Below are 54,230 nucleotides of genomic sequence, written 5' to 3'. Positions count from 1 at the left end.
TTAGTAAATTTCACTAACCGCAACCGCTAACCGCCTAGCGGTTAACGGTTAGCGGTTAGTGGCCGGTTAGCGGTTAGTGAAATAGATAACCGCCCGCTAACCGCTTTTTTAAAATTGGGCTTTTTTTTTTTGGCTTTTTTTTACCCTCATTTTTTTTTTCTTGTATTTTTAATATCTTCTTGGGCCCAATTGCTATAAATATTTGAATTGTCATTGGATCATATGATTAAGTGTTGATCTTATAAACTTACAAACAAACAAAAATACTTCAATTGTAGTTATAAGTAACACATTGTTTAATCCAATGTCAATTACTTAATTTGATATTATATGAATCACATTGTCATTGTCATGGTACATGAATAATTGATTAAGTATTGGAATTGTAATTGGATCATATAGTTAAATATTTATCTTATACATTTATATTATTCAATATGCATATAATATAACCATAAGCAATTATATATATATATATATATATATATATATATAATTCAAAATTGTTCAAAATTGTTAATTTTCTTTTTTTTTTTTCTTTCAAAAAATGGTTAAATTTCTTTTTCTAAAAAATGTTCAAAAAATACATTAATACTTCAATTGTGATTATAAGTAACACATTGTTGAATCTAATGTCAATTACTTAATTTTATATTATATAATCATATAGTCTCATTAAATTATATCATATGATTCATATGATTAATTATTTAAATTCTTATCATATTTACTTATAATCTTTTTTCTTTGAATTGAACTTAATATCTAATGGTAAATGGTAATGTTCAAACTCCTAAATCCTAAATTCCTAAAGTATCTAATAATGCTTTAATTAAATTGTAGACTTGTAGTTATAAGTAACATATTGTTTAATTCAATTGAATCAATTGTGATTATCATTGTACATGAATCATATGATTAACTTGTAGACTTATGACTTATGAGTTATGTCATATTATATATGTATTATTTATTATTATATAATCATATGATTTAATGATCAAGTCATCATGTGATATAATTATATCAATTATAGTGATAATATATAAATTACTAAAATTATAATGATAATACATTAATACTTAAATTATGTTTATAAGTAACACATTGGTCATTGTTTAATCCAATGTCAATTACTTAATTTGATATTATACGAATCATATCATCATTGTACATTAATAATATGATTCACTCGAAGTCTTGAATAAAGTATTTGAATTGTCATTGAATCATATGATTAACTATTGATATTATACATTTATATTATTCATATACATATGTAGACTTATATAGACTTATAGGTTTATAACATACATTGGAAATAAGTCTCTAGATATTTAATTGTTGTATTAGTATGAATTAGTATGAATTAGTATACTTATGAGTTATGTCATATTATATATGTATAATTTGTTATTATATAATCAAATGATTTAATAATCAATCTCATGTGATATAATCATATAAATTATAGTGATAATATATTAATACTCAAATTGTGATTTAATTATTTTTAAAAAAAAATTGTGATTTAATGATTAAGTGATTATATGATATAATTATATAAATTATAGTGATAATATATTAATACTCAAATTGTGATTTAATTATTTTTTAAAAAAATTGTGATTTAATGATCAAGTGATTATGTTATATGTATAATTATAAAAATATATTATATAAAAAGGCGGTTAGCGGTTAGCGGTTATGGTTAGTAGACCCAATAACCGCTAACCGCTAACCGCTAGGCGGTTATGGCGGTTAGGCGGTTAGCGGTTAATGCGGTTAAACGGTTAGGCGGTTGGCGGTTATAGCGGTTAGCGGTTAGCGGGCGGTTAAAAACCGCCCGCCTTTGCACCCCTAGTTCCTATTACCCTAAAACCCTATGGGCCATCTGGGAATGTAACGGTGTTGTTTGATTGACATCGCCTTTTGTTTGGCATCGGCCACCGTAAAAACTCTCCCATCTCAGTTGGTTAATTATCCTAAAAAATAGGAATATATAATTATTCTAAAAAATAGGAATATATATAAAAGCCCCCAAACTAACAACTTTTTGCAATAGAGCTCCATAATATTCAAAAATGTACTAAAGTAGCTCATCAAACAACTAAAATGTATCAAAAATGTCACTTTTTATTTTTTATTTTTTATTTTTATATATTTCTATTATACACATATTCTTTTAACTAATAAAATAATAAAATGTAAAAATCTTTTTTTTAAATCAAAAAAAAAAAAAAACCAATAGTGAGATAAATATATATAAAAAAAAAAACATTTTTTAGAATAAATAAATAATTAGTCACTATAGTTGGCCTAAATTACAAATTGATTTATGTCGTATGAAAGTAAAATCAAAGGTTCTTGAGATATTCAAAAAAAATAATTTAGTCCCTGGAGTCAAATTCCGTTAAAAAATTGTTTTTACTCACCCATTGTTATATATATATATATATATTAAAAAAATTGTTTTTTTTTTTTTTACAATTATTTTATTTATTAAAAGAATAGTGGTATTATAGGAATATAGAAAAATAAGTGGCATTTTTTTTATACATTTTGGTAGTTTGATGGGCTACTTTAATACCTTTTAAATATTGTGGGGTTCTATCACAAACAGCTGATAATTTGTGGGACTTTTTTATATTTTTCCCTAAAACATAAAAATTAAAATTAAAAGTTCGCTAAAATTATATTGTAGAATACTTATAAGATAAAAATGTATTTTTTAGCCTTATTCATTTATAACGATTAAAGCTATGAGTCACATTTTTTAGATTTATTTTATTTTATTTTTTTGAAAAAAATATTTTAATATGATACAGATATGAATACTATTTTTATGTTTTAATATATATTTTGTGTTGTTTGTTAGTGTTTTCGTTTTAAAGATTAAATAAATTTTTTTAACAAAAAAATAACAATAAAAAAAATAATAAAAAAAGAGAAAAGAACCTAACCAAATATACGTAACTCAACCAGAATACCCAAGTTATACAAACATCTAACACTTGCACCGAAGGGAAATTAGGAAGGTGGATGTCGAGTGGGAATGCATCTAAGGAAGGAGGATGTGTCCCAATATGATGGATAAAACAATTGGGAAAACCCCATATAACTCTTTGGTAATGCAACCAAGGAAGAATGCAGGCCAAAAATATGGGAAACCAAAAAGAGAAGAAGGAAAATTACACTTTACCCTCCTAAAGTTTGAGTCCATTTTCAATCTGACCTCTAATGTTTCAATTTTTACAATGCACCCCATCAAAGTTAAAAAAATTTTTAAAGTGGCCCATCCGTTAACCATTTTTGTCCAATTTGACTGAAAATTGGTCACGTGCCAGGCATGTGTATTTTTTTGTCTTATATTTTCAAAATTGTCCCCATGTATTTTAACAAATTCCATAAATACCCTCAAGTTAAACCAAAATCAAAAATAAAAATAAAAATAAAAAATTGGGGGTGGCTACGTTCCGACCATTTGGGGGTGGGCGAGTCACCCCCTTTGGCCACTTGGGGTGGCTCCAGAGGGTTTGGGGGTGGTTTTGGCCACCCCTAATCCGGCCAGATGGGGGTGGCCAGGCCACCTCATGGCCAAAGGAGGGTAGAAATGGCTAAAGGGGTGGCCATAATTTTTTTTTTCTTTCTATTTTTTGAGTTTTTTAAAAATAAAAAATAAAATAAAATTTTAGTGCAATTTAGTATTTTCCATTATTTTCTTTACAGAAAACGGAAATGGTTAACGAATGGGCCACATTGAAAAAAAAAAATTTAACTTTGGTGGTGTCAAGTGTGCAATGTAAAAATTGAAACATTGAAGGTCAGGTTGAAAATGAGTTCAAACTTTAAGGGGTAAAGTGTAATTTTTCCAAAACACAACCTGGATTTGAGAAAACAACAACAAAAATGCATTAAAAAAAAACAGAAATAAACCATCAAACCCAAATTTTACATATTTAGCAATTCCTCTTTGATAATGAATCAAGAAATTCTATATTATTGTTAATGAGAAATGCTACACACACTATATTCTCATACTTTCAAGTGCACACTTTCTTATGTGACACTAAAAGTCACAATTGGACCCAAAATCCAAAAGTATTCTATCCAAAATCTAATGGTTATTTTTAGTGTCCCGTCAAGAAGTGTACATTTTGGAGCATATGTAGCATTTCTCAACTATTATTATAATGGATGCCATAAATGAGAAAAAAAAAAGGGAAAGAAATAAGAAAAAGTGTTTAGGGTATTACAATTTTTACTAGAAGTTTCTTACAAATTTATGTTTTTTTTTTTTTTTGTTGTTGAGAAAAACATAACATTTCATTCAATAATACCATGAGCATAAAGCTCTTACATCACAGATCAAATCTCTGAAGCAACCATCGCATAAAGCTATAAGATTACTAGGTTTAGTACAAGATTCGAGACCAATCCGCTAACCCATGACTAAAATCAGATTTAATACTAGATCTGTGACAGACAGACTCAATCAAATGCATGGATAGCAATTATTCCTCGACCCTGAGAGCGGAAAGACTCTCATGCCGAAACTCTTCCTCCTCGACCCGAAGGCCAGGATAATAATCACATCCACAACCCAAAGGCCTGGACCAAAACTAATTAATCCGAAGGCGACATAGATCGAGTGAGAGGAGAAAGAGCCTTATTACAAACCGAACAAAACATGGAAATTAAACAATACAGGGAAAAAACACACGCCAAAACACAAATACATCTTAAAGAAACAACAGAATAGGGAAATAAAACAAGAAAAAAAAACAGCACACTCCGATCACGCACACGCTGAGAACAGAAAACTGAAGGGGCGTTGGAAGCTCAACCCTATGCGGGGACGCGTCGAAAGGCCAAACATTAGTACACATGAGTACCACGTGGCACAACACGGGTAAAAAAAAAAATTAAGCGACAAAATTTAATAGATAATTTTAGTTATTTAGTAGTTAAAGTGATAAGTGTCGTGTGGTCTACCATGTTAATTAAGGAACTTATTATAAAGGGGAAAATACACTTTACCCCCCCTGAAGTTGTACACCTCTATTGATTTTACCTTCAATGTTTACAATTTTTCAATTTACCCCCCCCCCCCCTAAACTTTAATTTTTTTTGCAATTTTGTCATTCTGTTAAAATTGTCTATTATGTTGGATGGAATCTGAAACACGTGCAAGCCTATTGCAAATTATTCCTGTCATGCCCCCAACCCCACGCAATAATAAAACCCCACACAAATCCTCCACGTGTTTAAAAAATAAAAATAAAAATAAAAATAAATAAAAAATAAAAACATAAGAAGCAAAACAAAACCCTACCACTCACAAGTCGTTTTCCCCCCAACCCCACACAAATCACTTTATCATAAATAGTGCCATCATCAAAGCAAGGGGTCCAGATTCTTCTACACGGCTGATTGCAAGCCTTTCTTGGTCATCTTCGGAACACCCAAATGAGGTAATCAACGGTTTTTTTTTTTAATTTTTTTTCCCAAAAAGCAATGTTCCTTTTCTTGTCTTGTTTGGGTAAACTGATTGATTTTATGAAATTTGGATTTTGGGTAAATGTTTGTTTGTTTGTAGATTGTGAGACCACATGGTATTTGGCTCATTTTTCGTAGATTGTTCCTTTATGTGCATATTAATTTTATGTTGGGTTGTTGTTTGGTAAAAAACAAAACCCTAGGGAGGGCCATTTTGCTTCCACATGATATTTAATTATTTGGGTAACATTGGGTGCATGTGAGTTGCAATTTCATTTTAGTGGTCCCATGTGACTTTGTTGCAACTTTTCCCTACAAACTGTACAGATGTGTGTGTAACTTTTGATTAAATATTGGAAAAAATAGTGTAGATGTGTGTGTAACTTTTGATTAAATATTGGGGAAAATAGTGCAATTTCGTTGTTTTGGGAATGGTTAATGTGTAACACGTTTGTATTAATTATTGAGTAAGGGATTTAGTTAAGTTATAATTAAATTTAAAGTTAATTATATAATTGATTATTTTTGTATCAGGATAAGAGATAATGGTTAATGTCTACTAGTGGTTATTAAACCTAATACAAGAGAAAATGTGGGGATTAACTAAAACATATAAAATATCTTCCCAAATATTTTGTATCTGATTAAATACTGCATTTTACTTATTCACTTGTAGGATGGGTACTTCCAATTTGGTGTTTGAGGTGCGGTACGGGGGTAAGTTCGATCGACACTTTGGGTGTGTTTATGTGGGGGGGTGAGGTTGTAGTCTACCACGAGAGTTATGACCTTAACAAATTGTCTTATTTTGAGTTGGAAGATATGTTAAAAGAGTATGGATATAAGTCAGGAGACTTGATGTATTTTAAACACCATGAAAAGGTTTTAGATGATGGGTTGTACCTGATAACATCTGACCATATTGTTATGTACATGGTTGCTTGTCATGTTGGTCATTACATTGTGCATTTATGTACAATCTTTTGGAGAGAGGGAAGGTGGTGAGGGTGATGACGATTATTGTGACGATGATAATGATGATGATGGTGGATATAGGGTCGATTTCAATGACCCCTAGTGGGTAGATAAACTTAGTGACAATGATGATTTATTTGATGTGGATGTGGATGCTGGTGATGATGGGGTTGGTCCATTCAAAGGGACTATTAATAGGGATATGATTAGGGGTGTAAACGAGCCGAGCTTGAGCGAGCTTCCCTTGTTCAAGCTTGGCTCGTTTAAATTTTACTCGAGCTCGAGCTCGAGTCGAGCTCAAGGGTGAGCCAAAAAAATCGAGCTCGAGCTAATAATAAGTCGAGCCGAGCCAGCTCGCGAGCTGGCTCTTATATTTAATGTTTTTGTTTTAAAATTTTTTTTTAACTTCAAGTACTCTTAAACGGCTTAAGAAGTTAGTTTGCATATGAGTATTTGCTTAACCTGACTAGTCGAGTATGGAGCCTGAGTCAATACAGCAAGGCATTTGGTTTCAAAGAAAGAGGATATGCATCATTTTATAGATAAACAAACTTGAAGATTGATGTTTTCTTAACAATGTGGGACAAGTTAACAGGTTGCATTCAGACTGCATTGGGACAACGCACCCTACAAAAAAATATTTTTTTAACGTCTCTCTCTCAATCCCCCTCACCAGTCACAACGGATCTTCCATCTGAACTCTCATTTCCCACTCTCTCACTCTCACTCACCAGACATGTAGTGATAGTGTTTGGGTCTGTTTGATTCATCAATAGTTTATGCCTTTCGCAATCTCCCTCAATAGTTTCTGCTTGATTCTTTTTCCTTTCGTTTGTATCTGCTCTAATTGAATCGAGGTTTTTTTAATGATTGCTCTCTCTCTCTTTCATCACGAAGGGTCTAGAATTTTTCATTCTCTAACGCTTAAATATAAATGCAATTTTAATGTTTTAATAATTATGAGATTTATAATTAATTATCTATTACTTAGTTTATATATATATATATATATATATATACACACACACACACTCGAGCTTATACGAGCTGTTCACGAGCTTAGCCGAGTCGAGCCGAGCTTGCTTCGTTTAATATTCGAGCCAGGATTTGCGTTCATGAAGTGCTTCATTTAATATTCGAGTCGAGCACGAGCCGAGCTTATGCGAGCCGAGCCCGAGCTTGCTCGCGAGACGCTTCGCTCACTTAACAGCCCTACATGTGAGGTAATAACCTTGTAAAAATTTTGTATACCATTGATGAGAGACATATCTTAGTCCATTAATAGATATTCTTAATTTGCAAGTTTTCTGACTGTTATTAATAAAACCCCTTAAGTTGTCTTATGTACACCTCCTCCTTAAGATCCTTATTCAGGAAAATTGTTTTTCACATCCTTTTGATATAGCTCTAAAACAAAATGAGCTACTCATACCATGATAATCAATGTCTTCCTTTTGAGTAAGATCATTGGCTACAAGTCTAACTTTATATCGTTCAACATTACCCGGAAGCATCCTTTTAGGTTTTATAAACCCATTTGCAACCTATGGCTACAACTCCCTTTGGTAAGTCAACAAGATTGCAGACTTGAATTTTAGCCAAAGATTCCATCTCCTCCTTCATGGCATTGAAACACAATGTGAAGTTATCTCTACCCAAAAAGATGTGAAAACAAATTTTGGATCGTCCTTAGGTCCGACATAAAAATCAGACTCCTAGAAGTATACAACATAATCACTAGAGATTGTTGGTCGCCTTATTTTAGAAAATCTTCTTAATCCTACTTCATTTACTTTTGACAAAGTCTGAGTAGGTTCATTCTGAACTTGTTCCTTATGAGTTGACTGTTTCTGAAACCGATTGTGCTTGAAGATAATCAATTTGAATTTTCTTAAGCACAATCAAACACCCTTCATGTGAAGGGGCTTCAGTCAACTCTTGTGCTTCCTCTAATTTAATCCCTTAAGGATAAGCACTCCCATTAAGTTCAGCGTTCTCTAGAAATTTTTAATATTAGACTCAACAATTCTAGGACTAAATGAAGAACAGTAAAGCCTAAACCCCTTGGAGTTTACTATATAACCTATAAAATTCCGCTAGTTGTCCTTGAAGCTAATTACCTTAGGTGTGGATTATAAATCCTCACTATAGCAAGACAACCCCATATGTGTAAACAATTTGAACTTGGTTCCATTCATTCCTTAATTTAGGTGTCTTATGGACAACCCTGAATGGAATCGAGTTAAATGTATACACAGCGGTTTTCAAGGCTTCACTCCATTAGGAGAATAGAACATTACCTTTCATGTCCCATTTTCGTGTACCTACCATAATACTATCTGCCTCTATCAGATCTTACGATCTTGATTTTATTTTGTTTTTGTTTCTCTACTTCTACCTTATAGGTACTGGAAGTATTAATGCCCAAACCTTATGATTTAGAAGATAGAGATACATAAACCTTATATGGTTATTACCGGAAGAGATAGGATATCTCTAACCATTGAGGCAAGAAGTATGGAAAAGGTTACACTTGTACATGATCTCAAGAATTTAAAAAATCCTTTTGTTGGCACCTTTATTGCTATAGTTGGTCTGCTTTTCCTTAATGCAATCCACATAAATACCAAAGGTAATAAATTTCAAGAGTCATAAAAACTCTATCATTTATCGACCTTTTATTCTTTATAGAGATATATTCCAATCTCCAATGCCATAACATAGAGGATTTTCTCATTCATATGACTCTGCTTTATGTCAACATTTATATGCAAGGATTAACTTTTCAAAAATTGGGATCTAAATCAATTTTAAACAGACCATTAATTTAATATTCCACCCAAAAATTTTTAACAATATTCAAATTTGATTTAACAAACTAAAATAGAAATTAAATTTCTAAAAGAATTGTGGAATATATAAAAACATTATTAAGGTCAAAATGACATAACTGAATTTTTAAAATTAATCTATGGATCCCAACAACCTCCAATTGTAAACAAGTATTATTTAGAAAACCCTGCATTATGTTGATAACGTGGACCGCTAAACCAAATTCAATCCACATAGTCCTTAGGAGAGTCAATAAAAGAGATTCATAACACACTAGGTGTATGAGATTACCTTTATTTCAAGTCATTTATGATACTTTATGCAATCATTCTTTATATGTCCATAATTTTCCTTAGTGTGAGAGAAACAAGTATCTTAATTGCCATAACACTTTGTTGGCACCTTGTTCTCATTTATCAACTATTGGACATGATTGCCTATAAAGGTCTTTCCCTTAACATGAGTAACTTTCTGAATTCTCATGTCTTAATCTCTCATCTTCTTGAACACACATGATCAGAAGTTCCTTAATTGATTAGTTATCCTTATGTGTGCCACAAGATATTTGAAAAAATATCATATTTAGATGAGAGAATAAAATTGACCATAATGACTCAAAAAATCAACCTTTAAAGACTTTATAATGAGCTGTTATGTCCTTCATTTCCATAATGTGCTCAAGCACATTTTGAAACTGTAAAAGGTTTTACTTTAAAGCTTTTCTATTAGGGTGCAGGCCAAAGCCTTATTGGAACTCACTAAATGTTCCTCAATGACCTTTCTTTGGCCCTAAAACACTAAGGAATAAAACCCTAATGCTTTCCTTGATATGAGATTTCATGAACATTGAAACTTAAGCGATTTAAATCACTACAATCGTTCATGTTTAATAATCTCATGTGGCGTACTTGATTCCGTGGGAGAAGGTGATTTGTCCACACGAAACGCCAATTCAGTCTCCAAACACCCCAAAGTGAAAAGCACATTTTTCTTTTCAGTCAGGAAAAATTACCACTAGGAATTATTGGAACATAAAATACTAATAATTAAAGCAGTAGGAATACATCCAGTAACCAAGGAAAAATTATATACTTTAATGCTATGAAATAACCTTATTTAAATTAACCAATGTTAATTTAATAGTAAATTTCAACCTACCTGTGGGCAAAGGTGCATCACGCATGAAATTTACTCTTTATTAATAAGACTAATAAATTTAGCATTAATAAATAAAATTTTCCGTACCTGTGGGCCTAAGAGAAATTTTATTTTCAATGTTAAATTTACTATCTTATTCTAATTAACTCATAAAAATAAAAACGTCCCTGTGGGGATTGGCAAATTAAATTTATGAATTAATTACAACACGATGTTAATTTTCTTTATGAAGTTCATATATATAATCTTGATGCAATTATCATTATAAAATCGGGATGCTGTGGCTCTCCAAAAAATTATTATGATAATCACGACTTCATTAACATCATTAACTATATAGATGCCAAAAAATAAAGTTCCCAAGAATAAAAGACAAAACCATCATGTTAGTGGGTAAACAGTATTTTTCCAAAGTACAACCGGATAGTGTCCCAGGTAAGCGGGGGGGCGCACAACGGCACACTTAAGTCCCATGACTTGCCTTGCTAGAGCTTTCCGATTGCAATTTTGGATAGTACCATAAACATTCACCAATACATGAGATTTAGTTAATTATTCTCAGGTCCAGGCATCAAACACTTTATATTTAAACAATTAAAAGAATAAATATATCCTCAAGTCCATGCATTAAAGAAACAATAATTTAATACTAAACAATTTAAATCATAAGATGACTAAAAATGTAATATTAAAGCATCAAAAACTGAATAGCCTAATGGTCTTGAAGTGACCTAAGGCCCTTTATACCTTAAGAGCCCAAGTTCGAAACCCACTTTAGCCCCTTTTGTTTTGTTTTTTTTTTTTGTTTTTTTTTAACTGAATGGGCTATCGGGTTGGGCTTCCTTATTGGGTCAGCCTTTGGTTTCTGTATTGGGTTGGCCCAATCGGGTTAGCCCACTTAATAAACCAAGTTTTTATTTATTTATTTATTTTTTTTAACTGAATTGGGCTTGGGTTAGATAAACCCATACCCAATGGCCCAAAAAACCACTTGACCCGGTTCCTAATGGGTTAAAAAAAAACCCTACCCGAAAACCTTAAGTTCCAACCCAGAAAAATCCCAATCCCTAGCCACCGCCCTTCCTCTTCCCCATATGCCACCGCCGCCACCCTTTCCTCATGCGCCGGCCAGCCGACAGCTGTTAACGGCAAGGGCGGGCTGCTCACTTTATGCGGCCAAAGCCGCTGCAGGTGGAGGGAAGACCGACGTTCAAACGGCCAAACGACCACTGTTAACGGCAAGGGGCTGCCGCCCAACCAGCTCATAGGCAGCCACATACGGCCTGCCGCTGCTGTCCTCATAGGCGACAGTGATGGCTGCTGCTCTCTACATGCGGCCAAAAATGCCGCTAGCAGTGGCAGCGGCAGCAGTTGCCTTCGCTCAACCTTATGCGTGGCAGCGGGCTGCCGCTCAGCCTCATGTAGGCCCTTTTTTTTTTTTTTGTGATCGATGCCGACAAGCGGCAATCCTTATACGGCAAGACACCCACCGGAACTGCCAAACAGCACGGTGGTTTCTGAGCCGGACGAACCAGATGCACACTGAACCGTCATGGGCATCAACAAACCGTCATGGGCGAACCAGATGCACACTACGTTAGGTCTTGAGCCATCTGTAAACGCAGTGCTCAAAGAGACCCTTGCTGAGTTGCTGTGTTATTCGAACACTTAAACGGCACGTAGCCGTGTACTAAGATTCATGCTCTTCACCATATTTTGTTTCAATAATCAAATAAACAAAATGAATATTATTGAAACAAAAATAAAATTTTACAGCAGGCATATCCCAAAAATTAGACTGAGCAAATATGGCCTAGAGAAGGCTCTGATACCACATGTAAGAAATTCTATATATATTAAATGCTAATTAACAATAAAACTAGCAGCGGAAATAATTTAATATATATGTACCTCCGGCCATTGCTTTGCTCAAGCAACTTGAAGAACAACTTCACAGCAACCAAACTAGAAAACAAAATTATTGAGAGGTTCTTCTGACCTATGCCTACCAGTGAGTGCCAATTGATGGAATACACAGGCCTTATTTATAGGTAGGTCAGGGGACCCTCAATTAGAGCTGTTACCTTAATTATTCCTCCCATCAAGGAATAAAAATCAAATCAATACAGCTAATTGATTCCACAAAATTAAAATCTTTAATGAAATCAAATACTTGTTCCACAAGAATTAAATCAGTGCTTTAATTCAGAATATTTGATTGAAATCAAATACTTGTTCCACAAGAATTAAATCAGTAATTTAATTCAGAATATTTGATTTACACGATAAGCTTTAATTGGAATAAATTATTGAACACCGTAATTTTATAATTACAATAATATATGTGACATAAAGGGACATACTTTAAATGTAATTTCTTACAAACTCTACTTGGATAGCAAATCAACTGATTGAGAAGTTTAAGGTTCAACCGAACATGCCTTTGGAAGTGATACAGCATGAGGTGAAAGAAAAATGGAGGGTAGATGTGACTCCAAGCATAATGTATCGGGCTAGGAGAAAAGCTAGAAAAAAAATTTATGGTAAATTGGAGGATCAATATGGTAGGTTGTGGGACTACTGTGAAACCTTGAGAAAGACCAATAATGGTACTTGTATCATGATGAAGGTTGAGAGACTAAACCCTAATTTGCCTTCAAAGTTTCAAAGATTATACTTTTCTTTGGTTGCAATGAAGAAATGATTTATAAAGGGTTGTAGGCCTATAATAGGGGTGGATGGATGCTTCCTTAAAAGGCCATTTAAGGGTCAACTCTTCTTCGCTGCTGTGAGTAGGGATGATAACAACAATATGTACCCTATTGCATTTGCTGTTGTTGAAGCTGAGATGAAAGACAGTTGGATTTGGTTCTTGGAAACCCTTGTCTCAGATCTTGGGATACATGATCGGCATGCTAGACCTACATTTATTTCTGATCAACAAAGGGTAGGAATTATTATAACATATTTCATAATTGGTTTCTCTCTCTTTCTCTCTCTTTTAAAAAAAAGTTTTACCTTATTCTGACTATATTGTCTCATATGTTTTATTTTTGTAGGGCCTTATACCTGCATTGAATGAAGTACTTCCAATAGCAGACCATCGGTTTTGTGCTAGGTGATAAGTGCCAAATATTGCATATTTGGACTCCTTTATTTACATTAGTTAATCCTTTAGTTGTGTCGTTATTTAATGTTTTGTGTTTTTAGTGTTTTGTAGGTCGTTGAAGAAAAACTACAGATTTAAAGGGAAAAATGCAAAGTTTGAAAGAAAACATACTTTGAGAAGACCTAGATGATCCGGTTAAGTCCAACTAAATCCAAGGAAAAGGTTAAATCAGATTAAAGATTAGATTGGATAAGATTTCGGATTAGATTCAAATTCAGATTCTGCACATGTCTCAGTATTTTGACTGTAACTTTCTTCTCAAATATCGGATTGAAGTGATTCAAATGGCATTGGAAAGCTAACTCAAAATAATACAATTTGTTATGAAATAAGATTTTCCTAATTCGGACGGTTTATATGCCAAAATCGCCCCGTAATTATAGGACACAAATCTGGACGAATTCTATTCCGATTTCAGACTTCTATTTTGACTGGAAGACAGACCTCCGAATTATCTAGGTTTACTTGGGCTTTTAGAACTTTCCTAAGTCTATAAATAGACTTTTTTTGCCTTCAAGAAAAGATACACAATCTCAGAGAGCAAAATTCTTTTGTTTAGTTTTTCTTTAGGTTTAGGTTTAGGTTTAGATTTTATTTTTATGTGGAGCTAAATTCCCAACTAAGGTTGGGGATAAAGCCTCACCGATGAAGAACAACATCACTTTTATGTAAGTTTTTATTATTCTGATTTTATTGGGTTTTCTATATTTCAATTGTTTTACTTTTAATCAATTGTATGGAGTGATTCTTGGATATCTCTTGTGATTCAAGGATACATGTGATGATTTGAGATAATTTCATATGATTGATTGCTTGGCTTTTAACTCATAAAAATTGGATATCCCTTGTGATTTGTTCTACGAATACATCTGGTGTTTCAATTGAATTTGGATTCCTTTTGTGATTTGGTCAATGAATTGATACATTGGATGATTTTGATTAATTCTTTGAAGCATAGTAAAACATATCTATGATTTAATTTGTGAAAACTTCGGATTAATATTGATGAACATAAAGTATGTTGTTATGATTTGGTGAGTGTGAATTCCCAAACCTTAGTACCTTTATCCTTGGATTTACTTATTTTATTTAGTTTACGTTTATCCTTTAATTTTCAAAAACTCAAAAATCAAAACCCTTTTGGAACTAGATTAGGATTTAATTAGTTTAGATATAAATTGCTCTTTCAAAAATACAATTCTTTGTGGGATCGACCTCGCACTTGCAATCCATTAAACTACAATTGATTCGTGCACTTGCGAGTTAAATAAATTTGCACAACACTAGGCATCTCTATGCCAACTTTGAAAATGAAGGGCATAAAGGAATAGCATTGAAAGATATGCTATGGGGTGCATCATCTGCTTACACTGGAAGAGAGTTTACTATCTATATGGAGGAGTTGGGGCGAATGAACAAAGATGCCTATGAGTACTTGAACAAGGTGGACCCTAGTTGCTGGTCAAGAGCATGGTTTAGTGAGTATTCTAAGTATGACCTCCTTGCTAACAACATTTATGAGTGTTTCAATTCCTATATTCTTAAAGCTCGTGACAAACCCACACTGACAATGCTTGAGATGATGAGGAAAAAACTAATGAGAAGGTACCAAGCTAAAAGAGAGGGCATTGAGAAATTGACCGGAAAGTTATGTTCTAGGATAGTCACGAAACTGGGAGAAATTGGGCTAGCTGCATCAAATTGTGTTGCACTATATGCTGGGGAAAACATGTTTGAGGTTACTTGTCCTACTGGGAAACAGTTTGTAGTGGACTTGAGAAGGAAGTTATGTGGTTGTAGGCAATGAGAAATGACAAGTATCCCATGTCCTCATGCATTTTGTGCTATACCATATGATTGCAGGGATCCTAAGGATTATGTGGATGAGTGTTATACAATAGAGAGGTACAAGAAGACATATGCCCCTATTATCTACCCAATGCCTAGTGAGGAACAATGGATCAAGACACAACATGACCATTTGACCTAGCTCAAGAGTACAGCTGTATAGACCTAAGAAGCAAAGAAAGAGAGGTCCAGATGAGAGTAGAGATCCAAAAAAATTCATATAGAATGAGAAAATTTGGAGCAAGGATGAGATGCTCTAAGTGTAAGGTTATAGGACATAACAAAAGGGCATATCCAACCAACAGGAGTGAGGCATCCAATTGTAAAGGACCTACCCCACTTGTATCAAGTATAGCACCCCAGATTTAAAATCCTCATTTAAAGATATTAATTTGAAGATAATATTATTTTAATATTTATATTAAGTAATGAGATTGGTTCTTGAAGAATTTATGGATTATATGAGTATTATAGGAATGAATTTTTATTTGAGATCATTACATCCTAAGGTTCAAGATAGATTATAGCTTGATAATTTAGTTTGTGACTTTAAGAGATATGATGGTATAAAGATACATATTATACATTTGAAGGAAAGTTAGCTTTAAAGGATAGCTAATTTGGTGTTAGCAAACGAAGAAGGGTGTGAAATTTTTTAGATGAGATTAGATATAATTTTAATAAGGATTTGGCCCAAGGTATTGTTAATAATGCTCATCTCTTATTATATAGGACCGAACCCCTTCATGCATAATGCACACCATTTTCTTTCTTTTCCTTTATTTATTCATCTATTTCCACACTCCCCTCTCTTTTTCCATGAAGCCCCCACCCACCGTCTTTTCTTCTTTTCTTATTTTTCTACCAACACAACGACCCCTCTCTTCCCCCACTTTCCCTAACACCACTTACTACCACTCATTACTCCTTTCATTTTTCTTCCTTCTTTTCCCATGCGGCTTGGACTTTTCTTTTCATTTTCTTGACTTCACCTACTTTCATTGCTTTATTACCTAACAGAGAGGAAGAAATGAGAAGATAGAGAGAGGGAGCCTTACGGACGTAAGAAAGAGAAGATAGGGGGAGAGAGATGTTGCAATAGAGTGAGAGATGAAAAGAGAAGCATGAGAAAGAGAAAGAGGGTGAGATGCTGAGGGAGAGAAACAGAGATTGAGAAGATGGACAAGAGAGAGATTTGCATAATAATAAAAATGGGTTCTACAAAGAATGGAACAACAAGATATTTTTTTCAAGATGATTAATTAGCAGTTTAAAGACTACTCATAGCTTCAGTTTAGAGGTAAGTAAATTCACTACTCATTCTAAAATTACTTTATGTCATGCTATTTATATATTCTTGTATTAAACTGTAACTAATTATTTTATTTACCATCATAGAGATATGTTGCATGCATGAAAAATTTCTAAATGAATTATTTAGAAAGCTTCTATTTCTTTTAAATGCTTTCTAAATACAGTAAGTTTATATTTAGAAAAGTTTCAATTTTAAAAAAAGAAACTTGAAAAATGATGATGATTATAAAAAAAAAAAAAAAAAGAATGATGGTAAACCCTCTGACATGCTACCCTAAGATGCATCAAGAGAAGTACAAAGAGAAGTACAAGAGATGAGATAAATGTTTATAAAATGAGGGCACATGTATGAAGGAGAGTATTTTTTGCCTCAAGATAAGTAAGAATGAGAGGAGTTCGGTACCGATACTCGAATGGAGGCGAAACCACTGAAGGAGGCTATGCAAGAAGGTGGTATTCTATCAACATGACTGTTGAGTGCACCAATAAGAGTTAATTGACGGTCGGGCATGGCTGAGGCCACAGTTTAGTGCCATGGTCACAAGGACTCGGAACCCTCGTACACAGGGATACCAGTGTACATGGGTCATATTATGAGATAATAACTAAAGATAAATGCATTGATGATTTATAACAATGAATTATGATGATGTTTTATAATGATGAATTACAATGATGATCTATTGCTAGATGTAATAGTATGTATATACTATGGGAGATGCAACTATATATATATATATATATATATATATATATATATATATTATTATGACTGGTTGTATATTTATATGTGAAAATATTTTTCAAAACTGGAGATAAGGAATAAAACTATTTATGGTTGTGGATTTTGCTTACTGGACCCCCTTGGGCTCATTCAGTTTTATTTCTTATTCTTAGGTAAGGAGCAAGCTGGAATACAAGGCCGGAATGGGGGCGGAAATATATTATCCAATAATTTGTAATAAGCACTCTAATAGAGCTTATAGATCTTTGCAAAAAAATTTGTTGTAAAAGAAGAAAAGTGGTAAACTCAGCCTTAATGGGCTGGGGATGTTACATCAAGTGTAAGTTATTTATATAGGAGTTTAAGGTCTTTACTTTATGTATTGCTTTTAATAAATTTTTAATTCTGCACTTCTTATAATGGTTTTTTTATTTATTGCTTTTAATTTTTAGTTTCACTTACTTGATAGGCACAAACCATCGGTTTGAGCAAGAGTGCAATGACCAAACCTACACAAAGAAAGAGGGGACCACAAAAGGTTAATTGAATAAGTTGTAATTGTAGCATTGTTTGTATTTTTCTATTCAATAATGTGTAGGTAGTTGACATTTGTTTGTGTTTATTGGTTGATATAAGAGGGCAACAAATGCGAGTAACCATGGTGGTCCAAAAGTATGGTATCAGTAGTGGTCTAGAATGTGCTGCCAATGTTTCTGTGCTAAAGGTACTTTACTAAGCTGTATTTTTGTGCATATACCTGATCGTACTTTGAATTTGTATAACATCCTTATTCTTTATTTTTAATATATTCCATACTTTTTTCCCTTAGATGAAGAGTACGATTAGTGATAATGCAGCTGCTATGAGATAGGTTCCACCACCAGGCCCACCTGCTTCAAGGACTCGACAGTCAAATAGGATGAAGGGAATTTGCCGTAGTACTCTCATAAATCCAGGTGTACCTATTCATATTGATCTTACTGGTGAGGTTGCATTTAGTCGTGCAGCAACCCAAACCAAAGGCAAACGTATTGTGACAACCATAGAGAAGGGCATTGCAGTCATGGAAGCCAAGAAGAAAAAGATGAAGCCTAATTGGAAACACTAGGGCTATTTGATGATAGCTTTTTGATGTAAACAATGCTTTAAAAGGCATTTTTGATGTAATTTGTGGTTTGTGTGTATTTTGAAATACTTTTCCATACTTTTGGATTCAGTGATGTGGATGCTGATGTATTGGAAATACTAGAACTATTTGCTAATAATTTTTTGATATGAACAAGGTTTTAAAAGGCATTTTTTATGTAATTTGTGGTTTGTGTGTATTTTGAAATACTTTTCCATACTTTTGGATTCAGTGATGTGGATGCTGATGAAGCCTAATTGAAAGCACTAGAACTATTTGCTGATAGCTTTTTTATGTAAACAAGGTTTTAAAATGCCTTTTTGATGTAATTTGTGGTTTGCATGTATTTTGAAATACTTTTCCATAAATTTTGGTATTATGATAGCGTATTATGATACAATTAAAAAGCAATCTATGTTTAATTGGTAATTTATGGTGTAGCAAGAGTTATTTAAAATTTAGTTTTCACTCCCAAACATTAAACAACATAATGTCAAAGCTGCATTCATCACATGCATAGAACAACTCATGTTCAAGAGTAGAATTCCTTAATTAAACAAATACATCAAACATAACATATTATTACACATGCATTACTTCGTTCGACCTACAAACAGGTCATACAGACATACAACATCAAAATAACATGTCAATTGAAGACATACAAAATCACAAAATGATAAATGACAGCCATTGACACCCACACCTCAAGCCAATTTCATTCAACCAACTGTGTTCTCTTGCAACGATTTAAAACTAAATCCAAACCAAATGATGCACAAGCACAATCCACAAATAATCCACGAACACACTAGCATTGTCTCGTAATTCTTCTTTGTTGCATGGAATCTGATCTGTCCAATCTCAATTTCTTTATGATATCCGACAATTTCATCAGCCATTACTGACTTAAGCTATTGGCCTTCTTTTTCCAGTTCTAACGTAATCTTCACAATTTCTTTATCCATTTCAGACTTTACCTTTCCAACTTCAACTTCAACCATCCGTTGACATCTTTTCACTTCTGCCACCAAATGGTCATGTTTCTGCTTCAAAAGATTCAGTATCATTTTACTATGATCACACGGTTTAGGATCAACCCAATCAAAGAAGAAATATGCTAGAATCTAATAAAAATTTCATGTTTTGCCTATAAAAGTACATGTGGCAAGATGCCACATTATCTTCTTTTTGTTTTGTCTTTTTCCCTCTTCTAAAAATATGATGTGGCATCTTGCCACATGAACTTTTATGGGCAAAATGTGGAGTTTTTATTAGATTCTAACATTTTTCGTCAAAGAAACCATATTCTCTTCCAATCTGCAAAATTTTGGGTTGGATTAATCACGAAATCCATAACTAAAAAAAAAAATAATAAAAAAATACTAAAAAAAAAGCCAAACTGAACACCCAAAATTTATCTAAACCCTAAAGAACAATGAACATTTTTACTAAAACATTCTTACCCGATCATCTCAAACATTTTTTTTACTAAAACCCTAAAAAAAAAATACTGAAAAAAAGCCAAATGGAACACCCAAAATTTACCTAAAACCTAAAGAACAATGAATATTTTTACTAAAACATTCTTACCCGATCATCTCAAACATTTTTTTACTAAAACCCTAAAAAACAAATACTCAAAAAAGAAAAAAAAAGAAAAAAAAAAAAGAAGCCAAACGGAACACCCAAAATTTACCTAAAACCTAAAGAATAATAAACATTTTTACTAAAACATTCTTACCCAATCATCTCAAACATTTTTTACTAAAATTCCAAGAACAATGAACCTTTTTACTAAAACATTCTTACCCAATCATCTCGAACATTTTTTACTAAAATCCCAAGAATAATGAACATTTTTACTAAAACATTATTACCCGATCATCTCAAACATTTTTTACTTGCCTTCCAATTTTTGCAGCTAATAAACCTCCTACCAAAATTTCCTTTGGTTTGGACTATTCTCACAACAAGACACTCACAATAGCAAACCCTGCGAGATCCAGGTGCGTTTCTTGCCCAGCTCTGCTTCGACCCAAAACTTAAAAATTGGCTTGAGGAAGACATTTTTTTACCAAACAACGACTCAACAGAAAATTAACGTGCACATAAAGGAACAATCCATGAAAAATGAGCCAAATACCACGTGGTCTCACAATCCACAAACAAACAAACATTTACCCAAAATCTCAATTTCAGAAAAAAACAATCAGTTTACCCAAACACAAGAAAAGGAACATTGCTTTTTGTAAAAAAAAAATAAAAAAAACCTTAATCAAGAAACGTTGATTACCTCGTTTGGGTGTTGCGAAGATGACCAAGAAGGGCTCGTAATCAGCCATGTAAAAGAATCTGGACCCCTTGCTTTGATGATGGCACTATTTTGGATAAAGGGATTTGTGTAGGGTTGGGGGGAAAACAACGTGTGAGTGGTAGGGTTTTGTTTTGCTTTTTTTTTTTCTTTTTTTTTCTTTTTTTTTCACATGTGGAGGATTTGTGTGTGGTTTTATTATCGAGTGGTTGGGGGCATTATAGGAATAATTTGCAACAGGCTTGCACATGTTTCAAATTCCATTCAACATTACAGACAATTTTAACAGAATGATAAAATTGCAAAAAAATTAAAGTTTGGGGGGATAAATTGAAAAATTTTAAACATTGGAGGTAAAATCAAGAGGTGTACAACTTCAGTGGATAAAATGTATTTTCCCCTATTATAAAAACTATAGTACCATATCAAGACTCTTTTGCCTTCTCTCTTCCTTTGCATGCTTATACTGGTGCCAACTTATCTATATATATGGTAGGCTTCCTTGTTCTCCGGTAATTTTTTTTTTTTTAATTTATTATCATAATGGTTAGGGGATTAGGCTATTCTTCATTTGAGAATGTACCTATCTTTTTATGGGCATACAAATATATTATAATAAGTTACAAAATGTTACTCTAATTATCAAAAAAAAAAGGGAGAAAATTACTAAACTAATCTATAGGATTTAAGGCTTCTATCAAATCAATCCTTAGGATATAAAAATTATCTTATGACTTCATTTTGTCCAATTCTATACAAATTATAGTTTCTACCCCAAAGAAAAAAAAAAGAAAAAAAAAAGGCAATTAAAAAAAAAAAAAAAGGGGGATGACTGCCTCTCACATGGTAGGGGTGGTCGACGATTGCAGCTCATATAGTGAGGACCCCTATGTGAGATGGGGACAATTTTTTCCAAAAAAAAAAAAAAAGGTGTAATTTAAAAATATTACTCTCTTTTTTCTTTTTCTTTTTTTAAGCAGATTAGATTGCGTTAAAGAAGCTTAAAAAGTGTTTTTAGTAGATAAAAAACCATTCCAAGCAAAAATGGATTCATTTGGTAAAAAAGTTCAAAAACACTCCTCTCTTCTTTTTTTCTTTTTTCTTTTTTTTTTTTTGTTTTTTTTTTTTTATTTAAAAAAAAAAGCACAAACTGCATCTTGGGAAAAGCTTAAAAATCATGCTTTCTCTATATTGAAAAATAAAATTTCTCAATACAAACCCAAACAAAACAGACTTTAATACGAGAAGCTTTAAGATAATTTTGGCATCCAGAGATCAATTCGATACAGATGTAGTCCCCATAAATCAATTTAATAATTTTTCCCAAAAAAAAAAAAAAAAATTATAATCCACAAAAGTTTCTAGATCTCTTTGACTACATAATTCAAAATGGTGTCACACTTGTATGAAATATAAAAAAAATGACGGAGATCATAAATAGGAGTCGATGGATAATAATCCTCTGTGTTTCATTTAAAATCCTAGTATTAATTCTATGATTATAATTTAAAATTGGTGCATCCAACAGTATACATGATGTTACATTCCTTCAATATTTTAAAAGAGATGTGAGCAAACATTGATGTCATGTACACTATTTGATACATCCCGACCACAAAATAAAATTTATCAAATAATCAAATTCCAAAGTCAACTTGGTCTACTGTTAATAAAACCTGTGGATGGTCTTCCCAACCCAAATGGATAGGGAAGAGAGGGGGATTTCGTTCTAGGATATAAAAGTAGGGTTATATTCTCAAATTTGTGAATTGCGAATTATTTTCCATTTTCTACTAGCTATTATTAATACACTGTAGACAGAAGAAAAAATTTTCAAGCCGAGTGAAAAAGAATGTACAATATTCATTGCACTATCAAATTGGTAAAAATAAACAAGAAAATAACACCACTTCTTGTTTATATGTACATAGCAAAGGACATCTCTTTTTTTCTTTTTCTTTTTTATATTCTCTTGGGATATAGGAAAAATCCACTGAAAAAGAATATTTGGTGGAGACTAAAGCGCATGTGGAAGGGTCAGATTTTTATCTCCAAGGAGGTATTCCTCAGGGCCATTGCTGTAAAAACAGAAAATGTTGAAGATTCAATATATACCAAACCAAACCAAACCAAACCAAAAAGACCAAACAAGTCAGGCATTTGATTGATGGTTACCTAAGATGGCTCAGAGCAGACATGCGGTAAAGACAGGTGAACACCAGGACATGCAACCCAATGGTGTAGAAAAAGGCAAAAGTTCGAGCATACCTGCAAAATAATAGATATATTGTCATATTTATAGACTCCAGAAGAATAATACACTGGAACCAATAGATGAGGAAGAAAGATGAAAACAATTTCATAGTGGAAAGAAAATACTGGAGCAAAGAACTCATGGTGGCAGATAAAACATGAAGAAATTAGGCTCCGTTTGTTTCAACGTAAAATGTTTTTTCGTTGGAAAATATTTCAATGAAATTCTATTGAAAATATTTTTCGGCATTTGATTCATAGAGAAAGAAAATTAGTAACGGAAAATGGATGACGACTTCCGACAACCTCCGGTGATGGTTCGGCAATTTAAGAATGAGAAGTTTAATTATTTACGATTTTACAAAATGAAAACTATTTTAAGGAAATTAAAGAAGCTTTTCTGGTTAAATTGAAAATGATTTCAGTTTGAATATTATTTTTTATCAGACCAAACATAGAAATATATGGAAAATACTTTTCAAAAATCATTTGACGCCGAAACAAACAGAGCCTAAGATCAAATAACTAATAAAACTGGTTTCAGTCTCTAAAAAATTATTACACGTAAGACTACTCATTTTGTCAAAAGGAAGAGGCCGAAAGACCATGATCTTGAACATGATAAAATTCATGTCAAAAAACATCTAGTGACTGAGAAAATAAAAACAAAACTTTCAACAAGGAGAGAATACACATTCAAGAAACTTAGAATTCAGACAACAGAATCATACTTGTTGCCAAGAAGAAAACGGCCACTGCTAAGTGTGATTCTATCCCTGAAACCCAACTCCTTGTATCTTTGATCCCTTTCCTGATTAAAGTAAACAAATTATATTAGTAAATTATTTATAACAATTATAGCATTAAAACAAAATATACTACCTACAGAAGGACAACAAATGGATATGATGCACAAAGGAAAGCAGGGGACGCATATTTAGCAATTGTAGATGAATGCTCTCAGTACAAAGTAACCCAATACTGTTGCCAATGTCCAGCAAACAAGAGCAGGTGATATCTTCGGCGGCTATTAACCAAGTGCGTCATTCTTTCGGTCTCGTTGGCAAGTATTACACATTTGGCAGATTTGCAGTTTGGATAATGCTCACTTCTAAACTTTTTTCATGAACTTAAAGAAGCAGCTTCAGAAAATATTACCCTATATTTTCTGGTCAAACAAATTTCCAAAGGCCAATCTAAAGTAACCTCCAAAGTAGGAGATTAAAAAAAACAGAGGTTTGCATAAGTTTTTGGCTCTGTTCTGACTGAAATTTGGGATTCGTAGATGGAACCAACCAGGAATAAATAGGATAAACCCACAATCATTTAGAGTCATTCAAAAAAGTATGAACTTCAGTTTCATTCATTGGATAATTTAATAGAAAAAATTAACATCTTTCAAGAAAGACCTGCAGAATTCAGAACAATAGATTATAAATAACATGCAACACAAAGCCCCTAAATGCAACAAAAAAGGAAAAAGAAAAAGAAAGAAGGCATATAAGAACAAACAGAAGCTTCGTGTCTCTTCAATATAATTATTAAAACTTAAAAATGGAAGAAAAGCAAGAACTTGGTAGGCCTGAAATGTGATATGCTGAACTAAATAATCCACACATGAATGCTATGAAAATTAAGAAAAATCCATCAAAGGAGCTCAACAATAACAACCTTTTTTGAGAATGCTGCAAAAGGATTTATATCATCCTCATATATCTTCTTGTACTTAGATTCAACATCTGAGGCAAAACCACTTTCAAGATCATCTGGTTGCTGAAAATGACAATTCGATAAAAAACATGAGGCTTGAGAAACTAAGAGATCGTTAATCAGGAAAAGATAAAAAGAAGATAGAATTGCAATGAAGCACCCTCTTTGATCCTCTAGAGACCACTTTCTCATGATTGTAATCCTGGACATAACGAATCTTTCCATAAAGTTTGACATTATCAGCTTTTGTCTTTTCCAGTTCCACTGTAAGTACCCCGATCCTCTCCTTCAACTGTCTTATTTCCTAGCACAATTGGAGAAGCAAAATTCGACGTGTGAACCCTTAATCTAATGATCTAACTGTAACAATATCAAATAAAGATAGGAAACCAAAAGTGAATATTTTCAAAAAACAGAATACCTCTTCTGTCTCTCTCAAGCGTGCTCTAAATCGATCTCGCTGATTACAAATCACCTTAAGCATTGAACTCTGATCTTGATCTGAGAAAACATGTTTTTGATCTGTATTCTGACCCAAAAAGGACTAACATGAATAAGACAAATCCATGGGGAAGAAAAGAGCAGCATCTTGAAGCCATTATCTAGCCGGGAGTACTGGACTAGATTGAACCATTGCAATAGAAAGGTACAAGCAGTGTTCTTTGTTTTTGGTTTTTCTTGCTCTTTTAAATTTTATATTGCAACTTTTTAGGACTTGTACAATCCTATGCACATGTTCTGGAGCAAACTTCCGAATTGCCAAGTAAAAACAAAAGACTGACAGGTACCTCAGATAGCTCAGAACCCCCGGCCTCCGAAAGATCCCAGTCATCAAATAGATTGCCTTTTCTATCTTTGGAACCATAGCCCTGCATTAGAAAGGAAAAGAATCAGAATGCATAAGAAGGTGATATACAGAAACGTCAGACAATTAAACCTCAAAAGGTTTTTTTAAGTAATAAGAGAAATTCTAACAAATAACTGAGAAAAAGAAAATAAGTTACAACATAAGCATAAAGAGTACAACTTCATAGGTATCCAGGGACATGTAAAGCCATGCATTGATTACACATATGCCTATACATGTTTTCCTAAGTCAACAACTACATGTTTTTAATTATTTACGCATTCATGTAATCTAATTAATAAAATTATGACTCTAAACACCACTCCTAAGAATCTTAACCAAACTAAATGCTACATAAATTGCTATTTCGACGATCAATATGCAGCACACCGGATATCACTTAAGAGGCAAATCCAGCAGCAAATAGCCAATTCAGAGACTTTCTGAAGTAATAGATCCAAACCTTCAATATGTCATCTTCCAACTTCTGTATCAGTTTTTGCTGTTCATTAACCTTTGCTGTCAGTTCTGCTATCTTGCATTCAGCTGTTTCCAGCAAAGACGTTTTCTCATTAAGTTTGACCTGAAAATGGTAGAAGGGTGTAAAACTTGTACCTGGAACATTAATAACACTCTCCCTTTCCATTTTTCTCTTAACTCAAAATAGCAAAGTAACAAACTAACAAGGGAGAATCCATACCTTCAATTGTGTGAGTTCGTGTTCCATTTTTCGGTTCTTGTCAAGAAGAAGAGACTCCATTTTGCTCATCTCTTCCCCACTAGTAGCTACTTCCCAATCTTCAGCCTCAATTGAATTATACCCCACCGCCTGTACATTTAACAGAGAAATGTTAAACAGATAAGCATCAAAGTATTGTCAGACTTCCAAGAGGCATGGGAATGAGATAAATAAAATGCGGCAAGCACCTTAGGAAGACGCAAAATAGATGACAATATAGAACAACCATGACTAAGACATGGGGACAGAAAAAGAATATAAATAATAATCTCTGTGTGTCTGAGGACTTCACCCTTGTTGCTGTTACAAGTTCTGTTTTGAACTTGTAACAGCAACAAGGTTGAAGTCCTCTGGTTTATACATATCATATAAAAATCTCCAACAAACACTCTGTTGATGACCATACTAAAATACTGGGACATCCAGTGATGCAAATGACCAAATCGTTATATTGTCCCACAGGATCTGGTCATTGAGATGGTTTTGAAATCAGTCAAAGTAATGGCAAACCATGGTTGTAGGATCAGTAAAGCATCTTATTGGACAAACCCTTCTTCTAGGCCCCGTTGAAGATGGTATAGACAACTTTAAAACAGAAACGTCAAAAGCCAACTGAATAGTAAATAATACTTTTCTTTGAATATTTAAGCTATTGGAACTTGGATTTAATCCATGCAGCGTCATCAATAAAAATTCATGAAAGTCAAACTTGCTTTTCCAAGATTTGCATAACATTTCATGAAAGCTGAAACCAATTGTGGGGAGCTACTATTTAGTAACAGAGAAGGGATCGAACTACCTGCAAAATTTTCACTTTCTTATGCAAATCATCAACCAACTTTTCTGTTGGCCTTGCCTGAAGCTCTTTCTTCATCTCTTCAAGAGCAACTTCCTGATTTAATGAAGTAAAAAAAAGCTAAGCTATTTTTACAACAGGAGCCAGGAACTCGACAGTATAAATAACAGAGATGCAGAAAGCATTAATGAAAAGCACGTGATATCAGATGAGGGAATTGTAATTGTATTACCAGTCTCAGGTCATAGGAAGAGAATTCCCAATTAAGGGAAAACCAGAACAATTACTTTATGGTTATTTCGAAACATAATTAAGTCTTAACATTGAACAATCAATAGAAAAACATAGTTGCATACCTTTTCATTGAGCAGTGTATTCAGTCTCTTGATCTCTTTTATGTGTTCTTCTCGCTCATTTGACAGGGTGGTTTCAATATTATGAAGTTCCAGGTTCAGTTCAGAGATTATTTTCTCCTTTGCACTCAAAGAATTCTCAAGCATGCTATTTGAATCTAAATCATCACTGCAACCACAGCAACCAATAGTACGCTTTAAAATATAGGCCCAAAAAAAACATAATTAGAAAGATGAGTATATTAAAAATGGAAGAAACAGTAGTTGGAGGAAGGATGACAACTAAGCAGACCCAACACAAATTCTTACAGTAGTCCATAGCGTTGGATAGAAAGCCAGGTAAAACCTAGAGCCAAAAATAAGGGCCACAAAATTTCACAGGGCTGCTATGCCCTGTGAAGATGAAAACTTATTTCAATTGTATAAAGGGCAGTTCTTTAGAAACCAGATTATCAGTTGTGAAAATACAATACATCTGTAGCCCAACAGAGGAGCAAGGTAGGGAGAGGGGTTCAACTGCAGTCTTATTACTTAATGAACCGGAAAAAAAAAAAAAAAACCCAGTATAATAAGTTCAAAAAAGTTCTCCCAGTTTTCCTTTAGTGGACAGGCAGGTATTTTACATCTTTTACTCATTATATTTTCATAGCAAACGCCAACCATGGAGTTATTGGAATGAACCCAAAGCATAGGAAGTATAGGCAATGGTACCGAAATACCTAACCTCATCTTATTTCGAGTGTCTTCATTTGCAGTGTGTAATTGAGAGCGTAGCAGACCCTATAATGAAAAATGATTGAGATTCAAAAGTAAGGCATTTGCAACAGGAAACAAAAGAAAAAAAAAAAAAAAAAAAAGAGTTGAATATGAAAATATATCAGCAGCATGACCATTATAAAAAATAAAATGTAACCGACCATAGTGTTCAAGACAGACTTGAATTCAAACACACTCCTGGATTAGTAGACGTACTTGGAAGAAGCATTGAATATACCATAATGTAGCTATAAAGGACTCACGCATGCTTATATAAGTTCAGAATCGATACTAATCCAAAAAACAAAAAGTTTGAAATTGATTGTGAAAAAATAAATAGCATTCAATGGTCAACTACTAACCACAAACTTGTCATATGGAATGCCTATCGACCATAATGATATGCCGCTTCCTAAAATTTTCCATGGTAAGGATCTTTCCTAGGGCCGCCGACTAAGCAAAAAAAGCCGCCCTCAAAGGGAAAATAAAGCCTTCACTACAAACTAGGATACTATAGAATGATCTAACATTCAACAACCCTCTTTTGGAGGAGCCCCTCCGAAGTTATCTTCACCTTCATGTCTTCGTCTAACTTAATATAACAAATTAAAGCACGAGGCAAAGACATCTACCTCCCAATCATGAGCCACTCTAACAAAACTAACGGTCCATTGATTTGAGCCATCAGAAAGCTTCAATTGAGCTACTACGGGAAGTATCCTTCATGCAAGCAATACCATATAAAGCTAGAAAGGCTTCTTTTAGCGCCTTTTCCTTACACCATAGATCATGCCATAATCTAACCTTGGATCCATCTCCTACCTCAAATCTAATATGACTTAAGAACTTCCCCTTACCCTTCATAATATTCTTCCATAACCATACCCCATATGCCCCAAGAGGCTCATTAGAACATCACCCACCCTACAAGCTGCCAAATTTGGATTCCACAACTCTCCACCAAGCCTCTCTCATGCACATAGTGCCACAACCATTTTCATAAGAGACCACAATTGAATATTAGCAAGTTTCGAACCCCTAAACCTCCCTCAATGACCGGGGAACAAACCTTGGACCAGCGGTGAAATTCTAACTCTTTACCTAACCCATCCCAAAGAAAGTCTCGTTAAACCTTCTCAATACAGTTTGCAACACTGATAGAGAGAGAGAAAAGGGGCATGAAATGTAGGCAAATTGGAAAGCGTGCTCGGCTAACCCCACCACCTTTAGACAAATACATCATTTTCCAACTAGCCAACTGCCACTCTTATCTTTTCAATAACATCGTCCCAAATAGACTTGGCCTTAAAGCCTGCAACAGAAGACCAAGATACTTCAAAGGCAAAGAAGAAAACCCATAGCCCAGAATACCAGCCAACCCATTGCCCACAAGAACCAATTCCGACTTAGCAAAGTTGACCTTCAAGTGGCATTTTGATTATGTGGGATATGAGGATGGTGAAAAAGATCGACAAGTGTGTAGGAGCAGAGGGGAATCCATCGATCATTTTTTGCTCCATTGCGAAATTGCAAGAGAATTGTGGGTATTAGTTTTCTGTCCTTTAAGGGTAGAGTGAGTAATGCGAATTTGGATGGTGGAGTTATTGGCTAGTTATGAAAAGCCATATTGGTAGTCATCGTAACTTACAAGCTTGGAGGATGGTTCTCCATTGCATGATATAGTTCACGGACTCCCTATTCCTCTTGCAGTTGCATATGTAGCACCAATCAACCATAATGATATGTCGATTCCTAAGATTATCCATGCTAATGATCTTTCCTAGGACCACCAGCCAAGCAAAAAAAAAAAAAAAAACTCTATGATGCACCTCGGTTCACCAAATACTCTTTCCATGGAAAATGTATGTCATCATTACATGCAAGGACACTGTAAAAGCAGCTAACATTGAACATTCCTTTGTTTGAAGGGGTTCACCAAAGCTTGTCTTCTCCTTCCAATCTCACTCTATAAGAATACAACAAATTGAAGAAAGAAGCAAAGACATACACCTACCAATCATGAGCCACTCTAATAAAGCTAACATTTCATCAAAGCAACCATATATTCATATTGTTAAAAGGAGACTTTATGCATGCACCAGATTGGACCATCAGTGAATGAATATGATTAATAATGAAATCACAAGAGTTAAGAAAGAAACTCAAGGTGAAGTAGAAGATTCCAAGTATTTGTGTAGATAACCCAGTCCCTACCAATTGGTCAGAAAAGTTTTTGAGGAAAAGCTAAGAATCTAGGTTAATATTATACTCTAAAACTGCTTAGCCCGTCAGAGGTGAAAGCTCCCGGGTTACCTGGTAACTGGTTCTAGCGGGTAGGATCAGTTACCCGTAGGAGTTTGATTAACGGTGAGGATTGTTGTACAGTATGCGTTTGCGACGTGCAATTAATCTGAATAAAGTTCTCCTACGTTATCAAAATATATATATATATATATATATATATATATATATATAGTCATGTTCCTTGAGATTTGGTATAGACGGTTTGCAAAAACCCAAGGATCATCCACAACTTCCGGTAAAAGCATTTTTGAGCATTCCAACTTAAAAATATAAAAAAACGGAAACAACATTTCAGAAGATAAACTATACAACGGCCTCATATCCTTTAATTACATTTTAGATAAATAATGTATATGACTACAAGTAAAACCCCATTTCTTTTTCCATGTGATTCTCCACAACCTACCTACAGACATTTTTAATGACTCCTATTGTGTGGCTAACCTTGAGTTGACGTGATGCCTTGTGCAGGCACAATAAAATTTTAGCTGATTGACATGGAATCATCCATACCAGAAGAATATACACCTAGTTTTAGATGGTCCAATCAGGTGCTTATTTCCTTTTTTAGAATCATGGCAGATAGCTTGGAAATTTACAGCAATCTACAACTATGATCTCCCATCTCCTCTACTGGAAACACAGAATGAAAGATCTAGTAACTAAAAAGTATTCAAAGAATATAGATCATAAAAATGAGTTCATAGATATTGAGAGAGAAAAACACAACCAAAAATCAAGCGATAGATGATGGACAGCAAGCAGCTAAGTAAATGAGTTCGCAGATAAGTAATTTTTTTTGCCCCAAAGGTTAACACAATCGGCTGGGGACCATACTTATAAAGCAGGGATCACTACTTCAAACCTCCCATTTTCCCTCATTTTGGGGCCAAAAAATTAATTATATAAAAAAGGAACAAGATTTATTGTTATAGGGATTAAAGACAAGTTGGATCCTTTTAAAAATACGGGTGGGATTGGGAAAAAGCACCTTCTCTCTCTCAAGAGTTAGAAGCCGTGTTTGAGCCCGTTCAACTTCATCCATCAGAAGATTGACCTCTGATTGCTTTGCTGCCCTATCTTCGTCTGAAATTGTTATAACAACCGATAAGACACTTAAAGACATAACCTTTGCTGGGCAACTAGATGAGGCATAAACGTTGAAATCAGTGTCTTGCAACAACAATAACAGAAGATGCCATTGACTTAAGAAATGATATTATGACATAATTCAGAAGTTCAAAATCAGCATATTACCTGATTGTGCACGAAGTTCAAACATCTGGCTTTGTGCAAGTTCATGTAGTTTCTGCATATTCGAAACACTTTCTTTAGCTTGACGTAATTGATCCTGTAGCAATTGCTCCCTGCATGAAATAAAGGGATCCTAAATCAGGGCCATAACAAGGTGACAATACCATAGTTTCAATGGGACATTGATATACACAACCAAAATACTGTCCAGAAAAAATAATACGCATGTTTAATGGCCTCAGCTCCATATCCTAACTTGCAGTGCCACTAGAGAGGATACTACCTATCTTTTAAAACTTCCAGAGTCTTCTGGTTCTCTTCTGCCAAACTGCGTTGCTTCATCTCCACAATTTCTTTCACTTTTTCTTCCATCTGACCTCACATTAGAAAGCTTAGCATTAAAGGGAGAAACCACCATACACCAACAAGTAAACAATTTTACACTCTTAATGGAAATTATATAGGTCAGCCACATTTTTTGTCGTTTGACTTCACATGTAATGAATAAAACTTGAAGAAAGGAAAGAAATGGCACAAGAACCTTGGAAGCCTCCATCTCAAAGCATTGACATATAACACAATTTGTGACACACATAGGAAGCATGCAATTCACAATTAGTAGAGTACAAAATTTTAGACAAGAGCATGAATGTTAATCAGTTTATTTTTTCATTAAGAGAGGACACTCACACATCACTTTGTATCAAAGTTAGAACTTATAAATTTTTCAGATCCCACTTTCACAATTAAAACTTACTTGACAGCTGACAAAGAGTTTATAAAGCAATAAACTCTTTTGGATTGGGTTATTGCTTTTGTTCCTAATTTTGCCTCAGGGAATCTAGTAGATTTGATTTGTTTTTTATTTTGTGGTAGCCTCTAGGGTCTTGGCTCTCTTGTATACTCTTCGTGTATGAGGGCTTTGCCCTTTTTTCTATAAAATTACTATTATTCATAAAAATAAAGAGTTTATAAAGAAATAATGATATTCCCCACACCCAATGAAACTATATGTTTAAACATAACCAAACAAATGCAATGAAACATTTTCTTCTCGTACTGCCTTTTTTTAATCAGTAATTTAATCATATTTAGAAAGTATCAGTAATTCAATTATATTAGAAAGGGCAGAAGGGTGCAACCTATGCAATGAAACATTTTCTTCTCGTACTGTGGCTTCAAAATTGACCTCTCCAACTAGCCAACAGCTCCCCCACTCGTTGGGGCATAACCCACTCTATCCCAAAAAGACGGAAAACTGAAGCCCACAAGTCTCTAGCCACCTCGCATTGGAGTAAAAGGTGATCAATGAATTTCCCGTTCTTCTTCCACATACAAAACAAATTCATCACAATGACATTCCTCTTTCTCAGGTTATCCAAAGTCAATATCATTCCTAATGCAACCGCTCACACAAAGCACACCACTCTCATAGGAGTCTTATTTCTCCAAATGCTCTTTCAAGGAAAGAGAGAGCCAGCAAAGGGGCTAAGTGCCTAATAAAAAGAACTTATCTCGAACGTCTGCCTTTTGGAAGGGATCCAAATATCCACACCACCTTGGCTCAACCTGAGACACTACAAAAGATTAAAAAATAAAGTGACCAACTCCACCTCCCAGTCATGCACTAATCTGATATAGGAGACATTCCATTGTAACGAGTCGTTAAAAAACTGCACATGATCTGCCACCAAGCCCTCCTTATGGTGAGGAATAGAAAACAACATTGGGAAAGCTTCCTTCAAGGTCTAATCTCCATCCCACACATCATGCCAAAATCTGGAGAACTCCCCCTATTGCCTCCTAATGTTTTTCCACACCCCAACCTCATAGGACCCATTTATCACATTGGATCACCACCAGCCCCACAAGCTATCATATTTAACTTCTTGTGCTACCATTTTGTTTTCAACAAGATACATAGAAGAATATAAGAAAAAATAAAAAGATAAAAGAGAAGCCTTCCCACAAAAAGAATAAACTGCAAATTTTTTTTTACTCTTACGGTGCTTAAGGCTTCAGCATATCATTACCTTCGTGTATGCAAATTATATGAATGTCACCATTCTAAACTTCAAACAATTTTATTTCCGTCCATCTTTATGTAAAGTAGCAGGAGAATTAATAGTTAAACTATCAGGCTTATGTATTGTCAAACTACTTTTTTGATAAGTAATGTAATTTATTGAAAAGCGTAAAGCGCCCTTAAATACACTGGCAGGCAGTATACACAAGAGGCTCCAAATAAGCAAGAAACTCAAACGATACAACAAGACTACCCAAAAATCCACTCACCCGACAAGCCCTCTAACCCAAGACCCACAAAACAACAAAGCCCAAAACCCCTTGAGGCACTCAACTCTAGAAAGCGTGAGTCTTGCCTTTCCCCCGCCTAGAGGATGATCCCCTAGCATCGTGGTTGATGAAGCATTCTAAGTTCAGAGGCTTCCTTCTACCCTTTACCTTCTAAGGGGTATCCTCTAAGGTGACATCAATCCCCTCACACGAATCCCCCATCAAATCACAATCCAATCGGGTAGTAGGGGGGAAGTCACTCAAAGGGTAAGGAAAATCTCAGTCTTCCCCACCCCAGAAATCATTGTCTCCCTCTTCACTATCCACCAACTCTGAAGATGGACTGACCAAACCTGTCACCGCACCAGAAGATACATGTGGGGCACTGAACGCCAACACTACCTCAAAGATCAAGCCATCGTCCATTTTCAAAAATATGCTCTCTCTCATTCGCACTTCACAGGTTTAGAGGTCAGCAAAGACAGGTACCCTAAATAAAACGCTCGAAGCCCTTCAGCCATGACACCGACGAATCCTTCAGCCTAGGAGGCCCTCCCGGAGCCAACCTAGTATTCAAGACTACATTAGAGACCTTAACCGTAGGAGCGGATGGAGGAGGGGCCATATCTAAAGCTTCCTTGCTTAGACCCAAAGCAACCGACAGGGGTAGAGGGTTGAGAAAGCCACACCAAAGAAGACTCTTCGCCAGTTTAGGGATCCCTCCATAACTAGGCCAAGCCAAGAAGAAGCCGAAATATGAAATTTTGGCGTTATCTGGACAAACAACAGCGACACTAGAACTCGAAGATTCCCACCAAAATCACCAAGACCAAACCAACCATCAGAGTAGACTCCATCATATCCTCCGACGTCCCCGAGACCAGACCAACTGTCGATGAAACCTCCGACATATCCTTCGCTCCAGCGTTTCTAGAACTGGGTCGAACTTGGATTTGATATTGGGACTTGGCTTAAGAGGCCCTTTAGAAAACTAGAACAAAAGGCTTGGGCTTGTGCACTCGCCTAAAGGCTCAAGGTCCCACCTTGCACCCAACGAACTTACGACCCAACCCGAGCTTCACCAACTTATCCAAAATCGAATCCATCACCTGGTCCAAAACCCCTAGCACCTTCTCAAAGCCGCCCTTCCATGCCCAAAGGAGAGAAAACATATCCTCCTTTATGCTCTGCACAACCCTACCCCAATTTTCAGCATCACGTGATGAAACGTCTGTAGCACAACCAATCCCATCTCCATCAACTGCACCACCACACAAATTTAAACCAACTCCGTTCTTACCCAAGGGATAATCTAGAATCTTCGAAGAATCCTCCGCCGATGGCTCAAGAAACACCCCCAGCCCAGGACCAAGATTCTTCTCATCCAAAGGAGAGTCACCGGAAGAAGGAAAGCCCTCTCATGGCTCCAAAGAAAGCCAACACTTTGCTCAGCTCCCCAGAGAATATACTCCAACCCCGCCCTTCGTGACATTCCAACAACAAAATAAACCCTCTCCGGCACCCCACCGCTTGATTCGCCACCTCCAAAAAGCAACTGGCCCTATTGCTGCCCCTCTGAATGGTGATGACATGTGAAGCTTCTTAGGTGGTTTTGACAAACTCCTAGACTCCAGTGCTCCGCAACACCTCTTTGACCGTCACGATCAACTAGGAGACACACTGCGGGCCCAAGGAGACAACCCCATCAAAGCCTTTTCTCCTTTCCTCTACCCGGAGCTCTGACTTACCTTTTTTCCACCCAAAAGGAAAAAGATTTGGCCTCCACGAAGAAGTGGTTCTCCATACCCAACCTCATGCGGCCACCCCAAAGGAATATCGCACCATCGCCACAGTGGAGGAGCAACCAAACGCAAACCCCAAAAGCAAAACCACCTTCACGATCTAAACTAGAACGGCCCGAAAACGCTCCAACGCGACAAAAACTCGTACCCCGAAGCTGGTCAAGCTCCGATATGGCGGAATGTAGCAAAGTCCTAGCGTGATGCACCTTCACACACCACCGCTAGGGTAGAGAGAGAAAGAGGACCAAGAGAAAGAGCGTAGAGAGGACTTTACTAGAAGAGAAACTACAAAAATGTTATTGTCAAACTACTGAAATGATCATATCATGATTAACAATTTACTATGGGTATTCAGAAATATATCTCAATTATCTTTACATATATTCTGCAAAACATATTTGGTTGTTTTTGCACCAACAACAAAACTACTTAAGAGAATCAAATAGGCACTATCAAAGTGACTATGACAGAAACCTGTAAACAAGATAGTTGTAGCTAGGGGATGAAAGAAAAAGTTATAAAAAAACTTTGAAAATTGTAATTAGAGTAAAAATTACTCACCTGTTGCTCTAACTGGCGGTTACGCTCTTCAAGTCTTCGTATTGTTGCCTGTTGATTTTTTAAGTGGGTGGCTTCAGTCCGGAATTCCTCAAGCTCGACTTTCATTTTCCGGTTCTCAGATTCTAGTTCAGACAGTTTCAAATCTTGCTCCTGGATAGAGAGAAATGTGAGTTTACTAATAAACCACTTGCATACGCCTACACAATGTGGCATAATGCACACAGAGGAGCTTTTACCACAGACACAAAGAATAGAGTATGGCTTGAAAGGCAACACCCAGATTGGATGCCAAAAGCCTTATAGGCATCAAAAGAGAGGCCTAGATGTTGTGCTGGTTTTTACACTAAAGCCACATCTCCAGTTACCTACTAAAAAGCAAATAATACAAGAAAGAAAAGAGACAAGGAGAGAGAGAGAGAGAGAGAGAGAGCAATTGTTTGGTAATTTTTAGAAGTGTATGGATGAAGAGATAGTACATACTCAAGGATCCTGAAGAGATTTAAAAAATCCCAATGAAAAATCCCTTGATTTAAATGGATATATCGACCAAAAAGATTTATAGCACTTATGTAAATGTAGATGGTAGTTGTAACAAAAATTGTATAGGAATGATGGTAGGATGTTTGTGGTGGTAATTCACTAAGGCTACTTCATTCAAATTGTCAATATATTGACAGGTTTAGATATCAGACACATATGCATCTCATGAATGTATATTGGTCTCTCAACAGTAATAAGATGATTATAAGACTTGAGAATCAAAGTTGACCAAACTTGCTCTAATGAAACATTCTGGTACTTACAGCAACTGAAGCAAGAACCGGATAAGGATCTGGAGCCTCGTAAATTTTTTGATAGATATTAAGAAAAGCATTTTCTCCAAACTTTGCTCTCTTGGTAAGATTGTCAACTTCTTCTTGGTATCCCTTCAGTAAAGAGTTGAACAAGTTTAACTTTTCCTCTGGTGAAGCTTTCTTGAAATCTGTATGCAAAACATTTTCTAATTTTTCACAAAAACAATCTTATTGACAGAAAGAGAGGCGGAGAGGGAGAAAGAGAATGGAAAAGATAGACCCCACTAAGACCTCTCCAATATTTCCCTTTCAAGAAGAAAATTTTGGTGAGCCAAGATACAAAGTAAGTCTTCTTTTGTTCCACTAGATTCCTCTTCCTCCCCCGTTCCTTCAAATGAACCAAATACTAAATATTGGGGGTTGGGGGGATGTCATTTCCCCTCTATCTCCTCTTCCTTTCTTCCCTCCTACATAAAGTGTGAAACATTAGCCTAATTGTTTAAAGGCGTATAATTAATACCTCTAGTGTTTTCTGCAAGCTTCCGTCGATTTTTCTGGCTGTTCTCCTGATTTTCAGCTATCCTAAGCCCTTGTTCATCCAGCACAATTTTTTCCTTCTCTAAATCAAAATCTGTAGACAAGAAAACCAGAAGTGTGTGAATCATTCTAACAATATAGCACCTATTTGGTGATGGTGGACAAGAAAAATAGGCTGATTGATGCAAATCTGAAACAAAGTGGCTTTAGATCAGAAAAAAATCAGGAGGCAGAAAAGGAGGAAAAAAGTGATTAAAAAAATGCCATAGGCACTCAATAACAAATGGAGTATGAAACAGGGTAGTCTGCTGGACCACCTTGTATACTATCTGTTTTACGTTGCTTAGTGTACTCAAATTAACTGCACCTAACATCTTCATGATCATCCCATACTTGCTCCAATCAAATACCATTCCATGCTATTGCAATATCGCCAGAACTTAAAGTAAATAACAAAGGAAAGAAAATGAATATGTGTTCCATTCTATGAGTTAGACGACTAATACTCAATAACATTTTTTAGATAAGTACAACCAGAGGCAGTATACAAAAACTCAGCGGTAGTAACTTATGTATACAGGCTGCACGCTAAATTTTCTCCCCAAAATAATATTCAAGTTTACAATGAGTTCATGAATTCTTCAGTAAAGTCAATGGACTACTTCCATCTAACAACATCCAAAAGAATAAAGATCAGAAAAAAAGCAGTCTTGATTCTATCAATAGAAAGCTCCTTTTTCTTTTTTTTTTATAAGTTTATCAACAGAAAGCTCTTGTAATATCAATGGAGATGGAGAATATGTTAGTGCTGCATCCTAGCATAAATATTAGAAAATTACCATCTTCTATTCATGAAAAACCCCTAAATTGATTTTGATGTTTTCTCTTATATACTTCACAAGTTAAAAGGTTCTGCCCCTTTCCACTTCCCATCAACTATAATTTTATTTTTTTTTTTAGGAAAAAAAAAAAGAAAAAAAAGAAAAAGAAGAAAAAAATTGCACTTTTTGCTGCCCAGGTTGATTTGTTCAAGCTCAATTGCAAACTCCATGATTAGAATGTAAAGAACCCCAGAAATGTTGGCAATTTCATTTCCTAGAAGAGACAATTCGCTGGTAAAAATGGCATAAATAATTGAACAAATATCAATAACTTTTGAGATGTTATGCAAATCCATCAATATCATTTTTCAGTTAACCACTTTTACGCAATTTATAATTTTTTTTTTTTTTTGACATGTCCGCACAAGAGGGGGAAAGGGATTCGAACTAATGACCTCCGCTTCATTAGGCATGGTCCCAGCCGATTGAGCTACCTTCTGGGGACCGCAATTTATAATTTAGGTTGGTATCTTATCTGATGATTTGAAAAGTCACCACAACCAGCTACTTCGCTAAAACATGATATTCATTCTTTCCATCTAAACATTTTTTTTCAATCAGAAAAAAACTCTCATACTTCTATCATTAGATGCAATTTCTCAGAGGTACAAGCAATTTAAGAAAAAAAAAATCATATGTAACTTTTAATCTACAAAATGAAGATCCAAACCTAAGACTATCTTATTTCGTTCTATCAACAAGCTAAGCAATCTATTACTTATCAAAAAAAAAAAAAAAGCAAGCTAAGCAATCTATGAAAGCTCTACATAGCAAATTATCGACTTCCACGCTAACAAGTGAGATTGTTACCAGATATTAATCGTAACAACAATAGCTTCAACTAAAAGACTACACAAAATTTTATATATATATATACACACACACACACACAAACACACAAACACAAAAGAACTCGCTGATAGATGCAAATACTATAGCTAAAAGATCTTTCCACAAGTTATCTACCTAATATTGCATTGAGAATATTTTACAAGTAAAATGAAGACAAAAAAAAATGAATTAAACAATGTTGCATGCAGAAAAAATCAACACTAGGCGAAAGAGGTTCCGATGTGTAATTGAAAGTTCAGTTTAGCAAGATTAGAGGGAAAAACAAATCAAAAAATCAAAAACCCCCAAATTAGTACGCAATGCGAGAAGAAGAATTTAGAATTCGGGATACCTTTCCAGAAAGTGGCGACGACTGGGGTGGGAGAAGAGGACGAGTTCGATTTGTCCCTCTCTGATCCACCTTGCGGAGCCTCCATTTTCACGGATCCGAACGGTCGACAAAACGCAGAGTTTTGGTATTGCGATCAGTCTCTGCAACAACGACGATTTGTTCCAATTGCTGTGGCCGTAGAGAAAGAGAGAGAGAGCGAGAGATGGGCTCCGATGGATCTGAGAGCTTGCTTTCTTCTTAAGTTTTCTCTTTTTTTTTTCTTTTTTTTTTTCGGGTGATGGTTTTCAATTCAAAATTAATAATAGACAAAATGACCAATATCTCCCTCATAGCTGAACATGGATTCACATCTTCAAAATTAATAGAATATATATATACAGCGGTTTGATATTTTTATGAAGTTTAAAAAGTGATCAAAACATAAGAAAATATATATAAGTTGTTTGAATTGAAAAAAGAAAAAGAAAAAGAAAAAAAAAATGGGCAGCACCTTAATGTGAAAATAATAATTATGGTATCATTATCCAGCATGCTCGTTATAAACATTTTGTAATGGTCAGCTGTTATGTTAAGTTATGGTAGGAAAACCTAAATAATGAAAATGACATCTGTCCAAATATGTTTCTTATTTTATACAATTAAGAAAAACAACTTATTTTTTAGTCATTTATCTAAAGAGAAATTATTTAAATCAATATTGTCTACGTCTCTTTTCTAATCTCATTCAATAGATCAACTATTAGATTTGTGGACTCACGTCGACTACATACAAATTCAATTATGAATTCATTTATTCACTATAAAGACAGTTAAAAAAATTAATGAATTATATCATTTATCTTATCTGAATGTCAACAATAATTCTTTTTTTAAAAAATAATTTATCTATAGATCATTTATCATATTCTCTTACAAATTCAATAAATTAACCATTAGATTTGTAAGATCCACAATTGACTTACGTGAAATCTAAATAAATTTTGTAAGATGAAATGAAGAAAAAAAATATTGACACGAATCATTGTCTTCTTTTAAAGTTTTTGTTTCTTAAAGTTTATTACTTTATTAAATCTTAATTATTATTTTTAAAGTAGGATGCGGTTGAAAAATAACGGTACTTATTTTAATTTACGATTCAGATTAAAACTCCCTTCTTTTCAACTTAAACAACATATCTTTAAAGATAATTAATTATCCCCCTCTTCCTTCTCCACCCACTCCCTCTCTCTGCAAATTCTTCATAACCATTTTCAGCAAAACAGCAACGAATCACAACCGAAATTCTTCAACCCAAACACCCGTTCGGCCATACACCCAATCCAAAATTATACTTCCAAAATGAAAACCACTTCAAATAGAATCACCCTCTACCAAAAACCCAAAATCACCTCATCACCAATTCGCAACAAAACCCACAAAATTCCTCCTAATAGGCCAGCACAACCAAAATCACAAAGAGCAACCCAACACAAATCCTAAACAGAAAATCCGACAACTAGAATGGTAACTTTAAAAATCACCTTGTTCTTGGAGTGTGACACAAGAGAGACTTCTAGAATTAGTCCAAAAATTAAGCTCAATATACTAATGTCAGCTTTGAGCCTGGACCGACGACCTTAAACAACACTACATTATACTAAACTAGGGATTCATTTTCAGCCATGTATGCAACCTTGTTTGTCACTTAACACTCAACAATACTGACGCTGTTCATGAAAGAAATCACAATTAAATTGTTTTAAGTTCACAATTGCTCCCATAACAAACGAGAGGTTTCAAACAACAGAACATACATGCGAGGATCCAAAATTTTCAGGGCATTCAAGTCAAAGCCCAACAAAGCCCTTGTACAGCCAACAAGACCAACTGCTTCTTCCTACAAAATACTTTGAATAAACAGAGACGGTTTGACTGTTCTCATGCCTTAGTCGGGGAGTATTTGCTCATTGTCAGCATCTCCTTCAGTCTCAATCTTAGGCTTTGATGGAGCCTGAGAACCAGGGGGCTGCTTCTTCTTGATCCCACTGACAATGTCATCAATCCTAAGAAGCATGCAAGAAGCTTCTATGGCTGTCTTAAAGGTTTGCGCCTTCACGTTGTAGGCATCCCAAATCTGACAACATTTGAATAAGCAAACATTTGACACTTCATTCGCTAGCATATTTGAAAGCAAAACACACACAACTTGGTTTATATTCATCCCAAAAAAAGAAAAAAAAAAAAAAAAACTTGGTTTATAATACTATATTAAGTTAAAATATTAATGAATAACTTAAAGACTTCAAAAAGTGCATATTAATATGAAGCTATCAAGTTCCATCGTTCCATATCATCTGAAACAATTTGCTACTCGTGACTATTTCAAGAAATTACTGAACCATTTCAGATAAGTTTGTGGTCCATACGCTAGATTTAGAGAAAAAAAAAAGACATTCCTTCTGTTACCGTTGGGATTTCTAGTGATCGAAAGAAATTACACCAAACAACATAAGAACAAAAGCCCACATAGAACAATTTCAACGTACCTTCCGCTCCTTCATGTCAGTAACAACTCCAGTGTTTCCATCTATGCCAATCCAGGCATTTTCACCACTTGCATGCTACAGTAGTTTAAAACCAACAAATAAGAACAGGTATGTATTTTAAAATATATTTGTCAACTCCATATATCTTCTTGTGCTATGATTACCTTTCCTTGCAGAACAGTCATAGTTCGAATCACATTCACCCCACAATTCTGTGCTAAAGTACGGGGTATAGCCTCAAAAGCTATGGCAGCAGCTTCATAAGGCCACTGTTTTACAACCACAAAGCATAAACAATTAAGCTAAGCATTATAAAATCATTAAAGTGATTGTCCTTAATTTTTCCACTAAAAATGATTGTCCTTAAAAATACTTCAGACTTGGATTTACATGATAGGGACCAAATAACACAAGAGATGACCACTCACCTTTTCTATGCCTTCAATAGATGAACTCTTCTGCTTCAAAGTAGCAGAGACAGTTAACTCAGTAGCACCACCTCCAGGAAGAAGTTTTGGATTTTTTATTATGTTCCTTGCTACAGACATGGCATCCTGTAATAGAAATAGGCTTCAGAACACAGTAATACCCAAACCGAATAATTTGATGATCAATTCATTAAGTACCTGCAAGTTTCTTTCCACTTCGTTCAAGAGATCCTTACTGGCACCTCTTAAAAGTACAGTACAAGCTTTTGGATCTTTGCAGTCAACAATGAATGCAAAAAATTCGTCCCCAATTTTCTTCACTTCAAACAGCCCAGCTCCGGTACCAACATCAGACTCCTGCAATTCATCTGGTCTGTTCACGATAACGGCACCACATGCCTTGGCTATTCTATTATTGTCTGTCTTCCTCAACCTTCTGATTGCACTGATTCCATGCTTGCACAGATAATGGCATGCCAAATCACTAAGACCCTTCTCTGTGATTACTAAGTCTGGTTTGAACATCACTATCTGATCACAAAGGTTCTTGATGTACTCTTCTTCCATTTTTAACAGGACTTCCCAATCCTCTTCTCTAACCAGTTCAGCATTTGTTTGGTTTTCACCCTTTTTGTACTCTAGGGGAGAATCAAGAAGAATGATGCGTGGGTTGACAATCTTTCTCCTCATTTTGCCAGGGGCAACTACATCTTTGTTAATCATAACTCCTTTAAGAACTGTTGAATCTTCCAACTGTCCACCAGGGACCTTCTCAACCTTAATGTACTTCTTAATATCCACTTCGCGCAAGCCTTGCCCAAGATCAACACCAATTGTTGTGGTGGCATCTATAGCTAGATCCTGAAAGTTAACCAAAGAAATAAACATATTAATTAAAACAGCTGATGTAAATGTTAAAATGCAGTCTCCATATAATGATAAAAGAGACATTTGTGGTTGCTGAGGTCATGCTTCACGCAATGTTTTTTAAAAAAAAAAAAAAAAAAAGAAAAAAGAAAAAAAGAAGTGAAATATAACAATGACTTGGCAGGAATTTAGGTGGATGCAAAAGGATATTCTATTGACATTAAAAGGTAAGGAAACAGACGACAATTTTAATGCAAGATCATAACAAATTTTAGATCCAGACTTTTATATTTAAGGGGAGAAGAAGAATTGATAAAAAAATAAAAAATAAAAATAAATAAAAACTCTGAAGCACAAATCTCTTTACCAGGAGAATCACAAATCTTATGTCTTAAAAGAGTTTGACTCTTTTGATGAAAAACAATAAACATGCGGTATACTTATCGAATGAAAGATTAGCTAACTAGTTAGGAAAAATGACATCAACGTGAGGTTCCACAGGTCATCTTACCCCCGTATTGAAGCATAAGGCACATATCTCAATTTTGTATGTCTCAAAGACAAAGGCGTACCCACATTGTGTGGCAACATCTAAAGGATCTAAGCATTTTTTGAGAGCTTTAAGATGAATAAAGGAAAAAAGAAAAGAATAGTTATCAAGACACCCACATGAACAACCTTGAAAAATAGAAGATACTTACAGCAATTAGATCCCCAAACTGACTAGTGAATTTTGTGCCTATACAGCTCTTCACCAGCCCCAACATTGTTCCACCTGCCACATAATTCCATACACTATGTTTTAATAAGACTGGTTATTACTTATCAAAAAATATAATTCCATACATTATGTGCACAATACAAAAGCGAGCCTATGTTCTACATAAGGAATCTACAAGCCTTTTTCATCATAAATAAATGTTACAACTTCCGTGTGCAATAATAAGACAATGAAAGATGTGTCTATGTGGTCTGTACATGTGTGTGTAGGTGTGGGGTGGTGTGTGTGCAAGAGAGAGAGAGTACTGAAACTATTCCAACAAAGAAATTACTACTTCTAGCTTCTGTTAAAGATCTTTAATTGCAACCAGAAAAGTACTTAATTGGCTTGGCTTACCATTCTATTATATTAAATAAAATGAATGAGCTGATAAAGCTTAGATTCAGGATGGTTTATCTGATTGCTCAACCCAATAATTTTCTTTTCCAATACGTGGATTGCAATAATCCTAATCTTCACAATCTATAAGAACATTAACTTTAGTGAAACCATAGGTCATTAACGTACTCTCAACACCTAGATTCACATTTATGGATTACTCTTCTCCTTGTATTGCCTAACTAACTTTCCAAATACTCCGCCTAGCTATGGCCATTTGTTCCCAACGGAGCTATTGCAGGCACTGTAGTTTTCCGCAATGGAAATGAAATAGCTATACTTGACCAACATAAGAGAGAAATTGACCAATGTAGAGCGTATAAAAAAGAAACTTTCATCCCAAAGCACACCAGTTTGTGCATAAGGACGCTATACCTATACATTTCGCTTTTCACAATTATATCAAGGAAATATCTTGTGAAAAATGGAAGAAGATAGGGTATATAATCAGTCTTTTGATTTCAATATTTTGAGAACTTAAAATGTAATTAGTATGGTCAAAACTCTTACTAGACTCTTAATTTATTATCTAAAAACTTATGAAAGTAGTTACTGCCTGTGTAGAATGTATAAGAGCATTATACTTAAGTTAGGCTTGTATTCTCTATAACTATTTTGACAAGCAACCAAAATTTATAAAAAAACACAAAAGGCACAACCCAAGCACACAAGAAGAGTTCAAGAACACACTTAACTAGAAGAAGGAAAAAAAATAAAGAAAAAAAATGAAAGTTTAAAATATTTAAATCAAAGGCAAATGTCCAGTTGTAAAAAGTCTTGAAGAATAAATCATTCAATTCCTCCACCGTCCATTCACAGTCTACAAAACTCCAATCATTTCTTTCCCTCCAAAGACACCATATAAGGCAAGACGAAAATACCTTCCACATCACAAAATTTTGAAGCCTACCAAATTACCCTTTCCACCAAGCGAAAAGGTCTACCACTTGATTAGGCAAACCCAAGCCAACCTACAAGGCTGAAGATATTCCATAGAGCATTAACCATCTCACAATGGTGTAAAAGGTGGTCCATTGACTCCCTACTCTTCTTACACATACAACACCAAACAACCACCATGACATGCTGCTTTCTTAAAATATCCATAGTGAGTTTCTTTCCTATGGTAGCCAACCAAGCAAAGAACACTACTTTCAAGGGAGCCTTATTTAGCCAAATACTACAATGTCCATGCTCCCCATGATAGTATTCTCTATACCTGATTAATGAAAACCTGGGAAGACACTACTTTGAAAGAAAGCTCATCTTATTTCTGGGATTACTCCTTTTCTGCCCTTCTAGGCCTTTATATTTACTGTTATACAGCAAGCAGATCACTATCCCAACATTTTCTAGCTCCATCATTCTCAAAGCTTTAGTAAAAACCTATGTAACATCCCATTGCACATTGAGAAGATTAATAACCCACATACAATGGATAGATTATAAAGGTATTCATGGGTGCTAAGTCCCACATTGGTACCTTACTAGGTGATATTGAACTTTATAAGGCCTTATTTGGTAAAAGGGTTGGAGTTGGCCCATACACTATTCATCACAATTTCCCAAAAAAATCAACTTCAAAACATTCTAACTTTTTCACTTTTTATATCAAATCATTCACTTTTTATTATTATTCAAATACAAAAATCACTGCAAAACGAAATTTTTTCACTTTTTCATTTTTTTTATACTAAACATTCTTATTTTTTTTCACATCAATCTACATCAACTACAGTGTTTAAGCCAACCCATTTACCAAACACCACCTAAGTAATTCTAAGGAAGCTCCAAAAGGTAATGTAATCTAGTCTTAAACCTCGCCACCAAACAAAGGTACCTGAACAGACACTTTTTTTTTTTTTTTTTTATAAGTAAAGGTACCTGAACAGACTGTCTTCTGTTTTATTGTTTTTCATTCCTTTCTTTTTTCTTTTTTTTTTTTTTTGAACAAGATATCAACCTACAGGCTATCCAACCCACCCTATCTCTACCACCTGAGAGAGGACCCAGGCTAGAGACAGACCAAGTAAAAGTACATTAAGAGTTAGTTAACAAGTGCCCGTGAAAGTTGCTGAGCTAAAAAAGGACAGGACCACAACAGTGACTTGTAAGACAGAATTTCATACTATTATGAAGATACAAATGATGGGCAATATACGATCCACCAATACTCATATTCCTTGACCATCAAAATGTATCTGATTCAGAAAGTAGAGGAAGTTGGGAAATTGATGACTGCTACAATGGTAAATAAACTATTATTAAAGAAGCTAATCTCTAATTCAAAAACTCTCATACTGCTTTATAAATCTATCTATACTAAAATGAAGATTTTTCTTGAGATATTCTCACTGAGGATGATTCTTCTATGGTATCTGTCAGGAGTAAAAGAGGCAACAAGATAGTTGACATTATTTTTATTTTTTTATGAATAATAATGGGGTCGAGAATCTAAAAAGTTAACAAGATCTACAATACTAGAGGAAGTGAATTTTTTTTTTTTTTTTTTTTTTGGTAAGTAATCAACATATATCAATAATCTAGAGGAAGTGAAACTGGGAACAAAGGATACAACCCAATCTAAAACAGAACTCAAGAAGGAGGACTTTAGTTGTGGAACACTAAACTCGCGGTCCTCAAAACAAGATAGTTGACATTATTAGCAACGATTAAGGTAGTCATTGGTATAGCTTGCGCATAGGAAATCCTAATCTTGGAATCAAAAAGCAACCCTACATCATTGAGATAGCTAGCATCAATGGCTAGGATGCATATTCCCACAAATAAGTTGTGAACTACTTCCCTAGAAAAAAAAAAAAAAAAAACAAAAACAAAACAAAACAAAAGATGCGTACTTGTCTAGCTATTGCTCATTAGAGAGAGTTATAAATAAGAAGCAACTACTTGTCTGACAACTCAGGTGTTGCTCAAGTTGATCACTTAAGTGCGTAAGTACCTAAAGTTGGCTTCTAATATTGTTGCTCAGTATCCTAATCTTAATTCTTCTTATTCTTCTTCTTTTTTGCACTAGCCACACATGCATATGAGGTTGAACCTGTGATCTAGCCCCTCATCCCTTATTTATGAGATGGGGAGATGCTACTGGTCAAGAACCATCCTTCAAACTAATTGATATAGGTGAAGGATACAACCTAGGACACTGAATCATCACTGTATCTCTACAAGCTTGCCCAATGTCAAATTTTTCAGAGTTGATTGTTGAAAATGAGCCAAATCAGAAGTCCAACAATCAATCAACGATAAAAAGTGAAAAAAAAAATAATAATAATAATAGAAGAGACTAAATTTGAAAAAAGTAAAGAAAGAAAATAAATTATATGCCAGAAAATCCTGTGACTAATCTAACATGCAGTTGTGTGAAAAAATACACACTTGTCATTCTTAAGTAACATAAGTTCCTCCAATAAAGAGGAAAAGGAAAACATAATTGGTAGAAGATTCCGGAAATCAAGCAATTCACTCCTGGTTTAGGAAAGGACAAACTATGCTCTAAACTGAACATCTCAGATTGAGAACCAACAGATTCTTGAGAAATCAATACTAAAAAAAACAAAAACTTACGGTCCTTCACATCAATGGGCATCGCAATTTGGTCAAGCACAGCAATGGCATCCTCCAAAGCTTTGTTGTAGGCTGTAGATCAAATAAAGCTTGCACATATCATTAATAAAAAGTGATTAGCCACAAGCAAAAAAGAACTATCATAAGTACTAGTATAGTAACATTACCTCGGCAGATAACGGTAGGATGGTAATTTTTGTCAATAAATGCTTCTGCAACGTGGAGCATTTCACCAGCTTCAACAAATTTTTAGCCCAAATGTGAGAAACAAGGAATATTATTAACATACATTGTACCACAAAAATAGATTCCGTTCTTCACAAGCAATTGCAATCCTCACTCAAGTATATATGCAGCTAATTAACCCACAGGCTAAATGTCATGAAACTGTGAAGTCAAACTGGAGCAATCAGAAACAGACTTCTCTAAAACTATCACTCACACAAAAGACAAGAACAATCTGTCACACTCCACAAAGGAAACATGTGTTGCAAAGATGAGTATGACAAAATATTGTATGCTCAAAACATACCAAGAACGATGACTGATGTTGTTCCATCTCCCACTTCTTCATCTTGCGTGCGGCTTAGTTCAATCATTGACTGCTACCAACACAAAATGGAACATACATCAGAAGCATAGACACTAGATAGTGATGGAACACCAGAATTCCAAGAGAAATAAAAGTTTACAGCAATAAAAAAGGAATTTATGTCAAACAATTTCGTAAATCAGTAGAGAGAGAGAGAGAGAGTGCCTTTGCAGCCGGGTGTGCAATATCTAACTCACGCAAAATAGCATTTCCATCATTAGTCACCACAATTCCTGATAGCAACAAAGTTGGAAACAGAAAAGAAAAGAAAAATAAGAAGCCAAGACAGAAAATGCTGTCGAAAATCTTTGATTTGCAATGACAATATTCGTAATGATATTCCATTATCTTTACCTCCAGAAGCATCGAGTAGCATCTTCAACATGGATCTTGGACCCAATGTAGTGCGAATAATGTCAGCAACAGCCTGTCCGTCCAAGTATAAATTAAACAAAACGAAAATAGAAAAGAAAAAAATCATGAAAATTCACAATACAATGTGACCTACGGAAATAAATGAATATCGCACCTTGGAAGCCTGGATATTAGCATGTTGCACCTTGCCTCCGGACTCGCGTTTCAAAGAGTCCTCTGCACAGTTTCATTTGATCGAATCCATTAACTTAAAGCAAGGACAGATGATAAACCCAAAAAAAAAAGAAAAAGAAATGCAGATCACACTTACTGAGAACAAGCACCGGTGCGTGCATGATTTTCTTCTTCTTTTTCTTACTTCCCTCTACGATTCGTCTTAAACCCTAACACTAGAAATAAATAAGAAAACCTCACAGCTTCCCTATAATCTCTTCACAGAAAAGATCAAGCCCTAGATTTCGAGTAACAAACCTTCTAGAAACGCAGCTACTTCTAAATCCGATCAAACAAAAAAACAAAAATCGAATAATCAGACTCCAAGGCAACAAAAGCAACGAAAATTATTCAAATATAAATGAGAAAACAAAACCCTAGAAATTGAACACGAAATCAGGAGAAAATGCAAACGGTGAGAGTGTGAGTGCGAGTGCGAACTTACCTTGTGCTGTCTTGCAGCGAGTTCTGAAAGGAGCATAGGAAGTCTTTAGGTCTGGTTATATAAAGCGACAAGCATTTTTAAACGACTTAGGAACGATACGTAGCACAGGCGTTTTCTAACTTCACTGAACGACTTGTAGCTTTGCTTTCAGCGGGAAGGACTAGAAGTGGCTACATGTGGTGTATTGTATAACTCATGAGGTTTGATAAATTGAAGTCATTAATGGTGATCAGAGGACATCAAACTCTTGCTCATTATTCAGGATTGAGATATCTACGAATTTTTTAAATTATGAGATTTTCATATTTTAAATTTTGATTCTTCTATTTCATCTAACCGACTAAATAAATGCAAAAGTTTGTATGTTATTGAAGTAATAAATTTTAGTTTTTAATATGTCAAATCAACTTATCTCGGTAACACAAACTTTTATATTTATTTAAATCGTTAGATGAAATTGATGACTCAAATTTTGGAATATGAGAATCTCATATTTTTTAAAACATGAGGGGATCCAAATCTCATTATTATTGTTTATAGCCTTCTTACCGCTATATCCTTTTTCCTTTTTTCTTTGTTTGAAAAACGTAGGCGAGAGAGATTAATCGTAGCTATTATACTTGGACGTTACATGTAGTGTTTTTTTTTTTTTCTTTCTTTTTTATAGATGAAATGGTACAAGGACAGCAACAAAAACTAAGGCTCCGTTTGTTTCGCAGTAAAGTGATTTACGAAAAATGTTTTCTGTATTTTCGGGTGTTTGGTACGACGTAAAATAATAGTCAACAGAAAATATTTTCCTCTGACCAAAAATTCTTCTTTAATTTCGAAAAATGGTTTCCAATTTTGAAAATCGTAAACCATTTTCTCAGTTTGAGCATCTCATTCTCAAATCGACGGACCCTGCCAAGACTTGACTAGGACCTAACCAGACCTACCTGGAACCTCGTTGGGACTTACCCAGGACCTGCCCAGGACTTGCCCAGGACCCGACTGGACCTCCCCGAGACCCACCTGGGACTTGACCGGACCTGCTCGAGATCTCACTGGACTCGCCCAGGACCTTGTCTGGAATCGACCAGCACCCCATCGAGACCTACCCAGGACCTTACCGGGACTTGATGGAGATTTTGGCGTAAAACATTTTCCTTGAAAATGATTTCCTAGAAAACATTTTCTAGTATTTGGCATGTACAGAAAATCAAGCAGGGTCCCGGTCAAGTCCCCGACGTCAAAAAATGTTTTCAGGAAGAAACTATTTTCCTGGAAAACATTTTCCGGTATTTAGTGTGTATGCAAAATCATATTAAACACTAAATTACGAAAATGTCCCTATCGGCTCTTGGGCGGGTTCTACTATGTAATGACCCCGATGGGAAAATCAATTAACTGGTAATTGACCATATGGTTCGTCTCCAAGCCCTATTCCTCACGGGACAAGACTCAAGGATCACAACCTCTCCTATACGATAGACCTCAGCGGAAGACTTTTAAACTATAGGAGTAGAGAGAAATAACTAAAACAACCACACATTCATACACCAGAGTAAACATAATAACCTCATAATATAAAGATAAGTCATCAAATGTATCGATCACCAAAACAAAATATTACATTCCCCAAATGATAATTGTCTTACAAAAGATCAACATGTCAGATCCTAAGCTTAAGTAGGGCTAGAGAAATAATAATTTTGACCATATCTGCTCAGGTGGTTCATCTATCAACCCACATGGACATCAACCAAACAAAGTCAATATCCTCAAAAATGACTTGGAACAGGTCCTGTGCAATCACCAATGTCGGATCTGAAGGCATCCTCGTCTAGGCTAGCTAAACCGCGTAATTATTCGTAATGAAAGGAAAAACATAAAAACGAAGGGGGTAAGTCTAAAGACTTAGTGAATGTTAATGCACATAATACTCATGCCAGTTTTAGTAATGTTAATGCACATAATATGCTGTCCTAGGAAACATGTAATACAACACCGATGCCCTGGATATTGTATGTTACTGTCCATAACACTAGTGGCATGACCGAGTCCGACCTCGGGTGACCCACACCACTAATGATGTATGTCCTGTAGTGATCACTCGTTAAGGCGGTGCCGGTCACGAAACAACCATTTGATCCAAGACCCATATATTACACACACATTTGACCATAAAGTTAATTAACATGTATAGTAAGCCTATGATCGTTATCTAACACGTACTGGTGTACCATGTCATACGATACAATTTATCTTATCCATATTTTACGCGCATGCTTTTACAAGTCTTACTTTCGTTAACATGTTAAGTACAATGTTTTTCACAAATGCTAGAATTTATGTGCAGTAGAAAATATGTTTTCGTTAGAGTGCAAATATGCATGTTTTGGTACACAAAATAGACATGCAAATGTAGGAAAATAAATGGCAAGTATTATGTGAGTTAAAACTCACCTAGGTCGATTAAAGTCTCTAAGTAATCCTCCAACAAGTTCGGCTTCTCCAAATCTGTGGAAAATCCTCCAATTAAGTTCACTAAAACAAACCTTAGACTTGAAAACAGGGGTCGTTGGGTGCTTGGCCAAAAAGGACATCTCCTGAACGTCGCTGGGCCAGCGCTCGACCTACGGACGAGCGTTTGTCCAGTGAGGTTCAGGTGGAGACCTCATTTGACCCACTTATTTCCCAATCTTTCTTACGGTCTCTTATGCTATCAAAAGGCTTTCTAACACTGCTATAAGCATAGCAATGTTTCTAATAGTAAGATTAAATCTAAGCAAGAGGAAACGCTAACCAGAAATAAAGCTTACAACAACTAAGCTATTAGAACGAAACACAAGAAAATGGTAAGGATTACCTCAATCGAGCAAGTCCTCCAAGTAAACTCCACCAAAAACTCACAAAATCTCACAACTCTTATAAAATCAAAATGACAGAGTTTCCCTAAGCTTCCGGGGTGGAGAAAATCGAATGGGGGTGGAGTGGTATTTATAGGGGGTGAGTCTAAGGGCAAAATGATGAATAACAGGAAAGGGGCAAGCGCTCATGATACTATAGGGAGCGAGCGCTCGTGTATTGTTGCTTGGAGGGGTCAGGTGGCAGTTGACACGCGCGGATAAAAACCAGCGGTCAACAAAAGGTCAACGAGCGCTCGACCTGGTCTCCACACGAGCATTCGTGTACAGTTGCCAGGCAAGCGCTCGTGTGTGGTCCCCCACACGAGTGTTCATCTACTGTAGCTTCGAGATCCAAAAATTCTAAAAACAAATGCTCCTACAGGTGTCCCTTGTGACTCAAAACCTAATTAACCTTCTAACTAAGTTGTCTTAAGCTTAATTGATTATTTGGGTCACAATATGCCAAGGTCCTAGGCTGATCCCGGTGGAGCCCCGATAGGGTCTAGGCAGGCTCCAGACAGGTCCTGGGTGAGTCACAGTGGGGTCCTTGAGGGACTCGGTTAGGACACCTCTAAGACTTGAAACAAACAAAGCCTAAAATAAATACAACTTTAAACCATAAACAAGGCCTACAAAAACTGCCGATGAGTCTTTTTCACTGTCCAAAGGAAAATCCAGTAGAAAAAACATGTAAGGGGAAAAGCTACCAGTAAAAATTGTGGTAGCAGGCTAGCAACCCAATAAGTAATGTTGTGTGCACAAATTTTTGGTTGTTGTCTGACTACTGAGAGAGATAAAGAGACTAAGAGTATTAGAAACAATAGGGTCCAATCTTAAATGTTTGCAAAATTCATATGATATGCAAAGTAGACATGCTGAGGTGGAGATTAAGAGCATTATAATCTCTTCCCTTCTTTAAATAGGGAAATCTCAAAAAAAAAAAAAAATCATAAAAAATCATTACTGTTATGAATCCATTTATGCATTTGGTGGATGACCATTTAGTTCCATCTCTTGGAATTCTACACATTCATGTCATCTTTTAGAATTCCTATAACATTCATGTAATAAATTGATTAAACCTTTTGTTTCATATTCCCCCTTTCAAATTCCTTAACCTCCCATT

At 35.0% G+C, this 54,230-nt stretch overlaps 2 protein-coding genes across 2 annotated transcripts; both read right to left on the bottom strand.

Annotated features, from left to right (window-relative positions):
* Positions 1-22,901: 22,901 nt before the first annotated feature.
* Positions 22,902-40,286, bottom strand: LOC132185621 (protein CASP). Its single transcript, XM_059599381.1, has 19 exons — positions 40,025-40,286; positions 37,944-38,054; positions 37,433-37,611; positions 36,630-36,779; positions 32,255-32,343; positions 31,975-32,084; positions 31,709-31,803; positions 28,382-28,437; positions 27,661-27,826; positions 27,308-27,400; positions 26,470-26,598; positions 26,233-26,352; positions 25,711-25,791; positions 25,344-25,451; positions 25,083-25,226; positions 24,884-24,985; positions 23,944-24,023; positions 23,135-23,227; positions 22,902-23,037 (listed from the first exon to the last, which is right to left on the bottom strand). Exons 1-19 carry the CDS (start codon positions 40,107-40,109, stop codon positions 22,977-22,979), a joined length of 2,052 nt encoding a protein of 683 aa, XP_059455364.1. The 5' UTR covers positions 40,110-40,286; the 3' UTR covers positions 22,902-22,976.
* A 1,451-nt stretch (positions 40,287-41,737) lies between these two features.
* On the bottom strand, positions 41,738-50,273 carry LOC132183772 (T-complex protein 1 subunit gamma-like). Its single transcript, XM_059597186.1, has 14 exons — positions 50,214-50,273; positions 49,866-50,047; positions 49,710-49,771; positions 49,535-49,607; positions 49,346-49,413; positions 49,121-49,190; positions 48,756-48,824; positions 48,589-48,660; positions 44,546-44,619; positions 43,176-43,838; positions 42,978-43,103; positions 42,714-42,818; positions 42,550-42,624; positions 41,738-42,137 (listed from the first exon to the last, which is right to left on the bottom strand). Exons 2-14 carry the CDS (start codon positions 49,888-49,890, stop codon positions 41,949-41,951), a joined length of 1,671 nt encoding a protein of 556 aa, XP_059453169.1. The 5' UTR covers positions 49,891-50,047; positions 50,214-50,273; the 3' UTR covers positions 41,738-41,948.
* Positions 50,274-54,230: the final 3,957 nt, after the last annotated feature.

This window comes from Corylus avellana, chromosome ca6 (assembly GCF_901000735.1).
Source record: "Corylus avellana chromosome ca6, CavTom2PMs-1.0".
Classification (NCBI taxonomy): Eukaryota; Viridiplantae; Streptophyta; class Magnoliopsida; order Fagales; family Betulaceae; genus Corylus; species Corylus avellana.
This window is presented reverse-complemented; position numbering and strand designations above follow the sequence as displayed.

Bases quoted from the DNA above. Each gene is read 5' to 3' on its own strand.
- LOC132185621 (XM_059599381.1), bottom strand. From the start codon at position 40,109: ATGGAGGCTCCGCAAGGTGGATCAGAGAGGGACAAATCGAACTCGTCC. The intron at 31,804-31,974 runs GTAATATGCTGA...TAACAATTTCAG, and splicing joins TGAACTTCGTGCACAATCAG to ACGAAGATAGGGCAGCAAAG. The intron at 25,227-25,343 runs GTATTCTGTTTT...CAATTGTGCTAG, and splicing joins GCTTGAGAGAGACAGAAGAG to GAAATAAGACAGTTGAAGGA.
- LOC132183772 (XM_059597186.1), bottom strand. From the start codon at position 49,890: ATGCACGCACCGGTGCTTGTTCTCA. The intron at 49,191-49,345 runs GCACTCTCTCTC...TGTTGGTAGCAG, and splicing joins TTGCACACCCGGCTGCAAAG to TCAATGATTGAACTAAGCCG. The intron at 43,104-43,175 runs GTACTTAATGAA...TTTCTATTACAG, and splicing joins AAGTGGAAAGAAACTTGCAG to GATGCCATGTCTGTAGCAAG.